Genomic DNA, 72,089 nt, shown 5'->3' on the forward strand with positions numbered 1-72,089 from the left:
TGGTTACAGCACCTTTTGACTTGGAGCATACTTTATTTTTATGTGACGATAAAAATCATATGCATGAGTGCATAGTGGAGTTTTCTGTGCTGTGATAAATGGATATGTTGGTGATGGTATTCATCCTCGTAAGCTTCCCTTGCATACCGGAAGGAAGCCGGGAAAGCCGTGGTCTTGGGTAGACATGGGCTTGTCCCTAGTACCTCGTCGGGACGAGTATTTCCGGTGTGGCATGGTGAGGCTTGACGAGTGATAAGTCTACCTGTGAATGGAAATACTTTTGTTGTGCTAATCATGCAGGGAACACTTAAACCTCCTGAGTCGGCCTTAGATCGAGTCTTGTCCAGTAACCCCCATACTTGCCTGGTACTACCACTCGTCCCTGCCTTAGGTAGGGTACGGTTCAGTAAGTTGTCAACCCCGTCCTAGCACACACCGTACAGAGAGGCCGTGATGAGGGTCCCGTGGCCACGGATTAAAGCCTGTCATTCGGTCCGGGGGCATGGGTGTTTCCGGTTGGGACCGAGAGGGGGGCCACCCCTCAGAGAGCGCGTATAGAAATTTGATCCCATGCTACGTCGAGGTTGTAGCCTCCCCACTTAGAGTTTGGCTTGACAGGTGTTGTGGGTGATTCCAGACATCGGTGAGTTAAGCTGGTGTGTGCAGGTCAGGCGTGTTTTCAATCAAAAGACCGTAGACGGAATTAGTCCCGATGGACTAAAGAAATCCGTTACCCGTGGGTAAAGAGTACACCCTTTGCAGAGATTATACATCTATTCGAATAGCTGTGTCCATGGTTAAGGACTATAGTCTGGGATAGGTCAAGTGTCGGTCTTCGGAGGAAAGCTGCTAAACCAGAACCTTGATTATGAACTGTGACATATGTGGATTATGATCATTATTATTGTGGACTAACCATTTACTTTATTTGTATTTTCGAGTATCCCTGGGATGGTTCTACCTCCTGGATACTCATTACTATTATTCTATATAAGCCCTTTTTGTGCTGTCGCTCAGACGCCCGACTGTGGCATGCTTGTTACTTCTTTTATTCATAAGCCCTTTATGTGGTGTCGCCTAGACGCCCGACTGTGGCACGCACTGTCTTTTATTTTCTGTTATAAGCCCTTGATGTGGTGTCGCTCAGACGCCCGACTGTGGCATGCTTGTTATTTCTTTTATTCATAAGCCTTTTTTGTGGTGTCGCTCAGACGCCCGGCTGTGGCATGCTTGTTACTTCTTTTATTCATAAGCCCTTTATGTGGTGTCGCCCCGACGCCCGACTGCGGCATTATTACTCTTGCAGTTTCCTCTCGAGGAGTCATTCAGACCCTCGTTTGGCACCAGTATTACTATTCTTGCAGTTTCCTCTCGAGGAGTCATTCAGACCCTCGTTTGGCACCCAGTATTTTATTTTTGGTTATTATTACCCACATGCGTGCATCATGAATATTTTTGTTTATCTCGTGACTGACGTTATGAGCATAGAATATTTTCGGAACTTGATTACCCTTGATATATTATACCCGTGTTCTTGATGTTTGCGAGTACATTCAAACGTACTCACTGGCTTGTCCCTGGCTATTGTCTTGGCCAGATTTCCGCCGCGGAGAAGAGCGTCGCAACGACGGCCCCGGAACCTACGCAGTGCTGTTAGCAGCCTCGCGAAGATAGGAGTTATCCTGGTCAGCTGTTCTTATGGGAAATGGAGTCCCATAGACACAGATGAACCACAAACCGCTTCCGCCATCAACCACTAGACACCAAGTGTTGTACTCATAGGCCACAATGGTCTTGTACTACATATTTTTGTACTTGCTTGGATTTTCTTGTATCAAGTTGGTGCCTCATCAGCTAACAGTAATCCTGGGGCTGGTGAGCACAACGGCCATTTTCCGGAGAATTAATATCCTGAAAATCCGTTCGTGACATAAACACTGCAGCAAAAAAAGTCCAGAACTGAAACCACTTCAGAAGAGCTCAAGAAACAATATCCTGGGTACCCATAATGCTGGCAAGATGCTTAGCAAGCTTATTAACTTTCTCTTGTTTGGCGCTTAAATTGTCCAGCGCTTGCTGTTGCACAAGAAAGTATGCATCTGAATTCTGCAGGGACTTCCTGAGTCCTTTGGCTTCTTGCCGCAGCACAGCTGACTGATGCCTTTCAGCTTGTAGCTGAGACTGAAGAAGCCGAAGTGATTCAGGCAGCGAGGTCGAAGAGCTTGTGCCAGCGGTACTGGCAGTAACTCGAACACTACATCAACGCAGGACTGTGGGGTTTTCTCACTGTCTACAAGATCGTTTTTATCACCTTTCTTGGAGACCAACAGGGTTGTCTCACTATCTTGAACCTTATCTGCATTACTTTCTCTACCATTGCATAGTGCGGTGCTCTTCTCCAATATTATGTTCGCATACTACAAGAGAAACAAGCAGACACATCACAGATTTAGCATGTAGTATACCAAACTCATTTTGGTAATCCGGTTCAGTAGTAAGGTGGGCATAATAACAGCATGAAACAAACATATATCTATGTACTATGGTCACTAAATTGCCCATATCATTCTAGTTTATGTTGCCAAATCACAATAGAGACACAGTTCAACTCATATATTTTGAAGACACAACAGCATAGACAGAATATAAGTGTGAGAAACTACACAGCATTGCCAACACTTGTAATGTGCATCACATGAGAACATAACTGTTTATACAACTGAAACTGAAATCAACATAGGGTAAGAAGTTAGAACAGCAATCCAGTTAAAGAAATAGGTTTAAAACATGTCTATTGCGCCATTGGAGTTTCAATTGGATCCTTCATATTCGAAAGTAGTTGGTATGAGTAAATACAGTGATGCAACAGCAAAGGAGTATGGACCATAGCTACGGAATCGGACATGAGAACAAATGCTCTTCTGCTTTAGACGTGGAGTTTGGGTTCGCTTTGGTGGTCTTCGTGCTTTGGGCACTGCAGTTGCTTTATAAACTGCTCGTGTGGGGGTACTCTGTGGTGGACATGGTGCTTTGTCAAATAGAAGTGGGTTACTATCTGCTGGGGTTGGGGTTATATGGGTTGTAGCTGGTTCTCTGCCCAACGGTGTAAGTGTGCAATCTGGAAGAGTCTCGATTATGTGTGGTGGGGCATGTTTGTGGGCCAGTAGAACCATGGTTCTATCTGCATCGACGGGTAGCACTGTCTTTTGTGAAGAATGGGTTTTTGCTCCCATAGATGCTGCCATCACCCCCTCCAATTCAAATGGCTGATAAACAAGAAAAGAAATTGAACGTACAGACATTGTATGATAAACAGATGTGGTAATTCACATATATGTTGTCTAAGAAATCAGGACAACATGACACAATTTCACATATATGATGCCTAACTAAACAGGATAGCATGACACAGTTTCAGATATATGATGGATAACTTAACAGGATATAATGACATAATTCAATATATGATGAGTATCTAAATAGGATGACATGACAAAACGATATGATGTCTTTCTAAAATAGGTTGGGATGAAATAATTCACATAAATGTTGTCTAAGTATACAGGATGGCATGATATAATTGACATAATCGATTCATATACTAAGCAGCTGGCACTCGCATGTATGATCTCTAAACTAAGCAGATGGAATTCAATATTATGCATAGGATGTCTAAACTAAGCAATGCAAGACACCAAATGCATGATATGAGAAATATAAACATTGCAACTTAGAGCATACACCTCAGGTGGGATATAGGACTGGTCATTTGTCTCTGAATCCTCCTCTGAGGAGCTCCCAGTAACCATCGAGATATATGCTTCAACAGGTACCATTGCCTACTCTGAAGACCTTGTTTTCACTCCTGATTTTTCCATAACCGGCTCAAATGGCTGATACACATGAAGAGTAGTTCAATATACACAGATTGTCGACAAATGGAATACGTAATGCAAAAAAAGATGGCATGAGATAATTCACATACATGATGCCTGGCTACATGGCGGTGCATAATTCACATATATGATAAATGGCTGAAAAACATGGCATTGCATAATTCACATATCTGATATAGAAAGCAAACAAGAGGCATTCACACAAAGCATGTCTCTAATCTAAGCAGATGGCATGGCAATGCAAGACACCATATGCATGATATGAGCAATATAACCTTGCCAAGTTAGAGCATGCACCTTGGGGGGGGGAATACGACTGGTCATCTGTCTCTGAATCCTCCTCTGAGGAGCTCCCTGTAACCATCGAGATATATGCTTCAACAGGTACCATTGCCTGCTTTGAAGACCTTGTTTTCACTCCTGATTTTCCCATAACCGGCTCAAATGGCTGATACACATGAAGAGTAGTTCAATATACAAAGATTGTCGACAAATGGAATACGTAATGAATAAAAATATGGCATGAGATAATTCACATATATGATGCCTGGCTACATGGCGGTGCATAATTCACATATATGATAACTGGCTGGAAAACAAGGCATTGCATAATTCCCATATACTCCCTCTGTTCCTAAATATTGGTCTTTTTAGAGATTTCGAATGGACTACTACATACGGACGTATATAGACATATTTAAAGTGTAGATTCACTCATTTTGCTCCGTATGTAGTCACTTGTTGAAATCTCTAAAAAGATAAATATTTAGGAACGGTGGGAGTATGATATAGAAACCAAACATGTGGCATTCACACAAAGCAAATCTAAAGAAAGCTGATGACCTATAAGATGAATAATGTAAGCAATGCGAGGCGCCATATGCATGATATGACCAACATCAGCATGCCAGGTTAGAGCAAACACCTCAGGTGGTAAATAGGAGTGGTCGGCTCCCTCTGAATCCCCACCTGAACAGTTATCTTCCTCTGGAATGGCGGGAGGGGTGGCCACTTCGCCCACCATGGAGCGGCGTCTGCATGATATTGTATTCCCACGCAACGGTCTTCTCTTTTTCTCTACGATTGTGTACAATAACTGACATGCATAATAAAAAATTAGTTAGATTTTGTAAGGCCTAAGGGGTGCATGCAGAAATCAAGACTGATGGTAGCAAACGAGTGGATAGATCCAAAACTATTGAGAGCATGTAGATCATAGCTTCAGTTTAAAAAGATAGACAATGGATCATCTACTGTTTGTTGCCCACCCAACATGAAACACATAGAAGACCCCAGATGAAGAAGATAGTAGACAGATACTATTTGTTGCTGCCTTGATATGAGACCCACGGGCATTTTAAAACTCAAGTTTGAACGATAAAGTAGCAGGTAATAATAACCGATGTATAACGTAAGAAAACACGAAAGACTGCGACCTCTCTTATGGAACTGTGTAGTCCTCAGGTTCATTTGCTCAGTCGATGAAGGTAATGCAGTTGGCGTGGCTGCCGGCAACGGGGAAGATGATCTGAGGCGACGAAAGAAAGTTTGTAGGGGGAATCTCTGCTGCAGTGAACGCTTCTGTCCATGGTGCACCTCAGGTGGGGTGGATGACGGCACGACAGGAGCAGGACATAACACACAGAGTTTTCTTTGACACCTATCTGAAAATGAACTAAATCTGTAAGGGCTCTTTAGAATTGGAGGATTCAATAAATGCAAGGACAGGAAAAACACAGGAATAGGATAGGAATGCACGTGCAAAACAGAGCATTTGGAAACATAGGATTTCTGTGAACCTTGGTGTTTGGTTCACATGAATTGGAAGAACACGGGAATGGAGAAACATGGTCAAGTTAAAGTCAAACCACGTGAAAATGAAAAAAATAAGAATCTTATTATGCCAGTAATGCAATTAGTCCTGTTCTTCATGCATATTAATTTGAAAAGGACGTCCAACTGGATATTAAAATTCCTACTATTTTTCTTTGAAAGAGACACCAAAGGAAAAAATTCCTCCAGTTTTGCTTTGCTCCACTCCTAACCAAATGCACGAATAGTAGTACCATAGTAGTTCCATAACAAAGTGATGCAACGAGTGTACAACCTCTTTAGGATAGCCTTGTCGACATCAACATCATTGGGTTGGACGTGGAGGGTGGTGATGCTGGTGTGACTGTCAGAGGCGGGAAGAAGATCTGAGACCTCTGGAAATGGCACCGAGGGTACTGCTCCGCTGTGATGGATGGTTCCGTCGTTGGAGCAGCTCCGGTGAGGTGTACGGCAGCGAGGCTGAGGCAGGACAAGACAAACAACGTTAATATGAAGTGGGACTCTAATATCATCGGCAACAGATGATGTAAAATACATCAGCAAAAAGTGCTAAATGTAAAATGCATCAGCCATGCCACGGTCGCTCCGACAGATGTTGTAAATACTGTTTACTCTGAATTTAACTGAAGAAACTGAACTTTACAGTAAAAACTAAATTTTACTGTCGAAACTGATTGAACTAGTAGAAGATCATTGCAATAGATGTCTAGGGTGTTCGAGCACTAGTAGTAGAGAAGCAGTGATCTAAATCAGCAGACGCTCGAGCAGGGAACGCACTAGTAGAGAGCAAGTGCAGACCCACGAGCGAGTGCTAAAGCAACAACTCTTGTAGCTGCCGGAGGTCGTGCAGCAGCAGCAGCAGCTGCGCGAGCTAGAGCAAGAGCAGAGCAGCAGCACTAACGAGAGCAAGAGTGGAGCAGCAGCGCGACCGACAGCAATAGCAGAGCAGAGCAGCAAAATGAAGTGGCCGCCGAGGAAGCAATGACATGGGTGAGAGACGCCGTGGATGAAGTGGTCGGCGACGGTGCTGTCGAGGGAGACCCGCCATGGCTGCTCGGTATCGTGCACCGGCAGCCCCGTGAGATCGAATAAAAGATAAAATGCAGCGGTGAGTGCAGAACCTCCTTGGTGGCGCTGAGTTGGCCTCGGCTTCATCGGAGGGATTGGTGAGGGTGCTGCGGTTCTGGTGGGGCAGGTCAAGACAGCGCTGTGGTGATGGAGGTGGCGTGATAGACGAGGCGAACATCGGGGCAGCTCCTTGGAGGTGGAGGTCGGGGCGGCTGATCCGGCGGGACGACGAGATCGATGTTACGGTGGATGAGGTCGTCATGGAAGAGTCTCTGGCTGGGCGGCGGTGGGGGGCCGACCGAGGAGCATGGGGTTTCGTGGGTTTTGGCGGCCTCGGTGTACGAATGGGGGGACGAAGGCGAAGGTAGGGGGAGCCATGGCTTAGGGACGTGCTTGTCCGCAATGTAGGGTAAGTTACCAGCATACCCCCACCTATTTTGACACCGCGACGTCGAGCCGGCATTTCTTACTAAGGGGTAGAAGGGGGATTTCACGTGTCTGGGCTGCGGGGCTGATTTCAGATGACGAGGGAGTCTTCGCGTGCGTCGAAATTTCAGGATACCAAGGCGCAGCACGGGTTGAAGAGGCGGGAGTTTCAAAGCAGATGAGACTGAAGATACTCGAGCTTATAATTTCAGGATAACAAGGCGCGGATTCCTTGTTCGGCAGAACAAACTTAACGTGTACAAGAAAACAATTCATACAACACACAAGAGGTCATGTCCCCTTTTACTATACTGCAATAAATGTCATTGAAAAAACTACAAGAAAAATGTAAAAAAATCGGGAGAACAAGATTACCCTGTACAATACCAAATCGATTCGCACTTCCCTCAACAACAACAAAAAACAAATCAATTCCCACCAAAAGAAAGAGTCATGTCCCTTTTATATGATTACAAATGCCAGGATCTCAAATTTCAATTTTGGAACCCACGTTATGTTGAATTCGAATATATCGTTAGGTGACCTTGCAGTTAACAATGGATGTAGTCCTACATTTTGGTCTTCCATCATATATGAACATTTTACTCCACCCTATGAACATATATATTGTCGTCTACCATATGGACTAAATTTGAATCAATTTTCCTTATTTGAATATGATTGTTGTCAAGTTATACAATCATTTAAATATTATCTTGATAACAAAAAACATGCATCTACCAGTAATCATATTTCACTATAAACTACATGTAACATATGATCTCCAATTCAAATATTTGTACCCATTTTATGTTGAATTCAAATCATAGTACATTGGTCTAGGTGGAGAGATGTTCGGGATAATCTAAGCCCTGTTTTCATATGTATATAATTCTTGGCTGAATTGGGACAAGTTTTGGTATAAGCTTCTTGCAAAACCGGAGATTCTCTCAACAAGCCTCGTGGTTCCGAGAGGGAACGTGTCACCTTTGTGTGCGAAACAATATACGCTGCCTCCCCCCATATTTTCTTTACAGAGGCAACATAGAACTATATGAGTGTTGTCGTGGTATTCTCATGGGGCGTGCAAGACGACAGATGCCACAAGGTGGCTTCGTGTGAGGGCAAGACTGCTGCCAGAATATCCAGGGATGGGTATGCGAGTAGCACGCGCTAGTTTACCCAGGTTCGGGGCTCTCCGGAGAGATAATACCCCTACTCCTGCATGTCTGAGTATATATGTGGGGTGTACATCTGGCAGTACAAAGTGCTCCTGGAGCTGTATCTGAGATCTGTGCCAAGGGCATCTGATCTCGTATATGCATGCGTATGGCCGGCTCTAGTGGCCAAGTATGGCCATGGCTTGTGGCCGTGAGTGGCCTTGTGGCCAAATGAATGTGGCGTCCCTTTTATAGTGTGGCTAGCTTACTATCTAAGCTAATTGGTGGCATGGGCAAGGCATGGTGGGGTGCCATGCTTGTCCCCTGGGTCACTTCATAAATAGTGCCAGGGCACAAGTGACACTATACATGATGGCTGGGGTGACATGGCTGGGGTGACACATGAACAATGCTTAGGTACAGCCGTCTGGCCGGTGTCTTGTCGGTGTCGGGTCGGGCTGCAGTCGACAGCCGGCTGGTTGGCGCAGTCGGCAGCCGGCTGGTCAGCTCAGTCAGCAGCCGGCAGCCGGCCGGGAAGAGCAGTCGGACGGGGAGCCGGCAGGAGTGGCCAGGTAGTCGGGCTGACGGGCTTTGCTAGCCCCGATGTCTTGAATTATCATCTTCCGTCTTTGGGGTACCCATCGCCAATAACTCCGACCGTAGCCCCCGAGCCTCCAGGCAACTTGGCAAAGTTAGGTGGAGGTTCCTTGGCAGGTGTTAATCTAGTCTCCGAGCCTCCGAGCGAGGAGGGGGGTTCCCACGAAAATGATCATGCAAAAAGACAAAGTTAGTCCACGCAGATATATCAAATGTTTGCTTTTAGCATTGCAAGTTTATGCGGAGGGTGCCGACTCGGTTTCGTCCGAGCCCCCTTAATATTTTTCGTGCTCCCTCCGTTCTTTGGCTTGTGTTCTCGCTTGCCGGGCAGCCGCTCTGCGGTCTATGGATGAGAGTGTGCCGCAAACTGGAGTGTACAGTACTCAGAGTCTGGGAGCAGATTCGACCGAGCAGATACTTGTAAAGGAAACAGCCGGGTCGCCCGAACCATTTTTCTTCCCGGACGTTTTTCGCATGGGTGGCCTCCAGCGTTCACTCTTGCCAGCCGGACAGCCGCTCTGTGACTGAGAGTGGGTCTTTGGTACCGCACACGCTACTAAGCGGTCTGCGGGAACTAACATCTTAGGCCAAGCGGGCAGCCCCCGGGCCAACTCTGTCTGGCGCCGGGGCAAACAGTGATGCAACTGTAATAAAAAGCGGAGATAGCCCCCGAGCATCGCTCGAGGTTATCCGTGCTCTCGCGGTGCAAAAATATGCGGGTGAGGATCTCACATTGATTTTCGTGTAGCCGAGGCGGAGTTTGCCGAAGACAGCCGGCGCAGCTCAACGCTTGCTGAGCGCGCCGGCGCACCTTCTGGGTGTAGCCTTCGGGCCTCCGGGTGCTCGAAGGGGGCTCCCGGCCGGTCAGGCTCGACCGGCCAAGCGCCGAGGCGTCATGCAGCGCCCTTTATCTTCTTTTTTCTCTTCTACCGGCTGCTGGGAGCCGGACAGAACTCTTCTCTTGTCTGCATCTTCCGTCGGGGCACGCCAGCGCACCCACTGGGTGTAGCCCCCTAGATTCGGGCCGACTGCTGAGCAGTCGGGCCGGATCTTCCGGCAACTACTTTGTCTTCTTCCTCGCAAAGGCGCAACAGCGCACCCGCTGGGTGTAGCCCCCGAAATTCGGGCCAACTGTTGAGCAGTCGGGCCGGACCTCCCGGCAACTACGTGGCGGAGTAGCGTCGCAGGCGGATGAGCGGCCTTCTCCTTTTCTTCATTTGCGCCGGCTGCGAACAATCAGACACAACTGTTTTTTTTATGCCGGCTGTGAGCAGCCGGACACATTGTCCTTTTCTTTTCTCTCTGGCCGCTACTGACTTTTCTCCACCCGGCATTTTTTTTCAGCAACCGACACAACTTTCTTTCTCTCTTTTTTTATCTCCGCGTGGAGCAGCCGGCTGTTGACTTTTCCTCCAGCCGACTGGGCAGCCTGCAGTGTCTCTCTTTTTTCTGTCTGAGCAGCCAGATGCAGGCAGAGGCGACCAGACGACATGGGGCAGAGCCGGCCCGACGCGCGAGTGCCGGGCGGAACCAACCAGTCGGCGCGGGGCTGACTGACGCGGGCGACGCAAGCGCGTAGCAGCATCCGGCCAAGGGCGACGCGGACGGAGGTGTCCGGGATGCGGGGGAAGCCGGAGCCGGTGCAGAGGACCCGGCGCGGAGCACCCGGCGGGGAGGAGCTGGCGCGGAGAGGCCGGAAGCAGGGCCAAGCGGCGCCGGCGATGGGAGTCCGAGCCCGGGGCGCAGGTGGACGGCTGTCGTACCAGCGCAGGCGAGGCGGAGCCGATGGGCGCACCCGGCCACGACGCGCGAGTAGTCGGCGCTGCCGGAGTGGTGAAGGCGGCGAGGGGGCGCGGCAGCGGCCGGCCGAGGAGCCATTGCCATAGCTGGCTCGAACGGCGCAGCTGGGGGCGGGGAAGCGGAGCCGGCGGGCGGATGGAGCAAGGCGGCGACCCGCCAGGCAGCGAAGCGGGCAACGAGGTGGCCCCGGTGCTGGTGGAGGGGCGTCCGGCCGGGTGTGCGTGGGAAGCATAGCAGCGTGACTGCGGGAGGCGGAGCCGGATGCATCGGGAGGGAGCTGCGCAAGCTTGCGCGCAGCGCAGTAGAGGGAGGATGCGGCGGAGACGTCCTGGGAGCGGGCGCAGAGTTGCGCCATGCGCGGGGAGGAGGGAGGCTGTGTGCGGGTGCTCACGGGGATGACGCAGGTGCCAGCGAAGCTGACCGCAGCTGCGCACATGCGGCCAGGCCACAACAGCAGCATATGAGTTAGCAGCAAACGAAGCTTGTGTTTGGGGTAGTACGGCTATGGTTTGACCATACTTTGACTTGCATCTAGCTAGCTCGCAAAGATGTCATGTGGAGGAGCGAATGTGCGTTCCGGCCAGAGCAAGGCGTAGCGCGGAGGGGAGCCGACGCGAGCGGCGCGTGGATGGACACGGCCGACCGAGGCGAGCCACTGCACACGGTGCGCGCGCGGACGGGCGGCGTCGCAGCGGTGGTGACGACAGATGCCACAAGGTGGCTTCATGTGAGGGCAAGACTGCTGCCGGAATATCCAGGGACGGGTATGCGAGTAGCACGCGCTAGTTTACCCAGGTTCGGGGCCCTCCGGAGAGATAATACCCCTACTCCTGCATGTTTGAGTATATATATGGGGTGTACATTTGGCAGTACAAAGTGCTCCTGGAGTTGTATCTGAGATCAATGCCAAGGGCATCTAATCTCGTATATGCATGCGTATGGCCGGCTCTAGTGGCCAAGTATGGCCATGGCTTGTGGCCGTGAGTGGCCTTGTGGCCAAATGAATGTGGCATCCCTTTTATAGTGTGGCTGGCTTACTATCTAAGCTAAGTGGTGGCATCGGCAAGGCATGGTGGGGTGTCATGCTTGTCCCCTGGGTCACTTCATAAATAGTGCCAGGGGACAAGTCACACTATACATGATGGCTGGGGTGACACATGAAAAGTGCTCAGGTACAGCCGTCTCATCAATATCTTGTCGGTGTCTGGTCGGGCTGTAGTCGGCAGCCGGCTGGTCGGCGCAGTCAGCAGCCGGCAGACGGCCGGGCAGAGCAGTCGGACAGGGAGCCAGCAGGAGCGGCCGGGCAGTCGGGCTGAGGGGCTTTGCTAGCCCCGATGTCTTGAATTATTGTCTTGCCGTCTTCAGGGTACCCGTCGCCAATAACTCCGACAAGTTTCTGGACATGTAATGTGCATAATTTAAATTTGAACTGCAAGCACATGTTCCGGTGCACCAAAGCTGGTTGAAAAATCAAATGTGTGTCCTTGGGTGAATTCCTAGGTCCCATGCAACAAATGGGAATGAAATTCAAACATCTGGGCGTCGTGACTCGGCCGAGAACATCGAGAAACTTGGTTTTTAAATTCATGTAAATCCAAAACTCGCCTGGAAATCATGAAACTATGCAAGATTTGCTACGCTCTCCAAGAACAACTTTTGGCCCAAGATGTTTCGCGATGTCAACCGCTTCACCAACCGATGTTCTACATGTCGCAAAGCTAAGTCTAAAGCACAATCTGATGGCCTTTACATGCCACTTCCAATCCCACTTCAACCATGGGAAGATATTAGCATGGATTTTGTGCATGGTTTGCCTAGAACTAGAAATGGAAAAGATTCCGTGTTTGTTGTTGTGGACCGATTCTCTAAAATGGCACATTTCATTCCTAGCAAAAAGAAAGACGATGCTTCACATGTTGCCAATCTCTTTTGTAGGGATATCTTGCGACTTCATGGAGTGCCAAAGACGATTGTTTCGGACCGCGGCGTCAAGTTCTTGAGTTACTTTTGGAAGACCTGATGCGCCAAGCTCGGAATCAAGCTACTATTGTCTACGGCATACCATCCACAAACGGACGGCCAAACGGAGGTGACAAACCGTATGCTCTCCACCCTTCTTCGCGTGCTAATCAAGAAGAACATCAAGGAGTGGGAAGAGTGCTTACCCATCGCCGAGTACGCCTACAACCGTGCAAGACATTCGACTACCAGCAAGTCCCCTTTCGAGGTCGTCTACGGTTTCAACCCGTTGTCTCCATTGGACATTCTTCCTCTACCACTACAAGAGCGCATCAACAGGGACGCGAGTACTCGAGTCAACTATCTCAAGAAGATGCATGATGATACAAGGCACACCATCGAGCGCCAAGTACAATGACTCGCGACCAAGCTCAACGTCAACAAGCAACCCATGATATTCAACATTGGTGATCTTGTGTGGCTACACCTTCACAAGGACCATTTCCCCAATGAGCGCAAGTCCAAACTTCTGCCACGAGCCGATGGACCCTTCAAGGTGCTAGCACGCTACAAGAACAACGCTTACAAGATTGACCTACCACGCGACCAGTACAACGTGGGCGACATCTTCAACGTCAAGGATCTTTCACCCTACCATGGTGATGAAGAATTCGATCCGAGGTCGGATCTTTCCCAAGGGAGGGGAGATGATGTGGAGCATCCCAAGGTCATCCCCATGGACCTACCTACGTCTCCCACGACACCACTTGGACCAATGACAAGAGGCCGAGCTAAGGCTATCGAAGATAAGGTGAACTCGCTCCTTTCCGAACTACCACTTTCGACACATGAGACATGGCTACTACCTCAAACGGAAACACTATGTGTGCTTAGGTACTTGGAGGAAAGCCATGGTACATCTACATCCAACGGACAAGACGGCAAGGCCACCAACCGCGAAGGACAAGAAGAAGAGCTACCGGAGAAAACTCCAGCCACCGGACGACCGGTCGGGACCGGATGTCCGGTGCCTGAAGGCCAACCTGCCCAAGTTCCAGCCAAAGCAAGCCCCAGCAAGCGGACGACCGGCCACACTCTCCAGCGAGCGGACGACCGAAGTCACCGGACGTCCGGCACCACCTCAACAGAATGGAAATTAACGGAAGTCCGAAGCCACCGGACGTCCGGCGCATCCCTCACAGAATGGAATTAGCGGAAGTCTGACGACTCTGGACGTCCAGTTCCCCGTGAGCCACCGGACAACCGCCCCCAGCGGACGTCCGGTACCTATCTGCACACAGTGTTCGGGCCAGAGGCCCATGTACCCTTTCACTTCGCCCCATTTGCACTAAGACTATAAATAGAACTACCCCTCCTCCTAGTTAGGGTTAGCAAAGGGTTAGCTCATGTTTGTGTGAGAGCTTTGCTCATCCACTTGGTTACCTTCTCCTCGGAGACGGGCATCCATCGGAGAAGATCCTTCCAAGCGGATTCAAGACCCCCTCTTGGGTGGCCCCATCAAGACCTCCTCACGGAGAAGAACCGGTTACCTTTGTATCGTCCTTTGTTGGACTTGGGTCTTGTATCTCACCTTTGTGTTCATCGATCTTGCGCATGTGTGATCTATTCCTTGTTGCTTGAGTGATTCCCTCGTGTTTCCTCTTGTGTTTTCCCTTGTGTTTCCCCGTGTGTTCATTGTGTTCTTAGTTGGGATCCGCTCCTTTCGTGAAAGATCGGCCGTACGGAGTTCCACTCCACATCACGACGCCTTGCTCCGTGCGATGCGGGGAGGGGCCTTGCTCCCGGCTCCTCCCGTGCAACCCCTAGTGCGCTTCCCCTGGTGAAAGGGGGCTGCCGTGCTGGGCCTGTCGTCCACCGCTGTGACCCGATTCACTTGCGACCTATCGTTAGCGTAAGCCTGCTCCTGAGAGTTTAATGGTACCCTGCAGCTGTTGTCCCCGGCGGGGTCGGCGAGGCTCCCGGGTGGCTCCTAGAAGGCCTCAACTTCCAGCATCTCCTCTTCCCAACCCAGCTCGAGGGACGAGCTGGGGTCATCTTCCGGCGTGTACTCCTGGTCCATCATGCGGGGAACATAGGTCTCCGGAGCTGTCACCCCGGGAACCTCGCCGAAGTGCCACGCGCTCCACGTCATCGGGCACAGCACGCCACCCGAGGACGGAAGGGCGGCATCCTGCCGGGGCCGTAGGGGTCAACACTCACGACCGCGCCCACCGGGGGAGGCACAGGTGAGGATGGGTGCCCGGCTCCACTGGCTGCGTCGCTGCTGATGAACCCTCCTGGTGCGCCTGGGAGTGTGCGGGCGCGGCGAGGTCCACCGTGTGATCTGGCCACGACTTGAGGCGTAGGTAGGGAGCAGAAAGGCGGCTTACCCCTGGATGCGGTGTCCAGCAGCTCAGCGACACGTTCCAGCAACGCATCACGGCCGCTCTCTACTAGTCGGCACCGCAGCAGCTCCCGTGCCACTATGAGTGCGGCCCTCATGTTCGCTTGCTCCCGCCGGGTGTGCGGCGCCGCCGCGGTGGCGTAGCTCGAGGCCCTTGCGGCGGCCCGCGCGCGCCGCGTGGTAAGGGTGGAAGGCGTTGGACCGCGCCGCCCGCGCCCCATGGCCTTTGGCGGTGCGCGTGCCGCCTGGAGCGCGGAGTTGAGGTCTTCTTGGGCAGACGATGCCGCCCGGGCTGGCCAAGCTGCCCAGTGGTCGGCGTCGGCCCTCGGGTCGCCGGACATCAGCGCTGCAGAGTGTTGGGGGTCTGCTGATGGAAGAGAGGCTTCGGCGCACACGTACATGGCGCGCCAAATGTCGGATTTCATGTTCTTGCAAAACCCTCGAGGTTCGAACACTGGGGTGCGCACCAAGATCTCTCCCTTCCCTAGCTCACCCACTGCCCATGATCCCAAAGCTCAGCACATCGTACTCGAAGAACAAAGGACACAGGGTTTATACTGGTTTGGGCCACCGATGTGGTGTAATACCCTACTCCAGTGTGGTGTGGTGGATTGCCTGTTGGGCTGAGGATGAACAAGTACAAGGGAAGAACAGCCTCCTGAGGAGAGGTGTTCTTGAGCTCGGTGAGCTTGTGTGGTTAAGGATGATCTGCATGCTCTAAGATCAGTTGCCTCCTACTGTGGTGGCTAGTCCTATTTATAGAGGCCCTGGTCCTCTTCCCAAATATAGGCGGGAAGGTATCCAACAACGGCCAAATTTGAAGGGGGACAACCAGTACAAGTTATCCTGACTAAAGGTGGTCTTCGCCTGCCAAAGGCTCTGGTGGTGACGCCGTCCTGGGCTCCACGGTGACCTCTGTCCTGCCATCCTGTAGGTCTTGGTCTTGTTGCACCGATATGGAAACCTTTGCCTGATGCCTCGGGACTCCTCGCCTGCGCCTGCCCATTTAGCACCAAAGAGGAAACAGGTACTCTGTGCCCGGTGGCGCCCGCCTGGCCTTGGTCGTCATGGATTGCATCACAGGAACCTCGCGAGGTGCCCTTTGCCTTGATTTCTCCGTCCCTCGCGAGCCAGCCTGGTAAGGCCGCCCCCGAGGAGGTCTTGCATCGTCCGCCTCGTGAGGCTTGGCCCCTCGCGAGGGTCTTGAGTGTTTGCTGGTGAAGATGGGCCGTACAGGGCCGCTGGTAGAGCCACGCCGTGGGCCTCAGGCAGGCAAATCTGGGGAACCCGTTCCCAGGACGCCGACAGTAGCCCCCGGGCCCAAGGCTCGCTCGGACTTTGCTTCGAGGCGAAGCCAAGGGGCAAGTGCGAAGCGCCGCAGGCCCCAACTGCTTGCGGCCTCGGTTGACGCGTGGCGATTGATGGGACGTGGGCATCCCCGCTTCCCCACACAGCCTTGTTATCCGCCTGGCTAGGCGGCCACCGTGACCTACACAGTTATTCCCTCATTGCTGGCGGCGCACTTCCCCAACTCTTCCGCCTTCCCAAAACAACAGCCTCCTCTCCCAATCTGACCTAAGCTGGGCCCTCCCCGTCGCCATGGCGCCAAGCCGAACGGAGAGCAGAAGAAGAAGTCCCAGTCTTCAGCCGAGCCACCTCTAGCCATTGAACCTGCCGTTGGTCGATCGTTGATGCTCAACCAGGAAGCCATGGGCAAGGTCCGCCCAGCACTCGCCGCCGGCTTCAACGAATGGGGCGAGATGGTGGCCTGGCCTGCATCCCGCGCCTCTGTTGATAGGACAGCCACCGAGGTCCAATTCTTCATTGACGTCCTGTGCGCCGGCCTGGTTCCTCCTTTCTCCACCTTCTTCAACGTTGTGCTTTCCCACTATCAGATCCATATTCTGCACCTAGATCCCCAATCTTTCGCTCTTCTTGCCGTCTTTGCCTTCGTCTGCGAGGCCATGGTAGGCATTGCTCCTTCCGTGGCCCTACTACGCCATTTCTTCTCGCTGCACCTAGCCGATCCTCGGCAATGCTCAGGATGCCTGAGCTTCCAGGCCGTGCCTGCGACGGCCGGCTCGGAGATTGACTATGAGCTCCCACCGTCTGCGAGCGGGTTCGAGATGCGGTGGGTGTTTGTGGACGTCGGCGTGCTCAGCCCCCTGCTCTCGCTTCCGCCGGCGCTCGCCGTTCCTAGCTCCGGCTGGGGCCACGAGAAGCTCGCTGACCCATGCCTTGCCTTCGTCTGGCTCCGGTTGAAGAGGATGAAGGGTCTTGGCATGACTGCACCCATGGTGATGAAGGAGTTCATCCACCGCCGCGTCGCTCCGCTCCAGCGCCATTCTCGACAGATGTGGGCCTTGTCCGGCAGCAAGGACCATATGAGGCTCTAAGAGTCCGGGCTTCCCCTCGAGGCGCGATGAATGGTGCTTGAGGTCCTGACGGGCGACCCGTCGCCGGCCAACATGCCGGAGCAGCGTTGTCTCTTGTACTGCTGCTCAAATAGGGTGGAGCTCGCGAGGCAGATGCCCCCTTTCGATGAGTGGGGGCTGCGTCCAGTCGGTCTTGAAGGGCCTGGCGAGAACCCTGTCTCCGTGGTTCCCCTGCTTGCAACCAACGCGGAGCTTGCCCAAAGAGTGGGCGCAGGGGGGCGAGCGCTGCCGAGTGCTGGAGACGCGACTGTTGCGGTGCCGACACCACTCGAGGCTCCCAAGGCACCATCTCCTGGGGCTCGTAACCTCTGTCCTGAGGAAACGGTTGAGGGGGCTACACCATCCGCTACTCTCAAGGCCGGAGCCCCCGAGGCCCCGGCGCGTCGCCACGAAGCAGAGCCCGAGAGTTCCTCGCAGCCCAGCGCTCCCGAGGTCGCTCCCTCAGGAGGTTCACCAGCCATGCCTAGCGCTGGCGACTGCGTCCGAGGCTTCGGCCGGCTCCGATTGAACCTCGATGCGCTCCACAAGAGGAAGGGGTCTCCAAGCTGCAGCGGCGACACTTTCCGGCCATTGAAGCAGAGGAAATATATCGTCATGGACGAGTGAGTACCTTATCTCTGTAATTCTTTGAGTGTTGTGTTCCCTCCTGTCCATGGTTTCTCAGGCCCCCTTCTGCCAGGGTGACGAAATCTCCTGAAGAGCAACCTCCTCTTGCCTCAAATCCCCCGCCGGCGTTGGTCGCCCCTCGTCAGCATGCCGCACTCGACGTGAGGTCGGCCGGAGAAGCAAGCGAGCCAACCTGGTGCCTCGATCCCGCATTCTTGCCGTTCCTCCTTCGCGATTTTGCCTGGGGTGCAGGGGGTGTGCCAAGGACTCCTCCCCTGGTCATTGAAGGCTCCTAGATGGCCTCAATCTTGGCCTCTTCTCCAAGCAACAAGCTTCCGCCCCTCCAGGCCTCCGCCGAGGCCCGAAGGGCGACTAGGAGGGCGCCGCCCCCAGCCCTCGGCTGGGGGGAAGCGAACCACTTCGGACTCCTCCGCCATCCACTGGCATGGAGGGCGGACCCGGCCACGCGCTCGAGCTTGCGCGCAAGCGGGGTGCCGTCTGTCATGAACTCTTCTGGGACGCGATAGGTGCACTGAGCCGGCTTTGGGAAGAACTTGAGGACGTTGACGCTCGTCTTGAAACCGGTGGCCTCTGACTAGCGGACGAATGGCGCCAACTGAAGGTGGCCATTAACCTTGGGCAGCTCTAACATGAGCATGCCAACACGGAGGCCGAGGAAACCCTGGCTACCTCGCGTGAGGCCAGCGCCCAGGCCTTGTAGGAGGCCAGGGAGGTGGACCACCGTCGCGAGGTCGCCAAGAAGCGCTGGCACGAGCTGCAGGCCCTGAATGCTTCCTTGGAGCAGCAAGTGGAGGTGCGCAGAGCTGCCTTGGCGTCGATGAAAGGGGCGCCGTCCGACGAGGGGGAGGTCCTGAGGTGCGAGGAAGTGCTGATGCTGGAGGCCACAGAGCGCAGTCTTGAACTTGAGTGGTTGGAGACAAGGGAGCGCGAAGTCGCCCAAGCAGAGGATGATGTCAGCGCATGTGAGGCCAGGGCCCAGGAGGAGGTCGACCGCTGGGTGGCCGAGGCTCGCGTTGACCTTGCTAGCAGGTATGACCTGAAGCTGAACCTCGTGGAAGCCGAAGCTATGGGCAGGACCGCTGCCCTCAGGTCAGGGTTGGCAGAGGCGGAACAGCGAGAGAAAGCCGCCGCAGCCGCCCTGATCTCCGTGCAGGCCGAGCTGGCCTCCGCCATGCCGAGCTACTCTTGCGTCAGCAGCGGGTTGCCAGCACCGAGACCTTCGCACAGCAGAGCAGGGAAGAGGCGTTTCACCGGCAGACGCTACTGCGCGAGCATGTTCCCATGCTTTGGGACCCCAGGACGAGGGCCAATCAGGCACTCGGTACCATCTGCGATGAGCACGCTCCCCACCCACACGCTGAGGACTATGCCGGCCATCTTCGCTTCTTCACCGATCTCGTGACGCGCCTGGAGAGCCGGGCTGAGAGGGCTCGTGAGCTTGTGGACGAAAAGAGCCGAGGCCTCCTCGGGCGCGCATTCTCCCGTGTCTTCAGCCATCTCCTGAACGCCAATCCTGACTTTGATTTTGAGGCCGCCATTGCCCCCGTGCCTGAGGTCATCCGGGACAACCTACCGCGCTGGGTGGACGACAATGTGGATGCTCTGGTTAGGGCCTTTGCTTTTGATGATAACGTAGTGGTGGTCGCGGAGGATGAGGGCGGCGTGGTTGATGGCGCCAGCGACGGCGCCAGCAGCGTGTTCGGGAGCGACTCGGGAGATAAGGCGAGTAACATGTCCAACTAAGCCTGCGCTCCTTTACTTTGAACCTGCATGCAAAAGATTTGGTACGGCCCCTCACAATGTAAGAGCATTTTGGGGAGGGGAGCCCCTTATGTAAATAGACTACCATTTTACTGTCAGGACCCCGATTCTAAGTCACGCCGATCTAGCCTGTAACACCTCATATCACTTTGCAGCTTCACGCACGGCACTCCCACAGGTGTCGCCTTACCATGGCCCGGGACCGTTTGCGCCTTTTGCCTCACGTATATGACAGTGCCTCTAGCATCCATATGACAGAGAACCCGGGCCGACATGGCTAGTCGTGAACCCAAAGCGGCACTAACGTATGGGGACAGGCATACATGAATCAACATCGAACGTGTTGGTCAGCAGCGTGTGAATCCGGGCTGTAGCACTGGGCTAACAGGACTCCGGGAACCCGGGCTGTAGCAGGCTAGGCAGGACTCCGGATGTCACCACGTGACATTTCCCCGGAGGGACAGACAAAGGAACGAAATGAAACACATGCCGGCCAGTCAAGTTTCCGGAGCAGTAGTGCTGGGCTAGCAGGACTCCGGTGAATCGGGCTATAGCGGACTACTATGGCTCATGGAAGCACTAGACTACATTTCCCCATAAGAGAGGCTGCCAAGGATAAACAACTAGATTGTCGGATCCCACACATACCAAGCATTTACATCATACACATAATATGCTCGATATGTGTAAATACAACATGGCATCACAACAAAACTCTACAACTCCAAGTACTTTATTTAAAAGGCTCCGGAGAGCCATACATAACATGTTCATACAGATAGGGGTCACATGACCCGACACTCAAGTCATACAAACATACAAGCACATGCGGAAGCTGTCACGACCGGTTTTTCAATAAAATAATTATTGAAAGACCAATCCCTTTTACGGACCAGTAAGGAAGAATTCCTTCTCACTGGTAGACAATATCTTGGTCACAGAAGAAAAATACCAGGAGTACTAAATATAATACAAGGTTGAGCGGAGACTGCCCAACAATTTATTACATGCACGCCGATAAAACAAGACGACGGATAGGGTGGCATACTACTAACTCACGATAATAACGGTGGTGGAAATATCACCGCGAAGCGAGTGATATGACTCCTGAAGACTACAGCTCTTCGAGCGTCGGAGTGAGGCTCGAGGAGACTTATTGCGGGTGGCGGAAGCGTATATAATACAAGTAACCAATATCCGGGATCGCGCAGGACTGACTGGGACTCCTCTAGGCGTCGGACGCGCTATCAAACTCTTCATCCAAGAGATTGCCTTCGTCAACATCTGGCCAAATCAACAAGCCAGGTGAGTACTATGAAAGTACTCGCAAGACAGTTCGGACATAAGATATAACAAATGTAAACATGAAGCATATGAACAATTTATCCAGTGCGTTCAGACATAGAGATAATAAATACTGGGTGCCAAGCGAGGGTCTGAATGACGCCTCGAGCGGAAACTGCAGAATAGTAATACTGGTGCCAAACGAGGGTCTGAATGACTCCTCGAGAGGAAACTGCGAGAATAATAATGCTGGTGCCAAACGAGGGTCTGAATGACTCCTCGAGAGGAAACTGCGAGAATAATAATGCTGGTGCCAAACGAGGGTCTGAATGACTCCTCGAGAGGAAACTGTGAGAATAATAATGCTGGTGCCAAACGAGGGTCTGAATGACTCCTCGAGAGGAAACTGCGAGAATAATAATGCCACAGTCGGGCGTCGGGGCGACACCACATAAAGGGCTTATAACAGAAAATAAAGGCAGTGCGTGCCACAGTCGGACGTCTGAGCGACATCACATAAAGGGCTTATATTTAAAGTAAGAAACAAAAGACACGCCGCAGTCGGACGTCTGAGCGACGTCACAGAAATGGCTTATATTGCAGTTCAATAATTTAATAGTTCGGGAACATAAATTATCACAAGTACGAGACGAATAAAAAATTTAGTCCATCCACATGAATAATAATTAAACTGGATTTACCACTTGAGCTTGTTCACCGGGGACAAGTTTTCCACGCGGATAGATATGGATATACTGATTACACTACTTGATCATGGATACGATGACTTGGAAGGAATTGACTCTGCAGAGTTTGTACTTAACCACAGCCAACGGATTTCAGTAGTCACGGGGACTAGTTCCGTCTACGGTGTTTTAGAAGAAACACGTCTAACCAGTACACACCCAATTCAACCTTCCGAAGCCAGGGATCACCCTCGGCAACGTTCAAGAAAAACCTTGAGACGGGGAGGCTACAACCTCGCGTAGCATGGGATCAAATTTCTATACGCGCGCTCTAAGGGGGTGCCCCCCCTCTCGGTCCCAACCGGAAACACCCATGCCCCCTGACCGGATCACTGGCTTTAATCCTGGGCCAAGGTACCATCATCCCGGCCTCTCTGTTTGGTGTGTACACGGAAAGAGGTTACCAACTTACTAAACCGCATCCTGGCAAATGAAACATGTGGTAGCACGGAAGGTGGAAAGAACGATAACGTGACTCCGTCCACGTTAACGTCGGAGAAAGTCGGATGACGCAAGGCTGGTATGCTACAACAGTACCACCTTGCTGCCCTTCATGTCACCACATGATTAGGCCATCTCTCATCAGAGATCATCGCAACTTTGGAACATGCGGGGAAAAGAACGATAACGTGACTCCGTCCACGTTAACGTCGGAGAAAGTCGGATGACACAAGGCTGGTATGCTACAACAGTACCACCTTGCTGCCCTTCATGTCACCACATGATTAGGCCATCTCTCATCAGAGATCATCGCAACTTTGGAACACGCGGGTAGTTACCTTACAAGCAACGAGGTATTTACCGACACTCATATGCCACGCACAAACTTTCAAGCAAACATGCAAAACACTTATCATATCAAATGTTCAAACATGCTTGCCTGGTTCGGGGAAGTCGGAGTCTAGCTCGGCGAAGTTCGCGGCTCCGTCACCTCTTCCGGAACCTACGGCAATCACGAAAAACGGGTACTAACGTGAAAACCAATGGGTGCACAGAAACTTCTCCAAATATTTTCCAAATAAATCCCATAAAAAACTAGACAAAATTTGAAGATTGTCAGAAAAAGAATCACTCAAAAATCCCTTTTTATTAAAAAGTTATAAAGGTTTCTGTCCAGGGACTTATTTGTAATGAAACAGAAAAGTTCCAGGGTTTTAACTGAGAAAACAGAAAACGGTTCGATTGGAAATGCGCAAGCTCAAGAGGGAAAGCGTATTTGCCCGAAGGAGCCAACAGAAAAGGGTTCGAGGGAGAATATAACAGAGGCTGACATGCGGGGTCCACATGTCAGGTTTGAAAAGCTCGCCTGCGCCCGAAGACTGCGGTGGACGCCGGCGTCGAACCACGGCGAGTTAGGAGGATCGGAGGGTACCAAGAGCTTCAGCGTGTTCTTCCGCGTCGGTGGGTGGTGGACTCGACCAATGGGGAGCACCACGTTGACGGCGACACTATCTCTGGCGGACGGCGGCTCGGGTGATGGTGGGGAACTCCGGTGGAGGGCTGCAAACTTCGAATTGAAGCGCGGGTCAGAGGGAGGGATGCATAGTGAAGCTACTGGCAAGAGAAGGGAGGCGGAGGTGCACACACGGGGGCGAATCGAGCTGGATCCCGTGGCGGGTCGCGGCGGCCGGAGTCGAGGAAGGAGACCTCCTCGGGGCTCTTCCAGTGGCTAGGCGTGCTTTAGGTGGAGTGCAGGGATGGTGGGTGCTCGAGTTGAAGCTCAGGGCCTCTATTTATAGGCGGATCGACGGGGTGGCCGTGAACGGAGAATCTCCGGCGAGCGATTACGGCGATGCAGTGGATTGGGAGGTTTGAGTGGCCAGGCAGCATCAGTGGAGGTTACTGGTGTCATTCCACAGCTAAACGGAGTTGGTCTTGGCGTAATGGTGTCGGTCCACGGTGAGATGGCCGCACGGGCTCGACGGCGGCAGAGAGCGCGCTCTGCGCCCTGCGGTTCACGACGAGAGCGGCAGCGCGTTCGGGGGAGTGGAAGGCCACGCGGCGAGCTCCGGTGGCTTGGGCGGCGCTGGGTGGCGCCGTCAGCGCCGTGCCTCCCGCTGGCGGCCGCAAAGCCGCCGCTGGCGTCGGTCACGGGGCGGCGCACCTTCTGCTGCTCGTCGCCGACGTCCGCAAGGTGCCAGGTGTTCGTGCGGTGCAGGAACAAGGGGGAGGGGACGAGGAGCAAGGCGACACAGTGGCACTGGTGAGATCGACGTCGGTTTCTGAAGAAAACGACAGTGCACTGCAATGTTCTCTGAACTTAACTGAAACTTGACATTGACAATGCACTGCAGGTGTTCGACAGAAAGATTTGGCTATGAGATAAATTTTTCTAGGGCTGTAACTTGGTGAGGTGACAACTCAATGCACCCAAAGGCTGCCTGATTTTACTTGGAATTTTTGGAGAAGGATTTGAATGAATTTCACCAAATTTGACAAATCTGGTCCAAACTTGCAGCAAGTGTAGTTTGAAAAATTTGAACTGTAGACCGGTGGATCTTCATGGATCTTGGTTGAGGGTTCAAAGGACTAGGGAGGAGAGTTGGTTTGGGGGCAAAAATCAAAACAGAAAGTAGAGTTCCTTTGTAAATCACCAATGGATAGAATAGAAGACAGAAATTTATTTGAATAAGATTTAAATGGAAAATACACATAGGGGAGGTTCAACTTGCTGGATTAGATGCCAAACATGATCCAAAGATGAGGGGAGGGTTAGGAGAGAGTATTTGCACTAAGGCCATGGCAAGAGGGAAATGTTGAAAGTGGTAAAGGATTATTCCAAAAGCCATAGTGCAAATTTCAAAGAGATTTTCAAAAGGCATTTTCCCAAGTGAAAAGTATTTTGTCTTGAGTCCAAATGAAAAGCAAGAACCTCCAAGACCAAAGACAGATCTTGGGTGAATCCAAATAAAACTTTTGCCATAAAAAAATATTTGAAAGGGAGAGTTCTTTTGAAAAAAAAATTAAATCACCTCCCTCAAGTCAAATAAAAATCTTTTGAAAAATCCAAATAAATACTTGGGTGTCACAACACCTACCCCCTTAGGAAAAATCTCGTCCTCGAGATTTCTGCTGATCCTCAAATAGATATGGATACTCTGCCCGGAGGAAATCTTCCCTTTCCCATGTAGCTTCATCCTCAGTGTGGTTGCTCCACTGAACCCTGAAAAATCTTGTCGTTTTCTGACGGGTCCTTCTTTCAGATTCCTCCAATATCTTTACCGGCCTTTCTCTGTAGGTGAGATCTGGCTGCATATCAATGTTCTCATGAGGTACATGCTTCTCCGGGTTACTCACACATTTCCTCAACTGTGAGACGTGGAATACGTCATGGACGTCTGACAGCTCCTTGGGTAGGTCTAGTTGGTAGGCTACCGTGCCTCTTCGTGCCTTTACACAAAATGGTCCAATAAATCTTGGGGCTAGCTTCCCCTTAATTTTGAACCGTTGCAGACCCCTCATAGGAGATACTCGGAGGTATACGGAATCACCGGGTTCAAAGCTGACCTCACGATGCTTCTGATCATAGTAGCTCTTTTGTCGGCTCTGTGCTGTCTTGAGTCTGTCCCTGATTTGTTTAACTTTCTCCTCGGCCTCTTTAAGCATGTTCTGGCCGAAGATACGGCTGTCACCTGTTTCTGACCAATTCAGTGGGGTACGACACCTTCGTCCGTACAATGCTTCAAAGGGTGCCATTTGTAAGCTGGCTTGGTAACTGTTGTTGTAAGCAAATTCGGCATACGGCAAACTCTCTTCCCAACTGGATCCATAGGTGAGCACACAGGCTCTTAGCATATCCTCTAGGATTTGGTTTACACGTTCCGTTTGTCCATCAGTCTGAGGGTGGTATGCTGTACTGAAAGCTAGTTGCGTGCCCAGGGCTTGTTGTAGGTGATCCCAAAATTTGGAGACGAATTGGGTGCCTCGGTCTGATATTATAGTCTTTGGGACTCCATGCAAGCAAACTATACGGGAGAGATAAAGTTTGGCTAGTCTTTGTGTGGAGTAGGTAGTCTTCACGGGAATGAAATGAGCAACCTTGGTTAGTCGGTCTGTGATGACCCATATGGCGTCATTCCCACGTTGTGATCGGGGTAGTCCGACGATGAAATCCATTCCTATTTCATCCCATTTCCACTCCGGTATCCTGTTTGGCTGGAGTAGCCCTGCTGGCTTTTGATGCTCGGCCTTGATGCGCTGACATGAATCGCAACAAGCAATAAATGTGGCTATATCTCTTTTCATACCGTGCCACCAAAATCTTTCCTGAATGTCCTTGTACATTTTGGTTCCTCCAGGATGGATCGAGTATGGAGCGGTGTGGCTTTCGGTTAAGATTTGTTGCTTGAGTTCCTCAATGTTTGGTACGCAAAGTCTGTCTCCGTACCATAGTGTCCCTTCACTGTCGGTGACGAACTCTGAAGCCTTACCAACGTTCATTTTCTTCTTTATGCCTTCGATGCTGGGATGTCCCTGTTGAGCCTTCTTAATTTGTTCCACCAGGGTGGGTTGTATCTCTAGATTTGACACGGTGCCCTCAGAAACTAACATCATGTTGAGCCTAGTGAACTCTTGCTGAAACTCAGGCCTCAAGTTCTGCGGACCGTCATTGTCCGGGCTGGGGTTTCGACTAAGGGCATCTGCCACTACATTTGGTTTCCCTGGGTGGTAGTGAATGCCGACATCATAGTCCTTGACCAATTCCAACCAGCGTCGTTGGCGTAAATTTAGCTCTGGCTGTGTGAAGATATATTTGAGGCTCTTATGGTCCGTGTATATTTCACAGCGATTCCCCAACAGAAAGTTCCTCCACTCCTTGAGTGCATGAATAACTGCTGCTAGCTCCAAGTCATGTGTTGGGTAATTTTCCTCATGTTTTCGCAGCTGCCGTGAGGCATATGCGACTACTTTGCCATCCTGCATTAGTACACATCCGAGACCTTTTCGGGACGCGTCACAATACACTTCAAAGCTCTTGTGTATGTCTGGCACAGTTAAGACCGGTGCGGTTGTCAGCTTCTTCTTGAGTTCTTGGAAGCTTTTCTCGCATGCTTCCGTCCATACAAATTTCTTGTCCTTCTTGAGCAACTGTGTTATAGGTTTTGCCAAAGTGGAGAATCCTTCAATAAATCTTCTGTAATATCCGGCCATTCCTAGGAAACTCCGCACATCAGTAACGTTGGCGGGTGGCTTCCAGTCCAGTATGGCCTTGACTTTTTCTGGGTCTACGGCCACGCCTTCTTGGTTCAGTATATGGCCTAAGAAACCAACTTGTCTTAGCCAAAATTTGCACTTGCTAAATTTGGCGTACAACTGATGTTTTCCTCAATTCTCCCAAAACAATTCTGAGGTGCTCAGCATGCTCTTCTGGTGTCCTGGAGTAAACCAGAATATCGTCAATGAATACCACCACAAATTTGTCCATGAATTTCATGAACACTTTGTTCATGAGGTGGACGAAATATGCGGGGGCGTTCGTTAGTCCAAAAGGCATCACTGTAAACTCGTATAACCCATATCTGGAAGTGAATGCTGTCTTGGGGATATCTTCTGTCCGTACTTTCAATTGGTGATATCCCGATCTCAAATCAATCTTTGAGAATACCTTGGCTTGTGCGAGCTGGTCAAACAAATCATTTATCCGTGGCATCGGATATTTGTTTTTGATGGTGACCATATTGAGGGCTCGATAGTCTATACACAGTCTCAGTGTCCCATCCTTTTTCTTTGCGAACAACACAGGCGAACCCCAAGGTGAGGAGCTGGCTCGAATAAATCCTTTGTCCAATAATTCTTTTATCTGCTTCTTCAACTCCACCAATTCTGAGGGTGCCATTCTATATGGCTTCTTATAGATGGGAGCGGTGCCAGGTGCTAGTTCGATGCTGAATTCTATCTCTCGGTCTGGTGGCATGCCTGGTAGTTCTTCAGGGAACACATCAGGAAATTCGCATACCACTGGAACTTTTATCAGTTCTGCAATGTCCATTTTGGTCAGTTTTGGTTGCTGTGATCGTGGCCTTTCTTGAGCGGAAACTCTTATTGTCTTGCCGTGATGGTGAGTGAGAATCACTGTCCGATTGAAACAGTCGATGAATCCTTTGTTGGTGGTCAACCAGTCCATCCCTAAAATGACATCCAGTCCCTTACTCTCCAACACGATGAGATTCGCGTGGAATTGTAGTCCTTCGAACTCAATGACCACTCCTCGGCAGTAACCCTGAGCGATTTGCTTATTTCCGGGGGACTTGATGATCATAGATTTTTCCAAGGGAAGCTCTAGAATCAAACAAAACCGTGGCAGGTACTGTGTTGACAGGGAGCATACCGAGCATGATGTCTGGGGCATTCTGCGCCTCTTCCCTGGTCACATGGTTCAGGTGACCCTTCCTGTGGTTGTTGTTGGGGTTGAAATTGTTGCGCTTGGGGGCTGGATTGTTCCCACCATTGTTTGGCTTGGGTGCCGGGTTCTTTGGCTTTGGGCACTGTTTAGCATAATGCCCTTCTTGACCACAAGCATAGCAGGTGACCCCTGGACGGTACGTGTACTCCTTGTCCCTGGCATGAAACTGTCCGACGGGCCTTGGTTCAGTAGTCGTGGGTCTCCTTGTGTCTGTCCGTGGAACCTCAGTCCTGCTTTGGTTGTTGTGAGCAAGAGTCGTCTTGTCCCTCTTTCGCTTACGAATATCTTCCAGACTACAGCGCTCATTCTCCAAGGTAATGGCCTTGTCCACCAGAGTCTTAAAATCCGGAAAGGTGTGTACAATCAGTTGGCATCTTAGTGCTGGTGCCAGGCCGTCCAGGAATTTTTCCATCTTATTTTCTATCATGTGTTCGTCGTAGGCATAACGAGATAGCTGGGTAAACTGACCATTGTATTCTGTTACTGACATGCCTCTCTGCTTTAGGTCATCAAACTCCGTCTTCTTGATCTTTAGGATGCTCCTGGGGATGTGTGCCCCACGGAAGCCTTCCTTGACCTCTTCCCAGGTGATGTTGTGTTCACTGGGATGCATGTGTAGGAAATTTTCCCACCATGCTGCAGCTGCTCCAGTAAGGTAGTGTGGTGCATAAAGCACCTTCTCATGATCTGAACACTGAGCAATGATCAGCTTCCTTTCAATGTCACGAAGCCAATCATCGGCTTCCACCGGCCTATCGGTGTGAGCAAAAGTTGAGGGGCGAGTCTTCTGTAACTCAGATAACTTGGAATGTGGTTGATAGAGTTCACGGTGGTTTCCCATATTGATGACATGATTCATCATCTCTTGGTGCTGTTGCTGACTTTGCTCGAAGAGACGGCATACTTGAGACAGGGCTGCTTCGCTGTCTTGTTGGCAGGGCTGACCCTGAGTAAAATTGTTGCTAGTCTGTGTCCCATAAACCTCTTCTGGCTGATTGGGCATGGAGCGAGTCCACGGGCGAGACATTTTTCCAGTCTGGGGTATTATTGTGCAAAACCCATGAGAAAAACTGTGCAGCACAAGGAAAATCTTGCAAAGGCAACAAATTTAAAAGATCTCAAGGTTTTCAAGAAAACATAAGCGATTTTGCATGGAGAAGAACTGCTTAGCAACTATCTTACATGCGAAAAGCAAACACACGATACAGCACTCAGGATGTGCGTACCTATCCTGACATGTTATTTAGACTAGCGTACTACTCCGGAAGGCAGCAAACACACCAATACAAACTAGCGTACAGATAAAACAGCACATCATACAAGCAGACATAACACGCGGCTACTCGGCGCTCTCAGTCGGAGATGGTGAAGATTTCCTTTCCCTTGCCGATGGCAAGACTCAGCGGTCCAGGAGAATCAACCTCCACCTCCTCTCTAGCTGGCTCCTGGCGCGCAACACTGCGCTGCGGTGATGGTGCGGGGGCGACTGGTGGTAGAGCGGGTGCGGCAGGCGGTGCGGCTCTGACTGGAGTAGGAGCGATGACTCGGTCGAACTCCTCAGTGGTAGGCAGACGGCGAGCAGTGGCCAAAATGGCCGGTGCATACGAGGCTGAAGACGAGATGAATGTCAGAGGCGGCGCCGTGTTGAGAAGCTCCTTCCTGCTGGCAGGACCGCCCCGGACTAAGTCCATGCGGGCAGCCACAAGATCGTCCACGAGGTTGTCGAAAGACTCCTCCAGAGCCTTGAGATACTCCACAACCATCTCGATGGCTTCATCTCGCTCTCCCCGATGGCAGGCGAACGCATAGTGGCTGGTGTATGGCACATGGCATGGGAGGTAGCGGTAGCGACGAGTCTTCATCGTAGGAAGGATGTCCCGAAGGCGAGCTATCGCCTCACGGGCAGCCATCTGCATGGCATGCCTCTCCGTAGGCATGGCCCTTCCCACAAAACGGAAGTGGCAAGCCGCATAACGTCCTCCCTTGAATTGCACCACAGCTTGGTGCATAGACACGTCGTCACTGAGCTTGTGCTGGTAGAGCGTGAACTCCGGGCGAGCTGCTGGCCCGATCGCGAGCTTGCTGATGGAGACGAGGAGCTTGACAAACCCCTCGGGCACGTTCGTGAACACTCGATTCTCACTGCTGCTGCCAGCCATCTACAAAAGTAGGCAAAAATTCTGAGTAGTCATGTCATAAATTTATGATGACCAACAGAAAATAGCTACAATTGCAAAAAGCTGAAAAAGCACAAAAAACGCTAATAACCGATTAGCGATCGCACCTAGTGGCTTCCTACAGTCAGCCTGGCTCTGATACCAAGCTTGTCACGACCGGTTTTTAATAAAATAATTATTGAGAGACCAATCCCTTTTACGGACCAGTAAGGAAGAATTCCTTCTCACTGGTAGACAATATCTTGGTCACAGAAGCAAAATACAAGGAGTACTAAATATAAAACAAGGTTGAGCGGAGACTGCCCAACAATTTATTACATGCACGCCGATAAAACAAGACGGCAGATAGGGTGGCATACTACTAACTCACGATAATAACAGTGGTGGAAATATCACCGCGAAGTGAGTGATATGACTCCTGAAGACTACAGCTCTTCGAGCGTCGGAGTGAGGCTCGAGGAGACTTATTGCGGGTGGCGGAAGCGTATATAATACAAGTAACCAATATCCGGGATTGCGCAGGACTGACTGGGACTCCTCTAGGCGTCGGACGCGCTATCAAACTCTTCATCCAAGAGATCGCCTTCGTCAACATCTGGCCAAATCAACAAGTCAGGTGAGTACTATGAAAGTACTTGCAAGACAGTTCGGACATAAGATATAACAAATGTAAACATGAAGCATATGAACAATTTATCCAGTGCGTTCAGACATAGAGATAATAAATACAGGGTGCCAAGCGAGGGTCTGAATGACGCCTCAAGCGGAAACTGCAGAATAGTAATACTGGTGCCAAACGAGGGTCTGAATGACTCCTCGAGAGGAAACTGCGAGAATAATAATGGTGGTGCCAAACGAGGGTCTGAATGACTCCTCGAGAGGAAACTGCGAGAATAATAATGCTGGTGCCAAACGAGGGTCTGAATGACTCCTCGAGAGGAAACTGCGAGAATAATAATGCTGGTGCCAAACGAGGGTCTGAATGACTCCTCGAGAGGAAACTGCGAGAATAATAATGCTGGTGCCAAACGAGGGTCTGAATGACTCCTCGAGAGGAAACTGTGAGAATAATAATGCCACAGTCGGGCGTCGGGGCGACACCACATAAAGGGCTTATAACAGAAAATAAAGGCAGTGCGTGCCACAGTCGGACGTCTGAGCGACATCACATAAAGGGCTTATATTTAAAGTAAGAAACAAAAGACACGCCGCAGTCGGACGTCTGAGCGACGTCACAGAAATGGCTTATATTGCAGTTCAATAATTTAATAGTTCGGGAACATAAATTATCACAAGTACGAGACGAATAAAAAATTTAGTCCATCCACAGGAATAATAATTAAACTGGATTTACCACTTGAGCTTGTTCACCGGGGACAAGTTTTCCACGCGGATAGATATGGATATACTGATTACACTACTTGATCATGGATACGATGACTTGGAAGGAATTGACTCTGCAGAGTTTGTACTTAACCACAGCCAACGAATTTCAGTAGTCACGGGGACTAGTTCCGTCTATGGTGTTTTAGAAGAAACACGTCTAACCAGTACACACCCAATTCAACCTTCCGAAGCCAGGGATCACCCTCGGCAACGTTCAAGAAAAACCTTGAGACGGGGAGGCTACAACCTCGCGTAGCATGGGATCAAATTTCTATACGCGCGCTCTAAGGGGGTGCCCCCCTCTCGGTCCCAACCGGAAACACCCATGCCCCCTGACCGGATGACTGGCTTTAATCCTGGGCCAAGGTACCATCATCCCGGCCTCTCTGTTTGGTGTGTACACGGAAAGAGGTTACCAACTTACTAAACCGCATCCTGGCAAATGGAACATGTGGTAGCACGGAAGGTGGAAAGAACGATAACGTGACTCCGTCCACGTTAACGTCGGAGAAAGTCGGATGACGCAAGGCTGGTATGCTACAACCGTACCACCTTGCTGCCCTTCATGTCACCACATGATTAGGCCATCTCTCATCAGAGATCATCGCAACTTTGGAACATGCGGGGAAAAGAACGATAACGTGACTCCGTCCATGTTAACATCGGAGAAAGTCGGATGACGCAAGGCTGGTATGCTACAACAGTACCACCTTGCTGCCCTTCATGTCACCACATGATTAGGCCATCGCTCATCAGAGATCATCGCAACTTTGGAACACGCGGGTAGATACCTTACAAGCAACGAGGTATTTACCGACACTCATATGCCACGCACAAACTTTCAAGAAAACATGCAAAACACTTATCATATCAAATGTTCAAACATGCTTGCCTGGTTCGGAGAAGTCGGAGTCTTGCTCGGCGAAGTTCGCGGCTCCGTCACCTCTTCCGGAACCTACGGCAATCACGAAAAACGGGTACTAACGTGAAAACCAATGGGTGCACAGAAACTTCTCCAAATATTTTTCAAATAAATCCCATAAAAAACTAGACAAAATTTGAAGATTGTCAGAAAAAGAATCACTCAAAAATCCCTTTTTATTAAAAAGTTATAAAGGTTTCTGTCCAGGGACTTATCTGTAATGAAACAGAAAAGTTCCAGGGTTTTAACTGAGAAAACAGAAAACGGTTCGATTGGAAATGCGCAAGCTCAAGAGGGAAAGCGTATTTGCCCGAAGGCGCCAACAGAAAATGGTTCGAGGGAGAATATAACAGAGGCTGACATGCGGGGTCCACATGTCAGGTTTGAAAAGCTCGCCGGCGCCCGAAGACTGCGGTGGACGCCGGCGTCGAACCACGGCGAGTTAGGAGGATCGGAGGGTACCAAGAGCTTCAGCGTGCTCTTCCGCGTCGGTGGGTGGTGGACTCGACCAACGGGGAGCACCAAGTCGACGGCGACACTATCTCCGGCGGACGGCGGCTCGGGTGATGGTGGGGAACTTCGGTGGAGGGCTGCAAACTTCAAGTTGAAGCGCGGGTCAGAGGGAGGGATGCATAGTGAAGCTACTGGCAAGAGAAGGGAGGCGGAGGTGCACACACGGGGGCGAATCGAGCTGGATCCCGTGGCGGGTCGCGGCGGCCGGAGTCGAGGAAGGAGACCTCCTCGGGGCTCTTCCAGTGGCTAGGCGTGCTCTAGGTGGAGTGCAGGGATGGTGGGTGCTCAAGTTGAAGCTCGGGGCCTCTATTTATAGGCGGATCGACGGGGTGGCCGTGAACGGAGAATCTCCGGCGAGCGATTACGGCGATGCAGTGGATTGGCAGGAGGTTTGAGTGGCCAGGCAGCATCAGTGGAGGTTACTGGTGTCATTCCACAGCTAAACGGAGTTGGTCTTGGCGTAATGGTGTCGGTCCACGGTGAGATGGCCGCACGGGCTCGACGGCGGCAGAGAGCGCGCTCCGCGCCCTGCGGTTCACGACGAGAGCGGCAGCGCGTTCGGGGGAGTGGAAGGCCACGCGGCGAGCTCCGGTGGCTTGGGCGGCGCTGGGTGGCGCCGTCAGTGCCGTGCCTCCCGCTGGCGGCCGCAAAGCCGCCGCTGGCGTCGGTCACGGGGCGGCGCACCTTCTGCTGCTCGTTGCCAACGTCCGCAAGGTGCCAGGCGTTCGTGTGGTGCAGGAACAAGGGGGAGGGGACGAGGAGCAAGGCGACACAGTGGCACTGGTGAGATCGACGTCGGGTTCTGAAGAAAACGACAGTGCACTGCAATGTTCTCTGAACTTAACTGAAACTTGACATTGACAATGCACTGCAGGTGTTCGACAGAAAGATTTGGCTATGAGATAAATTTTTGTGGGGCTGTAACTTGGTGAGGTGACCACTCAATGCACCCAGAGGCTGCCTGATTTTACTTGGAATTTTTGGAGAAGGATTTGAATAAATTTCACCAAATTTGACAAATCTGGTCCAAACTTGCAGCAAGTGTAGTTTGAAAAATTTGAACTGAAGACCAGTGGATCTTCATGGATCTTGGTTGAGGGTTCAAAGGACTAGGGAGGAGAGTTGGTTTGGGGGCAAAAATCAAAACAGAAAGTAGAGTTCCTTTGTAAATCACCAATGGATAGAATAGAAGACAGAAATTTATTTGAATAAGATTTAAATGGAAAATAAACATAGGGGAGGTTCAACTTGCTGGATTAGATGCCAAACATGATCCAAAGATGAGGGGAGGGTTAGGAGAGAGTATTTTCACTAAGGCCATGGCAAGAGGGAAATGTTGAAAGTGGTAAAGGATTATTCCAAAAGCCGTAGTGCAAATTTCAAGAGATTTTCAAAAGGCATTTTCCCAAGTGAGAAGTATTTTGTCTTGAGTCCAAATGAAAAGCAAGAACCTCCAAGACCAAAGACAGATCTTGGGTGAATCCAAATAAAATTTTTTCCATAAAAAAAATATTTGAAAGGGAGAGTTCTTTTGAAAAAATAAATAAATCACCTCCCTCAAGTCAAATAAAAATCTTTTGAAAGATCCAAATAAAAACTTGGGTGTCACAGAAGCAAACTTGTCTGAGTACAGACACTAGAAAGAAAGAAGGCTTGACGAAGCCTTTCTATCTACGTTGGCCCTTCACAAGCTCAGATCACCACCGGGGTGGCAAGTCACTCGTCAACGTCGAGATCTACATAGAACCCATCGGAAGGGGCGGTGTTGTCGTCTGAAAACAGTAATTGAAGCAACATGAGTACAAAGGTACTGAGCAAGTCTTACAACAGATCCTACTATACATGCACATTCTCAAGAAGGTAGTGGAGTTACTGCAGCAAGCCAGCTTTGACTCTTGGCTAAGCTATCCTACGAGACACCACCGGTAAAATAGTTTTCACACACGAGTCCACTAATCACCATCTCAATACTCCACCGTGGATCCTCCCTCGTCAACCTACGAGAGGGCCATCCGCGGTACTCACACTTATCTTGAGGCTTTTAGTAGTATCCATTTACTTGTCTATGAACTGCATAAGCGACCAAGTAGTCCTTTACCACGGACGCGGCTATTCGAATAGTTTTATACCCTGCAGGGGTGTACTTCGTCACACACGCTCTCACCACTTACCGCCGTTTACACGACATGTACTCGGTAACCTTCAAGCGGAAGCCCAGCGAGGGTGTCGCCCACAACCTACCAAAACACTCAAGTCTCTAGTCCAGGTTTATCGCCTATTCAGGTTCCATCCGCAGGGAGTCCGGCCGAGGTTTCCACATACGGCCCCGAACGATGTGAGCAGGGTTCCCGAGACACCAAACGGGCGACTCGGTACACCAGTCCACGAGCCTACCGCATCACAGCCCACCCCTCGGGTCAGCGCTGTCCACGGCCTCCAGCTTACTACAAACACCAGAAACTACTTGCAACTCTTGGACAGAGGACAAGGGTGATTAAGAAGCCGAGAGGGTCCATTGGTTTCGGGCCCAATGCGTGGTAGTAGCTGATCTTAAATCACGCATACAGATCTCAGTTCTTAGGGACGGTCTCAATGAAACAACCCACCATGTACTCCTACATGGCCTCTCATCGATACCTTTACCAAAACATATTCAACACCTCACTCTCATTACCGACACATGCTTTCACTCTAGTTCATCACCCTGATGAGCCAGACCTGACACGACTCTAAGCATAGCAAGCATAGCATTGTAGGAACACAACATGGCTCAATCAACTCCTACACATGCTAGTGGGTTTCATCTAGTTACTGTGGCAATGACAGGTCATGCAGAGGAAAGTGGGTTCAACTACCGCAACACACAGCAGTTTGAATCGCGTTGTCTTAATGCAGTAAACGAGAGCAGAAGCGAGAAGATGGGTTTGTATCGAAATGATCAATGGGTTGCTTTCCTCACGGAGTGGTGGTGGAATAATGCCCTTCAGTTGGATACTCGTGAATATCCTCGGAGGCAGAACCTACCACGAAGAACACATCGAAGCACAATCAACACCAAGCAAAGTGCAACAATATGATGCATGCATGAGACATGGCAAAATGAATGTATTGGGCTAATGCAACTAAGACCAGATGGGTTTGGACTATTTTAAATCAAAGATTCAAATTCCAAGCTCATAAGTGGCCCTTATTAGTGCTTTATCTTGTTCTGCATTAAACAGCAGGTTAATTTGCTTAAACATGCATGAAACCAGTACAAATGGATAGATTGGATTTTTCTGATCATTCTTCATATATAAATCTTTTCATTCTGAGCTATAGATTATTTTCTATGATTTTTTGAAGTTTGTGATATTTTCTGGAATTTCCTGTATAAAAATAATTCTAGTAATTAAATTGTTTATTACGTCAGCTGCGTGTCATGATGACGTCAGCGGGTCAGCGGGGTCGTCCAGGTCAAACCTGACATGTGGGTCCCCTGTGTCAGTGTCGCTGTTAGTTAATTAAACTAATTAGAATTAATTTAAATCTAACCCAGGTTAATTAGTAGGCGGGCCCCACTTGTCATTGAGCCAGGGAGGTCAAACCCCTGGTCAACTGGGCTGACGCGCCGGCGTTTAGACGCCGGCGAGGCCAGACGCGGCGGTGGGGTGCGGGATCCGTGCTCCGGCGACCAAATGGGCGGCGGAGAGCATCTACACGCAGCTAGGAACGAGCCGCATCGATTGGTGGTGGTGGTGGAGCTCGGGGTCGCCGGAATCGACGCCGGTGACGAGCTATGCGGCTGCTGGGGTACGGGTGTAGTCGAACCCGTCGCTAGAGAGCACGGCGAGGGGCGTGCGATGGTGCTACGGGCATGGTGGTGCGACCGTTGGATGGCCGGAGCCTCGTCGGCGACGAGCTCGGCGGCGGCGCGTGCGGGTGAGCTACGTGCAGTTGCTACGGAGCTCGAGAGGAAGAATGGAGAGGATAGGGAGGTGGCCAGGCTCACGGTGGTTGCGACGGAGCAGATGGCGAGGTCGGGGACGAGCTGCTGCGGCGGCGATGGCGAGATGGATCTCCGGCGGTGATCGATGAAGACGGGGTCGGTGGAGGTGGTGCAGAGCGTGCAAGCGCTCGGGGCTCGGCTGGCTCGGCGTAGCGGACGAAGGCGGAGCTTGTGGACACGGTGGAGCGACGCGAGGACGACGGTGGGCGCGGCTACGTCGGCGGGACGACGGCGGCTGCTTCGGCCATGGTGAGAGAGAGCGAGGGAGAGGTGCAGGGGGCGAATGGGGGTGTCGGGGCAGTCGAGCGGGCGACGGAGGTCGACCAGCGCGTCCAGCGGCGCGGGCGGCAAGCAGGTGGCGCAGGTGGCGCCGTGGCGAGCTCGCGCACGCCTGCGTCACCTCTCTGCCTGCTCTGGCAAGGGGAAGCAGCTGACTGGCGCGGGCCAGCACAGTGCTGGGCCGGCCAGTGGGCTGCCAGGTAAGATTCACTCCCTCTCTTTATTCTGTTTTGTTTTTCCTATTTTTTCCTGTAACTTCGAGGCTTTATTAAAAATACTAAAACGTTTCCAAAAATCCTGCAAATAATTGTGGGCTCTGTTGGGATTATTCCTAACAACCCTCACTTAAATCCAAAATTATTTGGGCATTTGAATTATTCTATAGCATTTAAATGCCCAAATGCAAATAGATAAAGAATTAATCCAGTGACCTTATGTGTCCTAGAAAATTGTGAACCCATTTTGTCAGAGGTCCTAACCCAAGACAAAAAGGGAGGACTTTTTAGAAGGGCATTTCAGGTTCATTGAAAATAATTTTACTAAACCCTAGTTGTTTTCAGAGGGGGTGCTGGGGGTTTCTGTCATCCCCATTTCAAGTTTCTGGAAAAAGTAAACATGATGCAACACTCTAATGCATGAACTAGCTAGGATGTGACAACTCACCCCCACTCAAAAGAATCTCGTCCCAAGATTTAGGATCCGTTGGGAAGAAGGAGGGGTACTCAAGTCGAAGACGGTCCTCCCTTTCCCAAGTTGCTTCTTTCTCGGAATGGTGTGACCAATGAAACTTGAGAAACTTGATATTCTGGCGTCGAGTGGTACGCTCGGCTTGATCGAGGATACGAACGGGGTATTCTCGATACGTAAGATTATCTTGGAGATCAAGCGTTTCGTGGTCCACTCCACGGATAGGATCCGAGAAGCAACGCCTAAGTTGAGAAACGTGGAGGACATCATGAACTCTGGAAAGATGCGGAGGTAGTTCCAATTGGTAGGCAACTTCTCCTCGTTTGGCAAGAATGCGAAAGGGTCCAATGTAATGAGGAGCCAATTTGCCTTTGATATCGAATCGATGGGTTCCCTTCAAAGGAGTAACCCGAAGGTAAGCCTTCTCGTCAACCTCAAGAGTCATAGCCTTATGTTTGTGGTCATATTGGCTCTTTTGACGAGATTGGGCCGTTTTCAATTTCTCATGAATAATGCGAACCTGCTCTTCTGCTTCCTGAATCATATCCGGGCCAAAGAGTTGTCTTTCCCCGGTTTCTGACCAGTTAAGAGGCGTTCGACATTTTCGTCCATAGAGAACCTCGAAAGGAGCTTTGCCCAAGCTAGCTTGATAACTATTGTTATAAGCACTCGGCGAATGGAAGGCATTTCTCCCAATCCATGCCGAAAGAGATGACAGAAGCTCGAAGCATATCCTCCAGAATTTGATTGACTCGTTCTACTTGACCACTTGATTGAGGGTGGAAGGCGGTGCTAAAGGAGAGACGAGTTCCCATAGCATTTTGGAAACTTTCCCAAAATCGAGAGGTGAAGAGACTTCCACGGTCTCAGTTAATTTCCAAAGGAACACCATGAAGAGACACTATTCGGGAGATGTACAAGTCAGCTAGCTGGCTAGCGGTTATACTCTCACGAACAGGTAGGAAGTGGGCTACTTTGGAGAGACGATCGACAACAACGAAGATAGCATTATTCCCTCTCTTGGTCCTGGGAAACCCGGTAATGAAATCCATACCGACTTTATCCCATTTCCATTCAGGAATAGCCAAAGGTTGAAGGGTGCCAGCAGGCCGTTGATGCTCTGCTTTAACACGATGACAGACGTCGCAATTAGCAATGTATTGAGCAATTTCTCTCTTCATACTAGTCCACCAAAATCTCTGGCGTAGGTCTTGATACATTTTAGTACTACCGGGATGAATGGTGAGAGGAGATTCATGAGCTTCCTTAAGGATCAAACGCCTCAGGTTGCGTAGCTTGGGAATCACTAGACGATCTCCAAAGAACACAACACCTTGGTCATCAACGGAGAAACAATCCGCGACTCCTTTCTTGATGTTTCTCTTAATACGGGAGATTCCCGGATCTACCTTCTGAGCTTTGATGATCTGATCCGTAAGGGTAGGTTTCGCCACCAGGGTGGATAGGAATCTTCGAGGAATAATGTGAAGGTTAAGCTTACGAAATTCCTCGTGGAGAAGTGGTTGACTTTGTTGTAACATCAAGTTGTTACAATAAGATTTACGACTTAGCGCATCAGCCATGACGTTGGCTTTGCCCGGGGTGTAAGTTATTCCTAAGTCGTAATCTGTGATCAACTCGACCCAACGTCTTTGCCTGAGATTCAAATCCGGTTGGGTGCATATGTATTTCAGACTTTGGTGATCGGTGTAAATCTCGCAACGATTACCAAGAAGGTAATGTCGCCACGTTTTAAGTGCATGGACTACGGCTGCAAGCTCTAGATCATGTGTGGGATAATTATCCTCATGTGGACGCAACTGTCGGGAAGCATAGGCAATCACATGACGATCTTGCATGAGTATACAACCTAGTCCTTGTCGCGAGGCATCGCAATAGATAACAAAGTCCTTAGAAAAATCTGGTGGTATGAGTACGGGGGCAGATGTCAGGCGTCTTTTCAGTTCCTGAAAGTTGAACTCGCACTGTGGGGTCCACTCGAACCTTTTATCTTTCTTGAGGAGTTCAGTTAGAGGTTTAGCAACCTTGGAGAAATTCTCGACGAAGCGGCGACAGTAGCTCGCTAGGCCAAGGAAACTCCGAACTTGCTTGACCGATTCAGGTGGAGTCCAGTCAAGGACGGCTTGAACTCGCTCGGGATTGATAGCAATACCCTTACCAGAGATTACATGGCCTAGATAGGTCACTTCTGGCAACCAGAATTCACACTTGGAGAATTTGGCATAATGGCGATGCTCTCGAAGTTTCATCAACACTAGCCTTAGATGTTCGGCATGTTCTTCCTCATTCTTGGAGTAGATGAGTATATCATCGAGGTATACTACGACGAACTTATCCAAATACTCCATGAAGATCGAGTTCATTAACCGAGAGAAGGTGGTTGGAGCATTGGTTAAACGGAAAGACATGACGGTGTACTCGTATTGGCCATAACGAGTGACAAAGGCCGTTTTAGGAATGTCCCCGTTCTTGATTTTGATTTGATGGTAGCCCAACCTCAAATCCATTTTAGAAAAGACTGAGGATCCAGCGAGCTGATCATACAGGTCATTGATCCTGGGAAGCGGGTACTTGTTCTTGATAGTGACCAAGTTGACAGGTCGGTAATCTACAACCATCCGATCCGTTCCATCCTTCTTCTTGAGTTGTTTCTTAAGCTCGGCTAGTTCTAGGGGTGCCATCTTATAGGGTCTTCTAGAGATTGGGACTGTTCCTGGAACAAGGTCTATCACGAACTCGACATCCCTGTCACGTGGAATACCTGGATGTTCTTCTGGAAAGACATCTGAGAAGTCACGGACTACCGGAACATCTTCAAGGTCTGGAAGAGGGTTGGCATTTAATGAGTGAAGCTGACGCTTAGACACTCGGGTCTTGACTGTCTTGCCCGACGGATGGGTGAGTTGAACAGTTCTAGTAGAGCAATCAATCTTAGCATAATGGGCTGACATCCAGTCCATACCCAGGATGATGTTTATGTCCGAGATCTTGAGAGCTATTAGTGATGCAAGGAAGACCAATCTGTCGACAAGAATTTCATTTCCATGGCTTATCCTAGAGGTTTGCCATCTAGAACCAGGAGTTTGAATTTCCATGGAGGTGGGCATGTCACTAAATGTGGTGTTGTGCAATCGAGCATAGCTCTCAGAGATAAATGAATGAGCTGCTCCAGTATCGAAAAGAACAGTTGCCGGATGGCAATTAACAAGGAGCGTACCAAAGACGACGTTGGGATCCTCATGAGTTTCTTCAGCTGAAACATAGTTGACATGGCCACATGCAGTGGTGGCTGGCTTGGCGTAGTAAGTCTTTCCTGCTGGCTTACCACGGCCAACGAACTGTCCAGGTTGATTGGGGTGGTTCTGGGGGCACTCGCGCAAATAGTGACCCGTTTCTCCACACTTGAACCATGTCACAACATTGGGGCATGGAGCAGCATTAGCAGCGGGGCCTGTTGGAAATATGCCCTAGAGGCAATAATAAATTGGTTATTATTATATTTCCTTGTTCACGATAATCGTTTATTATCCATGCTAGAATTGTATTGATAGGAAACGCAGATACATGTGTGGATACATAGACAACACCATGTCCCTAGTAAGCCTCTAGTTGACTAGCTCGTTGATCAATAGATGGTTACGGTTTCCTGACCATGGACATTGGATGTCGTTGATAATGGGATCACATCATTAGGAGAATGATGTGATGGACAAGACCCAATCCTAAGCCTAGCACAAGATCGTGTAGTTCGTTTACTCAGAGCTTTTCTAATGTCAAGTATCATTTCCTTAGACCATGAGGTTGTGCAACTCCCGGATACCGTAGGAATGCTTTGGGTGTACCAAACGTCACAACGTAACTGGGTGGCTATAAAGGTACACTAAAGGTATCTCCGAAAGTGTCTGTTGGGTTGGCACGAATCGAGACTGGGATTTGTCACTCCGTGTAAACGGAGAGGTATCTCTGGGCCCACTCGGTAGGACATCATCATAATGTGCACAATGTGACCAAGGAGTTGATCACGGGATGATGTGAGTTACGGAACGAGTAAAGAGACTTGCCGGTAACGAGATTGAACAAGGTATCAGGATACCGACGATCGAATCTCGGGCAAGTAACATACCGATAGACAAAGGGAATTGAATACGGGATTGATTGAATCCCCGACATCGTGGTTCATCCGATGAGATAATCGTGGAACATGTGGCAGCCAACATGGGTATCCAGATCCCGCTGTTGGTTATTGACCGGAGAATGTCTCGGTCATGTCTGCATGGTTCCCGAACCCGTAGGGTCTACACACTTAAGGTTCGATGACGCTAGGGTTATAGGGAAAGTATGTATGTGGTTACCGAATGTTGTTTGGAGTCCCGGATGAGATCCCGGACGTCACGAGGAGTTCCGGAATGGTCCGGAGGTAAAGATTTATATATGGGAAGTCCTGTTTTGGTCACCGGAAAAGTTTCGGGTGATATCGGTAATGTACCGAGACCACCGGGAGGGTCCCGGGGGTCCACCAAGTGGGGCCACCAGCCCCAGAAGGCTGCGTGGGCCAAGTGTGGGAGGGGACCAGCCCCAGGTGGGCTGGTGCACCCCCCCCCCACCATGGCCCAAGGCGCATGGGAGAGTGGGAGGGGGCAAACCCTAGGTCCAGATGGGCCTTAAGGCCCACCCTAGTGGCGCCCCCCCCCCCCCTCCTCCGCTTGGCCGCCCCCCTAGATGGGATCTAGGGCTGGCCGCCAGCCCTTCGGGGTGGAAACCCTAGAGGGGGCGCAGCCCCTTCCGCCCCTATATATAGTTGAGGTTTGGGGCTGCCCAAGACATGAGAACGTCTCTCTTTCGGCGCAGCCCTACCCCTCTCCCTCCTACTCCTCTCCCGTGGTGCTTGGCGAAGCCCTACGGGATTGCCACGCTCCTCCATCACCACCACGCCGTCGTGCTGCTGCTGGATGGAGTCTTCCCCAACCTCTCCCTCTCTCCTTGCTGGATCAAGGCGTGGGAGACGTCACCGGGCTGCACGTGTGTTGGACGCGGAGGCACCGTTCTTCGCTGCTTAGATCGGAATCAACCGCGATCTGAATCGCTACGAGTACGACTCCTTCATCCGCGTTCTTGCAACGCTTCCGCATCGCGATCTACAGGGGTATGTAGATGCACTCCCCCTCACCTCGTTGCTAGATTACTCCATAGATTGATCTTGGTGATGCGTAGAAAATTTTGAATTTCTGCTACGTTCCAGAACAGTGGTATCAGAGCTAGGTCTATGCGTAGTTTCTATGCACGAGTAGAACACAAAGCAGTTGTGGGCGTAGATGTTGCCAATTCTTCTTGCCGCTACTAGTCTTATCTTGTTTCGGTGGCATTGTGGGATGAAGCGGCCCGGACCGACCTTACACGTACGCTTACGTGAGACAGGTCCCACCGACTGACATGCACTAGTTGCATAAGGTGGCTAGCGGGTGTCTGTCTCTCCCACTTTAGTCGGAACAGATTCGATGAAAAGGGTCCTTATGAAGGGTAAATAGAAATTGGCATATCACGTTGTGGTTTTACGTAGGTAAGAAACGTTCTTGCTAGAAACCTATACAAGCCACGTAAAAACTTGCAACAACAATTAGAGGACGTCTAACTTGTTTTTGCAGCATGTGCTATGTGATGTGATATGGCCAGAAGATGTGATGAATGATATATGTGATGTATGAGATTGATCATATTCTTGTAATAGGAATCACGACTTGCATGTCGATGAGTATGACAACCGGCAGGAGCCATAGGAGTTGTCTTTATTTTTTTTGTATGACCTGCGTGTCATTGAATAACGCCATGTAAATTACTTTACTTTATTGCTAAGCGCGTTAGCCATAGAAGTAGAAGTAATCGTTGGCGTGACAACTTCATGAAGACACAATGATGGAGATCATGATGATGGAGATCATGGTGTCATGCCGGTGACAAAGATGACCATGGTGCCCCGAAGATGGAGATCAAAGGAGCAAAATGATATTGGCCATATCATGTCACTATTTGATTGCATGAGATGTTTATCATGTTATGCATCTTATTTGCTTAGAACGACGGTAGTAAATAAGATGATCCCTCACTAAAAAATTTCAAGAGAGGTGTTCCCCCTAACTGTGCACCGTTGCGAAGGTTCGTTGTTTCGAAGCACCACGTGATGATCGGGTGTGATAGATTCTAACGTTCGAATACAATGGGTGTTGATGAGCCTAGCATGTACAGACATGGCCTCGGAACACATGCGAAACACTTAGGTTGACTTGACGAGCCTAGCATGTACAGACATGGCCTCGGAACACAAGAGATCGAAAGGTCGAACATGAGTCGTATAGTAGATGAGATCAACATGGAGATGTTCACCGATGATGACTAGTCCGTCTCACGTGATGATCGGACACGGCCTAGTTTGACTCGGATCATGTATCACTTAGATGACTAGAGGGATGTCTATCTGAGTGGGAGTTCAATAATCAGATGAACTTCATTATCATGAACATAGTCAAAAGGTCTTTGCGAATTATGTCATACGCTTTAGTTCTACTGTTTAAAATATGTTCCTAGAGAAAATTTAGTTGAAAGTTGGTAGTAGCAATTATGCGGACTGGGTCCGTAAACTGAGGATTGTCCTCATTGCTGCACAGAATGCTTATGTCCTTAATGCACCACTCGGTGTGCTGAACCTCAGCATCGTCTGTAGATGTTGCGGAACATCTGACATACATGTTTTGATAACTACGTGATAGTTCAGTGCGTAATGCTAACGTTTAGAATTGTGGCACCAAAGACAGTTTTGAAACGTCGCAGAACATATGAGATGTTCTGAAGACTGAAATTGGGATTTCAGACTAGTGCCCACGTCAAGAGGTATGAGACCTCTGACAAGTTTCTTAAGCCTGCAGACTAAGGGAGAAAAGCTCAATCGTTGAGCATGTGCTCAGATTGTCTGAGTGCCACAATCGCTTGAATCGAGTGGGAGTTAATCTCCCAGATGAGATAGTGATGGTTCTCCATAGTCACTGCCACCAAGCTAGTAGAGCGTCGTGATGAACTATAACATATCAGGGATAGTTATGATGATCCTTGAGCTATTCGCGATGTTTGACACCGCGAAAGTAGAAATCAAGAAGGAGCATCAATTGTTGATGGTTAGTAAAACCACTAGTTTCTAGAAGGGCAAGGGCAAAAGGGATACTTCATGAAACAACAAATCGTTTGCTGCTCTAGTGAAGAATCCCAAGGTTGAACCCAAACCCGAGACTAAGTGCTTCTGTAATGAGGGGAATGGTCACTGAAGCAGTACTACCCTAGATAGTTGGTAGATGAGAAGGCGGGCAAGGTCGACAGAAGTATATTGGATATACGTCATATGAATGTGTACTTTACTAGTACTCATAGCAGCACTAGGGTATTAGATACCGGTTCGGTTGCTAAGTGTTAGTAACTCGAAATAAAAGTTGCGGAATAAACGGAGACTAGCTAAAGGTGAGATGACGATATGTGTTGGAAGTGTTTCCAAGGTTGATGTGATCAAGCATCGCATGCTCCCTCTCCCATCGAGATTTGGTGTTTGCGTTGAGCATGATTGGATTATATTTATCGCAATACGGTTATTCATTTAAGGAGAATAATGGTTACTCTGTTTATTTGAATAATACCTTCAATGGTCTTGCACCTAAAATGAATCTCGATCGTAGTGATACACATGTTCGTGCCAAAAGATATAAAATAGTAATGATAGTTCCACATACTTGTGGCACTTCCATTTGAGTCATATTGGTATAGAACGCATGAAGAAGCTCCATGTAGATGGATCCTTGGACTCACTCGTTTTTGAAAAGAATGAGACATGCGAACCATGTCTATTGGTATATATGCATGAAGAAACTCCATGCAGATGGATCGTTTGGACTCACTTGATTTTGAATCACTTGAGACATGCAAATCATACCACATGGGCAAGATGACTGAAAGGCCTCGTTTTCAGTAAGATGGAACAAGAGAGCAACTTGTTGGATGTAATACATTTTGATGTGTGCAGTCCAATGAGTGATGAGGCATGCAGTGGATATCGTTATGTTCTTACTTCACAGATGATTTGAGTAGATGCTGAGTGTATTTACTTGATGAAACACAAGTCTGAATTATTGAAAGGTTCAAGTAATTTCAGAGTGAAGTTGAAGATCGTCGTGACAAGAGGATAAAATGTCTGTGATATGATCATAGAGATGAGTATTTGAGTTACGAGTTTGGCACACAATTAAGACATTGTGGAAAGTGTTTCACAATTAATACCGCCTGGAACACCATAGTGTGATGGTGTGTCCGAACATCATAACTGCACCCTATTGGATATGGTGCATACCATGATGTCTCTTATCGAATTACCACTATCGTTTATGGGTTAGGCATTAGAGACAACCGCATTCACCTTAAAAGGGGCACCACGCAATTCCGTTGAGACGACACCATTTAGAGAAACCTAAGTTGTCGTTTCTTAAAAGTTTGAGGCTGCGAAGCTTATGTGAAAAAGTTTCAGGCTGATAAGCTCGAATCCAAAGCGGATAAATACATCTTCATAAGAATACCCAAAACAGTTGGGTATACCTCCTATTTCAGATCTGGAAGCAAAAGTAATTGCTTCTAGAAACGAGTCCTTTCTCGAGGAAAAGTTTCTCTCGAAAGAATTGAGTGGGAGGATGGTGGAGACTTGATAAGGTTATTGAACCGTCACTTCAACTAGTGTGTAGCAGGGCACAGGAAGTTGTTCCTGTGGCACCTATACCAATTGAAGTGGAAGCTCATGATAGTGATCATGAAACTTCGGATCAAGTCACCACCAAACCTCGTAGGACGACGAGGATGCGTACTACTTCAGAGTAATGCGTGATCATGTCTTGGATGTCATGTTGCTAGACAACAATGAACCTACGAGCTATGGAGAAGCGATGGTGGGCCCATATTCCGACAAATGGTGAGAAACCATGAAATCCGAGATAAATGGATCTTTGAGAAGAAGACGGACGTGGACGGTAATGTTACCGTCTATGAAGCTCGACTTGTGGCAAAGAGTATTTCCACAAGTTCAAGGAGTTGACTACGATGAGATTTTCTCATCTGTAGTGATGCTTAAGTCCGTCGGAATCATGTTAGCATTAGCTGCATTTATGAAATCTGGCAGATGGATGTCAAAACAAGTTTCCTTACCAGTTTTCGTAAGGAAAGGTTGTATGTGATACAATCAGAAAGGTTTTGTCAATCCTAAGGATGCTAAAAGGTATGCTAGCTCCAGCGATCCTTCCATGGACTGGAGCAAGCATCTCGGAGTCAGAATATAAGCTTTGATGGAGTGATCAAAGTTTTTGGGTTTATACAAAGTTTGTTAGAAACTTGTATTTACAATAAAGTGAGTGGGAGCGCTACAACATTTCTGATAAGTATATGTAAATGACATATTGTTGATCCGAAATGATTTCTGGAAAGCATAAAGGGTTGTTTGAAAGGAGTTTTTCAAAGGAAAACCCGGATAAAGCTGCTTACATATTGGGCATCAAGATCTATAGAGATAGATCAGGACGCCCGATGATACTTTCAAAGAACGCACACCTTGACATGATTTTGAAAGAGTTCAAAATAGATCAGCAAAGAAGGAGTTCTTGGCTGTGTTACAAGGTGTGAGTATTGAGTAAGACTCAAGACCTGACCACAGCAGAAGAGAGAGACAGGACGAAGGTCGTCCCCTATGCTTCAGACGTAGGCTCTAGAGTATGCTATGTTGTGTACCGCACATGAAGTGTGCCTTGCCATGAGTTGGTCAAGGGGTACAATAGTGATCCGGGTTTGGATCACATGACAGCGGTCGAACTTATCCTTAGTATCTAGTGGACTAAGGAATTTTCTCGATTATGGAGGTGAAAAGGAGTTCGTCGTGAAGGGTTACGTCGATGCGAACTTTGACACTAATCCGGATGACTCTGAGTAGTAAACCGGATTCGTATAGTAGAGCAATTATTTGAAATGGCTGCAAGTAGCGCGTGGTAGCATCCACAAGATGACATAGATATTCGTAAAGCACACACGGATCTGAAAGGTTCAGACCCGTTGACTAATAACCTTTCTCACAAGCATAACATGATCAAACCAGAACTCATTGACTGTTAATCACATAGTGATGTGAACTAGATTGTTGACTCTAGTAAACTCTTTGGATGTTGGTCACATGGTGATGTGACCTATGAGTGTTAATCACATGGTGATGTGGACTAGATTATTGACTCTAGTGCAAGTGGGAGACTGTTGGAAATATGCCCTAGAGCCAATAATAAATTGGTTATTATTATATTTCCTTGTTCACGATAATCGTTTATTATCCATGCTAGAATTGTATTGATAGGAAACTCAGATACATGTGTGGATACATAGACAACACCATGTCCCTAGTAAGCCTCTAGTTGACTAGCTCGTTGATCAATAGATGGTTACGGTTTCCTGACCATGGACATTGGATGTCGCTGATAATGGGATCACATCATTAGGAGAATGATGTGATGGACAAGACCCAATCCTAAGCCTAGCACAAGATCGTGTAGTTCGTTTGCTCAGAGCTTTTCTAATGTCAAGTATCATTTCCTTAGACCATGAGATTGTGCAACTCCCGGATACCGTAGGAATGCTTTGGGTGTACCAAACGTCACAACGTAACTGGGTGGCTATAAAGGTACACTACAGGTATCTCCGAAAGTGTCTGTTGGGTTGGCACGAATCGAGACTGGGATTTGTCACTCCATGTAAACGGAGAGGTATCTCTGGGCCCACTCGGTAGGACATCATCATAATGTGCACAATGTGACCAAGGAGTTGATCACGGGATGATGTGAGTTACGGAACGAGTAAAGAGACTTGCCGGTAACGAGATTGAACAAGGTATCGGGATACCGACGATCGAATCTCGGGCAAGTAACATACCGATAGACAAAGGGAATTGAATACGGGATTGATTGAATCCCCGACATCGTGGTTCATCTGATGAGATCATCGTGGAACATGTGGGAGCCAACATGGGTATCCAGATCCCGCTGTTGGTTATTGACCGGAGAACGTCTCGGTCATGTCTGCATGGTTCCCGAACCCGTAGGGTCTACACACTTAAGGTTCGATGACGCTAGGGTTATAGGGAAAGTATGTATGTGGTTACCGAATGTTGTTCGGAGTCCCGGATGAGATCTCGGACGTCACGAGGAGTTCCGGAATGGTCCGGAGGTAAAGATTTATATATGGGATGTCCTGTTTTGGTCAGCGGAAAAGTTTCGGGTGATATCGGTAATGTACCGGGACCACCGGGAGGGTCCCGGGGGTCCACCAAGTGGGGCCACCAGCCCCAGAAGGCTGTGTGGGCCAAGTGTGGGAGGGGACCAGCCCCAGGTGGGCTGGTGCGCCCCCCACCAAGGCCCAAGGCGCATGGGAGAGTGGGAGGGGGCAAACCCTAGGTCCAGATGGGCCTTAAGGCCCACCCTAGTGGCGCCCCCCCTCTCCTCCCCTTGGCCGCCCCCCCTAGATGGGATCTAGGGCTGGCCGCCAGCCCTTGGGGGTGGAAACCCTTGAGGGGGCACAGCCCCTTCCCCCCGTATATATAGTTGAGGTCTGGGGCTCCCCAAGACATGAGAACGTCTCTCTTTCGGCGCAGCCCTACCCCTCTCCCTCCTACTCCTCTCCCGTGGTGCTTGGCGAAGCCCTGCGGGATAGCCACGCTCCTCCATCACCACCACACTGTCGTGCTGCTGCTGGATGGAGTCTTCCCCAACTTCTCCCTCTCTCCTTGCTGGATCAAGGCGTGGGAGACGTCACCGGGCTGCACGTGTGTTGAACGCGGAGGCACCGTTCTTCGGTGCTTAGATCGGAATCAACCGCGATCTGAATCGCTACGAGTACGACTCCTTCATCCGCGTTCTTGCAACGCTTCCGCATCATGATCTACAAGGGTATGTAGATGCACTCCCCTTCACCTCGTTGCTAGATTACTCCATAGATTGTTCTTTGTGATGCGTAGAAAATTTTGAATTTCTGCTACGTTCCCCAACAGGGGAACGTTAGACCTTGGGTGGTGCATACTGCTGGTTGGGGCGAGGCGCCTCAAAGGATGGCCTCGGAGTGAACCTAGGTGGCAGAGCAGTGTTTGGAATCCTGACCCGGCGCTTCTGAGATCCAGAGCCGGATGACGAACCAAAATCGCGGGAGTGCTTGCGTGGAGCGTCATAGTCAGTCTGACCTGTCTCAGCACTGATGGCCTTATTGACCAACTTCTGAAAGGAGGTGCACTCATGCAGATGAAGATCATGGCAAAGCTCAGGGCTAAGTCCCTTGCGGAACCTTGCCTGCTTCTTGGCGTCGGTGGATACCTCTTCAGGAGCATAGCGTGCTAGATTTCCAAACTCACGGCTGTATGCATCCACAGTCAGTCTGCCTTGGGTGAAGTTGCAGAATTCTTCCCGCTTACGATCCATGAGACCCTCCGGAATCTGGTGCTCATGGAAAGCCTCGCTGAATTCAGTCCAAGTAGTGATTTGGCCGGCTGGGCGCATAGCCTCAAAGTTTTCCCACCAAAGGCTAGCAGGGCCTTCGAGGTGATAGGCAGCGTAGGTAACTTTATCGGCTTCGGCTACATTGGCAGAACGTAGCTTAAGGGTGATGTTGCGAAGCCAATCATCCGCATCGAGGGGCTCGACGGAATGGTTAAACTTCGGTGGGTAGAACTTGATAAAGTCATTGATGGACACCAAGTCGTTCCTCTGGTAACGTGCAGTATTCTGCTCAATTCGCTCTAGCAAGCGGTTAGTCTCACGCTTGTTTCTTTCCGCCTCTAGCATGACTTCGGCCAGAGAAGGCGGTTGAGGCAGATTCTCATCCCTAGCTGCACTGCCTTCACCCTGCGCCTGGACAGCAGGGTTGTTGCGGGTGTTGACCATCCTAGGAAAACAAGACAACGGTTTAGACAAGGATGGCAAAATCTTGGCAAGGAAGTGCGGAATGTAATGGATAACACGGAATGCAGAGATGTTCATCAGTATGACATGGTAATATAGAAGCTGCCATATATATACCAACGGTCATACACACCATACATAGTTTAGTACAAGCCCAAGCTAGAGTACAACTACGATGAAAGACGATACATCTCATCAGAGGCATTCCAAGCTCCTATACATTATTTTTTCTACACCTCCGGAACGTGATACACACCAAGTCGTATCCCACGGGACACGCAGGACTGTGGAGAATACAACTGTTACAATACTAGTGAAGCTACTACCAACTCAGACGTCTCCGTAGTAATCTTCATAAAGATCACACCATGTCCTGGGAGCTGAACATGATCATCTGGGAACAGTCGGTCCTGTGGAGCTTGCGGTCCATAAGGACTCGGATGTGGCCTTGGTCCAACAAACGGTGGCAGACGGGGTCCACGAGGAGGGGTGATGCCTCCTACATCACACCATTCCATAAAATCTGGCAGACCAGACCGCACGGGGTACAAGTCCCTCATGTCCATATACCCAGCCTGCACGGCAGGTGCAAACCGTGTCAGAGTGGCCCAGTGATCAGAACGAGCGTTGAAGAGCTCCATTCGCAAGGCACGATTCTCACGGTCCTTGTCCTCAAGCATCTCGGCGGTGGTGCAGAGTAGTGAATCCTCATGGGTAGAGTCACAGTAAATAGCCTGATAGTACCCTTGTGCCCCAGGGAGTGATGCTGGCATATAGCGGAAATCAGTGTTCTGAAGCAAGGCAGTTCTGGCTCGTATGATAGTCATCATTGAGTAAGCTGCATCCTCCACGGACATCTCGATGGTAACCCCAAGTCCATAAGAGCAATGGAGGGGTTCAGTAGCTCCAAGGTAGGAAGGGTATATCCTGACTGTACAAAGATATTGGCTTTGATTAAAGTCTCGAAACTACTCCTCGACGGTATACTCAGGATACCACCGATAGCCTGTCTCGATCATCACTCGGGCTAGCATGGCCGTGTGACCAGGTACATCGAGGCACCGAGTCAGACGAACCACTTGATTCTGGGAACGGGTGGCCATCTGAGAGCACGAAATAATGCAAAGGCATTAGAGTTTCTAGGAGAAATCAGACAGCATAACGGCTGTAAATGCTCAGAAAAGATTTGAGACATTCACAATAGTTTGCAAAACCGCTCAATAACATCATATCAAGGTTCTGGTTCAGCTGGCAACATACTAAAAATAGTAGAAACTGAGCTAAAGCTTGTAACCAACAATCCTATAAGTTACTACGGATTAGTAACACGTGAACCTGATAGAGAGAAGAGAGCCTAGTCCTTAACCCACGTAGAATGAGAAGAGAATGACTCAGATCAGAGGGCATAAGGTAAAGGACTAAAAGCGCCTTACGTTCCCTCCCACAAGCAATCCCCCTACATATAACTAAAGCATTTCTAGACTCGACATCGACCAGTTTGGCTTAACGCACCTACAGTCAGTCCGGCTCTAATGCCAACGCTGTCAGGACCTCGATTCTAAGTCACACCGATCTAGCCTGTAACACCTCATATCACTTTGCGGCCTCACGCACGGCACTCCCACGGGTGTCGCCTTACCATGGCCCGGGACCGTTTACGCCTTTTGGCTCACGTATATGACAGTGCCGCTAGCATCCATATGACAGAGAACTCGGGCCGACATGGCTAGTCGTGAACCCAAAGCGGCACTAACGTATGGGGACAGGCATACATGAATCAACATCGAACGTGTCGGTCAACAGCGTGTGAATCCGGGCTGTAGCACTGGGCTAATAGGACTCCGGGAACCCAGGCTGTAGCAGGCTAGGCAGGACTCCGGATGTCACCGCGTGATATTTCCCCGAAGGGACAGACACAGGAACGAAATGAAACACATGCCGGCCAGTCAAGTGTCTGGAGCAGTAGTGCTGGGCTAGCAGGACTCCAGTGAACCGGGCTGTAGCGGACTACTATGGCTCATGGAAGCACTAGACTACATTTCCCCATAAGAGAGGCTGCCAAGGATAAACAACTAGATTGTCGGATCCCACACATACCAAGCATTTCAATCATACACACAATATGCTCGATATGTGTAAATACAACATGGCATCACAACAAATGTCTACAACTCCAAGTACTTTATTTAAAAGGCCCCGGAGAGCCATACATAACATGTTCATACAGATAGGGGTCACATGACCCGACACTCAAGTCATACAAACATACAAGCACATGCGGAAGCAAACTTGTCTCAGTACAGACACTAGAAAGAAAGAAGGCTTGACGAAGCCTGTCTATCTACGTAGGCCCTTCACAAGCTCAGATCACCACCTGGGTGGCAAGTCACTCGTCAATGTCGAGATCTACATAGAACCCATCGGAAGGGGCGGTGTTGTCGTCTGAAAACAGTAATTGAAGCAACATGAGTACAAAGGTACTCGGCAAGTCCTACAATAGATCCTACTATACATGCACATTCTCAAGAAGGTAGTGGAGTTATTGCAGCAAGCCAGCTTTGACTCTTGGCTAAGATATCCTACGAGACACCACCTGTAAAATAGTTTTCGCACACGAGTCCACTAATCACCATCTCAATACTCCACCATGGATCCTCCCTCGTCAACCTACGAGAGGGCCATCCGCGGTACTCACACTTATCTTAGGCTTTTAGTAGTATCCATTTACTTGTCTATGAACTGCATAAGCGACCAAGTAGTCCTTTACCGCGGACGCGGCTCTTCGAATAGTTTTATACCCTGCAGGGGTGTACTTCGTCACACACGCTCTCACCACTTACCGCCGTTTACACGACATGTACTCGGCAACCTTCAAGCGGAAGCCCAGCGAGGGTGTCGGCCACAGCCTACCTAAACACTCAAGTCTCTAGTCCAGGTTTATCGCCTATTCAGGTTCCATCAGCAGGGAGTCCGGCTGAGGTTTCCACATACGGCCCCGAACGATGTGAGCAGGGTTCCCGAGACACCAAACGGGTGACTCGGTACACCGGGCAACGAGCCTACCGCATCACAGCCCACCCCTCGGGTCAGCACTGTCCACGGCCTCAAGCTTACTACAAACACCAGAAACTACTTGCAACTCCTGGACAGAGGACAAGGGTGATTAAGAAGCCGAGAGGGTCCATTGGTTTCGGGCCCAATGCGTGGTAGTAGCTGATCTTAAATCACGCATAGAGATCTCAGTTCTTAGGGACGGTCTCAATGAAACAACCCACCATGTACGCCTACATGGCCTCTCATCGATACCTTTACCAAAACATATTCAACACCTCACTCTCATTACCGACACATGCTTTCACTCTAGTTCATCACCCTGATGAGCCAGACCTGACACGACTCTAAGCGTAGCAAGCATAGCATTGTAGGAACACAACATGGCTCAATCAACTCCTACACATGCTAGTGGGTTTCATCTAGTTACTGTGGCAATGACAGGTCATGCAGAGGAAAGTGGGTTCAACTACCGCAACACACAGCAGTTTGAATCGCGTTGTCTTAATGCAGTAAACGAGAGCAGAAGCGAGAAGATGGGTTTGTATCGAAATGATCAATGGGTTGCTTGCCTGACGGAGTGGTGGTGGAATACTGCCCTTTAGTTGGATACTCGTGAATATCCTCGGAGGCAGAACCTACCACGAAGAACACATCGAAGCACAATCAACACCAAGCAAAGTGCAACAATATGATGCATGCATGAGACATGGAAAAATGAATGTATTGGGCTAATGCAACTAAGACCAGATGGGTTTGGACTATTTTAAATCAAAGATTCAAATTCCAAGCTCATAAGTGGCCCTTATTAGTGCTTTATCTTGTTCTGCATTAAACAGCAGGTTAATTTGCTTAAGCATGCATGAAACTAGTACAGATGGATAGATTTGATTTTTCTGATCATTTTTCATATATAAATCTTTTCATTCTGAGCTATAGATTATTTTCTATGATTTTTTGAAGTTTGTGATATTTTCTGGAATTTCCTGTATAAAAATAATTCCAGTAATTAAATTTTTTATTACGTCAGCAGTGTGTCATGATGACGTCAGCGGGTCAGCGGGGTCGTCCAGGTCAAACCTGACGTGTGGGGCCCCTGTGTCAGTGTCACTGTTAGTTAATTAAACTAATTAGAATTAATTTAAATCTAACCCAGGTTAATTAGCAGGCAGGCCCCACTTGTCATTGACCCAGGGAGGTCAAACCCCTGGTCAACTGGGCTGACACGCCGTCGTTTAGCCGCCGGCGAGGCCAGACGCGGCGGTGGGGTGCGGGATCCGTGCTCCGGCGACCAAATGGGCGGCGGAGAGCATCTACACGCAGCTGGGAACGAGCCGCATCGATTGGTGGTGGTGGTGGAGCTCGGGGTCGCTGGAGTCGACGCCGGCGACGAGCTGTGCGGCTGTCGGGGTACGGGTGTAGTCGAACCCGTCGCTAGAGAGCACGGCGAGGGGCGTGCGATGGTGCTACGGGCTCCTGGCGATGCGGTGAAGCTAACGGCCATGGTGGTGCGACCGTTGGATGGCCGGAGCCTCGTCGGTGATGAGCTCGGCGGCGGCGCGTGCGGGTGAGCTATGTGCAGTTGCTACGGAGCTCGAGAGGAAGAATGGAGATGATAGGGAGGTGGCCAGGCTCACGGTGGTTGCGACGGAGCAGACGGCGAGGTCGGGGACGAGCTGCTGCGGCGGCGACGGCGAGATGGATCTCCGGCGGTGATCGACGAAGACGGGGTCGGTGGAGGCGGTGCAGAGCGTGCAAGCGCTCGGGGCTCGGCTGGCTCGACGTAGCGGATGAAGGCGGAGCTTGTGGACACGGTGGAGTGGCGCAAGGACGAGGGTGGGTGCGGCTACGTCGGCGGGACGACAGCGGCTGCTTCCGCCATGGCGAGAGAGAGCGAGGGAGAGGTGCAGGGGGCGAATGGGGGTGTCGGGGCAGTCGAGCGGGCGACGGAGGTCGACCAGCGCGTCCAGCGGCGCGGGCGGGAAGCAGGTGGTGCCGTGGCGAGCTCGCGCACGCCGGCGTCACCTCTCTGCCTGCTCTGGCAAGGGGAAGCAGCTGACTGGCGCGGGCCAGCACAGTGCTGGGCCGGCCAGTGGGCTGCGAGGTAAGATTCTCTCCCTCTCTTTATTCTGTTTTGTTTTTCCTATTTTTTCTGTAACTTCGAGGCTTTATAAAAATACTAAAACGTTTCCAAAAATCCTGCAAATAATTGTGGGCTCTGTTGGGATTATTCCTAACAGCCCTCACTTAAATCCAGAATTATTTGGGCATTTGAATTATTCTATAGTATTTAAATGCCCAAATGCAAATAGATAAAGAATTAATCCAGTGACCTTATGTGTCCTAGAAAATTGCGAACCCATTTTGTCAGAGGTCCTAACCCAAGACAAAAAGGGAGGACTTTTTAGAAGGGCATTTCAGGTTCATTGAAAATAATTTTACTAAACCCTAGTTGTTTTCAGAGGGGGTGCTGGGGGTTTCTGTCATCCCCATTTCAAGTTTCTGGAAAAAGTAAACATGATGCAACACTCTAATGCATGAACTAGCTAGGATGTGACATTTACTCCTTAGGCTAGGTTAAAAACGCGCTCTTGTGTGCTTGCGAGCCCCTTGCGGGTTTGCTGTCGTAACTTACTTTTGTCCAGTCGGGCTTCAAACTGATTTGGCAGCTGCGGATGTGCATTTGTTCTGAGGGGATCCCCTTGAGAGCTCGTGAGGTTTTGGTTTCCTGAGGGGTCCGCTAGCCACCCGAGAGGGCTTCGTGAGAAGCGAACGCCAGTGATTGCGAGACGCGCGCATAGTGCACGTACGTCGCTGCCAGCCCCCGCTCGCGAGGCGCTCAAAGGGGGGAGATAGCGAACACAAATCTCAAAACAAAATCACGAATCCAGAAACTCACGAAATCAATACGAACGAGAAAGGATGCCCCGCATGATTGCCAATGGAAATACAACTTCAAATTCAAGATCAAAGGCTGCAAATTTGAGCTACAGAAAAGAGGTCAAAAGCAAATAGCCGCGTCTGGCACCTAGCTAGTCTTCTTGTCTTCCCACCAGCGCGGAGCTAAGTGCTTTCACTGGCTGTGAGCATAGTCATTGGGGGACAGTGTCGACGGCTAGCGCTAAGCATGGTGCTTCCACTAGGACGTGGGCGGGAGCCCCCGAGGCCCGAGGGCGGCACTCCGGAGACTCCGGGGCGTGTACAGCCCCACTCATTATTACGTGAGAGTGTCACGAGTGGAGACCTTCACAGGCGTGAGCCTTGCTTCATATCTCCAGGCAAGGGCGCCACCTTGCGCCACCCTCAACCACCTTTTGGGCGTCCGGAAACCAGGACGATGCCAAGGGGCAAAGGGGACGCTAGCGGCGCCCTCGGCGACCACAGGCTCTCTGCCGGGGGGAAGGCTCGCCAGTGCCTCCCCGGCAGAGGGCCTACCTCCGGGCGACGTGATGCGGAGCATCCCAAGGTCATCCCCATGGACCTACCTACGTCTCCCATGACACCACTTGGACCAATGACAAGAGGCCGAGCTAAGGCTATCGAATATAAGGTGAACTCACTCCTTTCCGAACTACCACTTTCGACAGAGGAGACATGGCTACTACCTCAAACGGAAACACTATGTGTGCTTAGGTACTTGGAGGAAAGCCATGATACATCTACATCCGATGGACAAGACGGCAAGGCCACCAACCGCGAAGGACAAGAAGAAGAGCTACCGGAGAAAACTCCAGCCACCGGACGACCGGTCGGGAACGGACGTCCGGCGCCTGAAGGCCAACCTGCCCAAGTCCCAACCAACGTAGGCCCCAGCGAGCGGACGTCCGGCCCGGACGGGATGACCGACCACACTCTCCAGCGTGCGGACGACCGAAGTCACCGAACGTCCGGCACCACCTCAACGGAATGGAAATTAACGGAAGTCCAAAGCCACCGGACGTCCGGCGCATCCCTCACAGGACGGAATTAGCGGAAGTCCGACGACTCCGGACGTCCGGTCCCCCGTGAGCCACCGGACGACCGGCCCCGAGCGGACGTCCGGTACCAGTCTGCGCACAGTGTTTGGGCCAGAGGCCCATGTACCCTTTCACTTCGCCCCATTTGCACTAAGACTATAAATAGAACTTCCCCTCCTCGTAGTTAGGGTTAGCAAAGGGTTAGCTCATGTTTGTGTGAGAGCTTTGCTCATCCACTTGGTTACCTTCTCCTCGGAGACGCGCCTCCATCGGAGAAGATCCTTCCAAGCGGATTCAAGACCCCCTCTTGGGTGGCCCCATCAAGATCTCCTCACGGAGAAGAACCGGTTACCTTTGTATCGTCCTTTGTTGGACTTGGGTCTTGTATCTCACCTTTGTGTTCATCGATCTAGCGCATGTGTGATCTATTTCTTGTTGGTTGAGTGATTCCCTCGTGTTTCCTCTTGTGTTTTCCCTTGTGTTTCCCCATGTGTTCATCGTGTTCTTAGTTGGGATCCGCTCCTTTCGTGAAAGATCGGCCGTACGGAATTCCACTCCACATCATCTTGGTATCATGAGCCACGTTGATCATGATTTCGGAGTCTCCCCTCTTCGTTTTCTAGCTTGATTTTGTTGTTTTTCGTCCTAATCCTAAAATCCCACCAAAAATAACCCAATTTTTTTTGTGATTTGTTAGTGTGATGAAATTTTGTTGGATTTGATCCATGGATTTGCTTTGCCTCGAGTGGATCTAGCTTTTCCCCAATTTTCTCCACTTTCAGTCCACGAAATTGCTTGAATTTTGCCCCGAAAATCCCAAAATTCCGCCCAAAATCGCATCCCGCATCCCACACCTCGCGTTGACCGACCCACCGGACGACCGTCACCTACCGGATGTCCGGAGCCCCTGGAACGACCGGACGACCGCAACTTCCGGACGTCCGCTGATCCCTGACGAAACTGAATTTACCCCCCCCCCCCACCCCGAACAGTTTTCAGCCACCACATTCCACTTCCGCATACACATTCCTATATAACCACCACTTCCGCATACCACACCCATAGCTTGTCCGCTATCCATTTCCTTCGACGATTTTGACATGTTTTGTTCTTGGAGAATTTGAGTTGTGGTAACCGTGTCCTTTTGTGTTTCGGCTATCTAGGTACGGTTCGACATCGACATCACGACCGCTCATCTTCGCCACGGACTACTACGATCGACTACACCATTGTGGTATCAACCTCACATTGGTATCATCTTGGTATTGTGATATCATCATACATTCTCGCAATTGCATCGATTACCCCATAGCCTTACTTTTGCGTAGCTTACCCATCGAGACTAGCCTTTGAGTATTGCCCGCAACATGACTTGTGCACATTAGTGATCATACTCCCCATAGCATACATACCATATCGTAGTGGTGCATATCTTGGTATCATCTCTTGTGTCACAAAGTTGTCATCGCATACACAATTGCTATCTTGGTTCGTGAAGCATTGCATGAGAAAAGAGCTCAAACAACAAAGAGCCAAACAAGATTTTAAGCAAAAGGGAAAAGATAAGCAAAGATCTTATAAGCAAGAACCATAGCATCAAACAACATTAAGATTGTCATAATCGATCATCTTGGATCATATCATCGGAAAATCATACATATAGCATACTTGGGATAGAAGTCGTTGCATTTTTGCTTAGTAGGTCATGCACAAGTTCATATCCGCCTATTGTGCAATCTTGCTAGCGTCTCTCTAGTGTTGTGCAACAAGAGCATCTTGGTGGATTCCACATTTTGGCTCACCCTTGGTTGCACAACCCCACAATATCTATTTGCTTGTGTGTTTCCGTGTACCTTATCTTGCTATTGGTCTACTTGTTGCATTTGCAAATTTGTGAATCTTTTCCAACATTATTGAAGCTCACTTACAATTGCATAAAATTTTGTGCCACCATCCTAACCAAGCTCCACCATAAGATTTTACTTGTGTAGGTGTGAGAAACCGACAAGAATTGGTACCAATTGTGCTATTTCCTTGTTACACATTGCGTGATCTTGATCCATCTTCAAGACCGGTCAAGGTACATTTGGTATTGGTTCTTCTTTTTCTCCCACTCACATATCTTTGTTTGGAATGATGGATAGGCCTAGTACTTCTACCAACCCACTCTTCTTGGAGCAAGACGACGACATGTCATCCTACGTCACCAAGAATCAACTATTTGATACACATCGAGCTTTGCATCAAGAACAACTTGCTTTGGGCGACAGCATCGACAATCTCGCCACCGGCCTACGACAATCTGAGCAACGTACAAGAGACTACTTCGACAACAAGCTCGACAAACACAAGCACGAGAATAACGCAAGAATGGATGAGATTCATGCCTTGTTGGTCAACCGCTATTCTACCACTTCGTCCTACTCAAGAAGGAGCCGCTCGAGTCAACACTCCGATGACACTATCTCCGGTTCAAGTACACCAACATCGAACACTCTTCATCGTGTCGCGCATCAAGACCATCAAGCAAACCGCAATCCTCTACACGACACCGACTCTCAAGAGCATCGTCAACGGCAAGCCCAAGATGCATTCGCTCAAGCACGAGAACGGCAACACCAACGGCAACAAGAACAAGAGGAGCGAGCGCGACCACATCAAGATGCACAAGATGCCGAGGCACAACATCAAGAACAACAACTAAGAGAAGCTCAAGCACTTGAGGCGCAACGTGCACTTCGAGATTCAAGTCAATCCGTAGCCAACCGAGGCCGACAAGCTCGTCTACATCAAGAAGCACTTCGCGACGAAGCTCAAGAAAGGATTTACCAAGCACGTGTGAATCAACAAGCTCCTCAACAAGCTCGACAAGTTCCTCCTCAAGCTAAACAAGAACATCAAGTTCATCGAGAGCATGAAGACAATGGACCCCCTCCTCGCCAAGAGCAACATGAGGAAGACAACCCTCCTCGCCAAGAGCAACATGAGATTGTCAATCCTCAATGACATGGGCGTCATCATCCCCGACCCCAACACAATGACGAGCAACGATATGGCAAGCTAAAGTTCACCATGCCCAAGTTCGCCGGAAGCAATGACCCCGAAGAGTACATCTCATGGGCATCGAAGGTTGACAAAATCTTCCGCTTGCACAACTACGAAGAAGAGAAGAAGATCGCAATGGCATCCCTTGAATTCCAAGACTACGTCCTCATTTGGTGGGAACAAGTCATTGAGCGCCGAGAGGCAAGAGGTGAACCACCCATCACTACTTGGGCGCAAATCAAGGATGTCATGAGAGCACGATTCGTGCCAAACTACTACAACTGTGACCTCTTCAAGAAAGTCCAACTACTCAAGCAAGGAACCAAGAGCGTTCAAGAATACTACCAGGAAATGGAGATTGCCATGATAAGAGCCAATGTAAAAGAAGAAGATGAGCAAACTATGGCACGTTTCTTGAATGGACTCAACCATCCTATCAAGAAGATTGCCGACTTCCAACCATACTCGAACCTCATCGAGCTAGTGCACCAAGCTACAAAAGCGGAACGCCAAGTGCAAGACGACTTCAAGTATGCCAAGTTCTCATCCAAGTCCTATGGCCTCTCCAACAATCAAACTTCGACGACTCGAACAACTTCTACCTCAACCAAGCCATCTACAAGCAACGGCGACAAGTCAAGTTACAAGAAAACTTCGACAAGCTCAAGTCGTCCTCCTACTACAAGCACCTTCAAGCCGAAAGCTTCATCATCATCTACTCCAACCGATGAGACAATTAAGACAAGTTCCTTCAAATGCATCACATGCGGCGGCCGAGGCCACAAGTCCTTCGAGTGCACAAACAAGCGCACCATGATCCTCAACGACGACGGAACATATGACTCAATGAGTGAAGGAGAAATGGAAGCCCTTGAGCAAGTGGCCATGCACCGACAAGTCAACAATGAAGATGAAGATGATCAAATCTTTTGTGACAAAGATTCAAGTCCCGCTCTTGTTGTCTCCAAGGTCTTGACTCTTCAACATCAACAAGATGAAGATCAAAGATGCCATATCTTCCACACCAAGGCCGGAATCAATGGAAAGTCCGTCAAGGGCATCATCGATGGAGGGAGTTGCCATAACCTCGCAAGTGAAGAACTATGTTCCAAACTCCAATTGGCCAAGATGAAGCACCCGCACCCCTACAAGGTTCAATGGCTAAGCGACACCGACACCATCCAAGTCGAGCATAGGGTACAAGTCTCTTTCAAGATCAGAGCTTATGAAGACACTTTGGAGTGTGATGTCCTTCCGATGACCGTGTGCCACCTCCTTCTTGGACGACCATGGAAATTTGACCGAGGTGTCATCCACAATGGGCGCACAAATCACTATAGCTTCAAGATGAAAGGAAAGGAGTTTGTGCTATGACCTATGTCTCCAAGCCAAGTGCTCGCTGACAAGCAAGCCACCCATCGTGGAGAGAATACTGAGAGAGTGAACCACCAAAAAGAGAGTGAGTGCCACAAGCCCAAATTGAGTGCCTCCACGATGAGCGACAAGAAAAACTTAGTTCTATTTGCCACCAAACGTGACATGAGAGAAGTGTGTGAGAACCCATCGAGTGTCCTACACTATGTCCTATTGTGCAAGGACGAGGCACCAAAAACTAACACCTCTCACAATCTACCCTTGGTGTTATCTTGTTTATTGCAGGAATTCCAAGATGTTTTCCTCGATGAGCTAGCTCCGGGTCTACCTCCACTACGAGGCATTAAGCACCGAATCGACCTCAACCCTGGAGCGCCACTTCCAAACAAGGCTCCCTACCGCATCAACCCCGAAGAAACCAAAGAAATACAAAGGCAAGTAAAGCATCTCATAGACCATGGACATGTATGCGAAAGTTTGAGTCCTTGTGCCGTACCAGTCATCATTGTGCCAGAACGAGACGGTAGCTTTCGCATGTGTTCCGATTGTAGACCTATCAATGCTATCACCGTTTGATATAGGTACCCCATTCCATGCCTTGATGATATGCTTGATGAACTTAGCGGTGCCACTATCTTTTCCAAAATTGATCTTAAAAGTGGTTACTATCAAATCCGCATACAAGAGGGTGATGAATGGAAAACCGCTTTCAAAACAAAGTTTGGTCTATATGAGTGGTTAGTCATGCCTATGGGTTTATCGGAAGCACCCAGCACTTTCATGCGTCTCATGCATTATGTGTTTCTCCCTTACATTGTTGAATTTGTTGTTGTCTACTTTGATGATATCCTTGTGTTTAGCAAATCTCTCAAAGAGCATGTCACCCACCTTCGCACCGTGCTACAAACTCTTCGAAAAGAACAACTTTATGCTAATATGGAAAAATGCCTCTTTGGTGTTGATAAGCTTGTTTTCTTGGGTTTCGTAGTATCTTCGAAGGGTGTTCATGTTGATGAAACTAAGATCAATGCTATTAAAACTTGGCCCCAACCAACCAATTTGCAACAAGTGCGTAACTTCCTTGGTTTAGCCGGTTTCTAATGTAGATTTGTGAAGGATTTTAGCACCATTGCTTCACCTTTGCATGCTTTGAGTAAGAAAAACACCCCGTTTGTTTGGGGAACATCCCAAGATATTGCTTTCAATGAGCTTAATAATTTGCTTACTCATGCTCCCGTGCTTGCTTTACCCAACTTTGACAAACCTTTTGAAATTCATTGCGATGCTAGTGGTAATGGCATAGGAGGTGTGTTAACGCAAGAGAAGCGCCCCATAGCATACTTTAGTGAGAAACTCTCCGGCGTGCAACTCAATTATCCCATCTATGACAAAGAGCTATATGCTCTAGTGCGAGTTTTGCGTGAATGGGAACATTACCTCCGCTCTCATGAATTTATCATCCATACCGATCATGAAACGCTTAAATACCTTAAGGGTCAAACTAAGTTGAACAAGCGTCATGCTAAGTGGAGTGAATTTATTGAGTCTTTTCCTTATGTCATCAAGTATATTAAAGGTAAAGAAAATGTTGTGGCGGATGCGCTTTCCCGTATATGCATGCTTGTTACTCAACTTGAATTGAATGTCATTGGCTTTGAGCACATAAAAGACTTGTATGAGCATGGTCCTACTTTTGCCATTCCTTATGCTAAATGTTTGACGCATACATCTTGGGAATGTTATTACATCAAAGATGGTTATCTTATGAGAGCTAACAAACTATGCATCCCCGAGACTTCTCTTCGTTTGTTGCTTTTGCAAGAATCTCATGGAGGAGGACTAATGGGACATTTTGGACACAACAAGACATTTGCTACGCTCTCCAAGAACTACTTTTGGCCCAAGATGTTTCGCGACGTCAACCGCTTCACCAACCGATGTTCTACATGTCGCAAAGCTAAGTCCAAAGCTCAATCTCATGGCCTGTACATGCCACTTCCAATACCATATCAACCATGGGAAGATATTAGCATGGATTTTGTGCTTGGTTTGCCTAGAACTAGAAATGGAATGGATTCCGTGTTTGTTGTTGTGGACCGATTATCTAAAATGGCACATTTCATTCCTTGCAACAAGATAGACGATGCTTCACATGTTGCCAATCTATTTTGTAGGGAAATCTTGCGACTTCATGGAGTGCCAAAGACGATTGTCTCAGACCGCAACGTCAAGTTCTTGAGTTACTTTTGGAAGACCTTATGCGCGAAGCTCGGAATCAAGCTACTATTCTCCATCGCATACCATCCACAAACCAACGGCCAAACGGAGGTGACAAACCGTACGCTCTCCACCCTTCTTCGAGTGCTAATCAAGAAGACATCAAGGAGTGGGAAGAGTGCTTACCCATCGCCGAGTACACCTACAACCGTGCAAGACATTCGACTACCGGCAAGTCCCCTTTCGAGGTCGTCTACGGTTTCAACCCGTTGTCTCCATTGGACATTCTTCCTCTACCACTACAAGAGCGCATCAACATGGACGCGAGTACTCGAGTCAACTATCTCAAGAAGATGCATGATGATACAAGGCAAACCATCGAGCGCCAAGTACAACGACCCGCGACCAAGCTCAACGTCAACAAGCAACCCATGATATTCAACATTGGCGATCTTGTGTGGCTACACCTCCGCAAGGACCATTTCCCCAACGAGCGCAAGTCCAAACTTGTGCCATGAGCCGATGGACACTTCAAGGTGCTAGCACACTACAACAACAACGCTTACAAGATCGACCTACCACGCGACAAGTACAACGTGAGCGACATCTTCAACATCAAGGATCTTTCACCCTACCATGGTGATGAAGAATTCGATCCGAGGTCGGATCATTCCCAAGGGAGGGGAGATGATGCGGAGCACCCCAAGGTCATCCCCATGGACCTACCTACGTCTCCCATGACACCACTTGGACCAATGACAAGAGGTCGAGCTAAGGCTATCGAAGATAAGGTGAACTCGCTCCTTTCCGAACTACCACTTTTGACACATGAGACATGGCTACTACCTCAAACGGAAACACTATGTGTGCTTAGGTACTTGGAGGAAATCCATGGTACATCTACATCCAACGGACAAGACGACAAGGCGACCAACCGCGAAGGACAAGAAGAAGAGCTACCGGAGAAAACTCCAGCCACCGGACGACCGGTCGGGACCGGACGTCCGGCGCGTGAAGGCCAACCTGCCCAAGTCCCAGCCAACGCAGGCCCCAGCGGGCGGACATGTCGGTGTGGAACGACACATATGGGATCACAAGAATCCCTACTACGGTTGCCGGGGCGAGGGGTTGCGGGAAGAGCAGGGCTAGTAGACAGCACAAGGATCGTTTACCCAGGTTCGGGCGGCGAGGATGCGTAAAACCCTAGTCCTGCTTTGGTGGGTGTATTTCAGAGAGTTCTTGAGTTCTCGAACTAGCTGTGGTCAGTGCGTGGTTGAAAAGAGCCGAATCCTTCTCCAGTATGCCATGGGCCTCCTTTTATAGTCGGAAGGGGCTGCCACAGTGGCACACAGGAGGTGGAAAGGCATACAATGCCCTGAGCTTATCGCTCGTATTACAGGACAAGACACATTTAATGCGTAGCTTAGGTGTCCCCTTGCTTTATTGGGGACGGGGGCGAGACCCGTCCCGTCCCGTCCGTCGCTGCTCCTCCTCGCTTTGACACGCGCCCTGGCCAGTGAGGCACGTGGTGCCATGTAGGCAGGCAAGCAGCTGAGGTGGCGCAGTGGCGGAGCCTTCATGAAGATCTGCATGCCGCCACGCAGGCGCTCGATGAGTTGGCCTGGGAGCTGCATGTTGCCACGCAGGTGCCCGCCTAGCTGGTTGGGCTGGCAGCTACATGTGAACGGCGGTGGAAGCTTGGTTGGCGTGGGCCTGGCGGTGGCCCTGCTGGCGTCCTTGTTGAGGGCCTTGCCGGGTGGCCCGGCAAGGGTCTTGCCGTGGCGCACTGTCGTCCCCAGCAAGGGCCTTGCCGGGGGTCTGGTGGCCTTCCTCGGCAAGGATCTTGCCGAGGATCGTCGTCTTCTAATCCTCATCTGATCTTGAATATGTCTTCACAAAGATCTGCATGCCACCACGCAGGTGCCTCCCGAGCCCTGGCCCAACGTGATGTTGGAGACCGTGGGCTCAAGGGTGGCCCGCTCTGTTGGTACGGGGCGAGCTGTCCCGGCAAGGATCTTGCCGGGGCTGCTGAGGCTGCCCTGGCAAGGGTCTTGCTGGGGGAACCTACTTTGTCCCTCTGCTCTTTGTGGTCTTCGCCTTGGCATTGCTCTTATTATCTTGGGCTTTGGTCTTACCTTGGCTCACCTCCCCTGTTCTGCTTGGCGTGACCGTAGGCGCGGCTCCGACTGCCCGTGCATAGGTATAGGGGTACAAAAATGCACCCCTCTTTTTGTACACCGACAGGAGCCCCCGGGCCTGGGCCACACATAAGCGCGACACGTTGTTGGGCCAGGCCCAAAACGGTGCGCGGGCAGGCAGGGCGGTTTTTACCGCGGTAAAACTTTTCGCGCGTTGCGCTTCCCACGACCCGCGCGTGCGGCGCAGCGTGGTGGAGTGTGCGTGACATGGGCGGCATGCGTGGGGCGGTCTCCACACGCATGCGTCACATTGCAGTAAAGAGGCGGCTCGTGCCTTCCCCGTAAAAAGAGGGAGGCATGGAGGCGCGGCTCATTTACTGAACGGGGCCGGGGCGCGGTCTTCAAGGCGTCCACTCCCCACGATCACGAGGTGGGGAGAGGTCGCTTCGCCCGTCCCCTCGGTTTTGCACGTCTGCCACGCGTCCTCCATGCACCTGTCACGACCGGTTTTCTAATAAAACACTTATTGAGAAACCGATCCCTTTAACGGACCAGTAGAGAAGAATCCTTCTTACTGGTAGACAAATTCTTGATTACAGAAATATCCAGGAGTACTAAATATAATACAAGGTTGAGCGGAGGCTGCTCAACAATTTATTACAAGCACGCCGATATTATAGATAAAGGCGGATATGACACAATGGGTATGGTGGCATAACTACTGACTCGTGATAAAAGTGGGTGTGGATATGTCACAGTGAAGCGGGTGACATGACTCCTAAATCTTACAGCTCATCGAGCGTCCGAGTGAGGCTCGAGGACTTTTATTGTGGGTGGCGGAAGCGTATATAAAACAAGTGACCAAATCCAGGGTCGCACGGGACTGACTGGGACTCCTCTAGGCGTCGGACTCGCTATCAAACTCATCATCCATGAGATCGCCTTCATCAACATCTGGCCAAATCAACAAGCCAGGTGAGTACTATGAAAGTACTCGCAAGACAGTTTGGACATAAGATATAACAAATGCAAACATGATGCATATGAACAGATTTATAATGCGCACTCAGATAATAAAATATCAATGCGTGGGAAATAAAAAGGAAGTCGGGCGGTAGTCCTCCTGAAATCCCGATGTAATACTGAACGCCAAACGAGTGTCTGAAATGACTCCTCGAAAGGGGTACAAATAAATTAACATTGCCGCAGTCGGGCGTCAGGGCGACACGACATAAAGGGCTTATATTGGAATATAAACGACAGTGCGTGCCACAGTCGGACGTCTGAGCGACATCACGAAAAGGGCTTATATCGAAAGTAAATAACAAGAGTGCCACAGTCAGACGTCTGAGCGACATCACATAAAGGGCTTATATCAAAAGTAAATAACAAGGGTGCCACAGTCGGACGTCTGAGCGACATCCATAAAGGGCTTATATCAAAAGTAAGTAACAAGAGTGCCACAGTCGGACGTCTGAGCGAAATCACATAAAGGGCTTATATCAAAAGTAAATAACAAGGGTGCCACAGTCGGATGTTTGAGTGACATCACATAAAGGGCTTATATCAAAAGTAAATAACAAGGGTGCCACAGTCGGACGTCTGAGCGACATCACAGAAAGGGCTTATATTTCATAACTCGATATTCCAGTAGCTCATGAATTTAAATCATTTCAAGGAAATACTCAGGTACGAAATAATAAAATGGTTTGTCCATCCACAGGAATAACGTTCAACCGGGTTTACCACTCAAGCTTGTTCACCGGGGATTTCCACAGAGACTGACACAGGGACTGACACTGGGACTGATATGGATACTGTTTGGATACATTGACCCAGGTTCTTGACCATGGACCCGATGACTCGGAAGGTTTTGACTCTGCAGAGCTTGTACTCTTAACCATAGCCAACGGATTTCAGTAGTCACAAGGGACTAGTTCCGTTTACGGTATTTTAGGAGAAACACATCTAACCAGTACACACCCATTCCACATTCCGTTGCCAGGAATCACCCCAAGCAACGTTCAAGAAAAACTTTGAGACGGGGAGGCTACAACCTCGCGTAGCATGGGATCAAATTTATATCGCGCGCTCTAAGGGGTGCCCCCCTCTCGGTCCCAACCGGAAACACCCATGCCCCCTGATCGGATGACTGGCTTTAATCCAGGGCCATGGAACCCTCATCCCAGCCCCTCTATTTGGTGTGTACAAGGAAAGAGGTTTGCAACTTACTAAACCGTATTCTTTGCAGAAAACATGTGGCAGCACGGAAGGGGACGAACGGTAACGTGGCTCGGTCCACGTTAACGTCGGAGTTTATTGGATGAAATTAGACTGGCATGCTACAACAATACTGTCTTACTACCTCTCATGTCACCACATGATCAGGTCATCTCTCATCAAAAGATCACAGTAAACTTCGAAGCACACGGTTAGTTGCCTTGCATGCAACGTAACACTCACCGATGCCCATATGCCATGCACAAACTATTCAAGCAAACATGCAAAACACTCATCATATCAAAGGTTCAAACATGCTTGCCTGGTTCGCAGAAGTCGGAGTCTAGTTCGGCGAAGTTCGCGGCTCCGTCACCTCGTCCAGAATCTACGGTATAAAGAAACCGTATACTAAGGTGAATACCGTTGCGTGTATAAAACTTATTCCAAAAAAATTCCAAATAAATACTATAAAAAACTAGACAGAAATATAAGACTGACAAAAAAAGGATCAATCAAAAAGCATCTTTGGTTTAAAAGATATAGAGGTTTTAGTCCAAGGACTAATCTGTGATGAAACAGAAAAGATCCAGGGGCTTGTTTGAAAAAGCAAAAAACGCTTCGGTACGAAATACGCCAGCCCAGAAGGAAAACACACTCAGCCCGAAGGCGCCTTCAGAAAACGGTTCGAAGGAAAAGAAAGAGAGGCTGACGGGGGGTCCCACCCGTCAGGTTCAAACGCCAACAGAGCTCGCCGGCGCCCGAAGGCTGCGGTGGTCACCGGCGTTGATCCACGGTGAGGTAGGGTGATCGGAGGGTACCTATGGGTTCAGGGTATCCTTCCGCGTCGGTGGGTGGTGGACTTGGCCGTCGGTGAGCACCACGTCGACGGCGACCTTATCTCCGGCGGACGGTGGTTCGGGCGAGGGTGGAACTCTCCGGTGGGTGCTGCAAACTCCAAATTGGTGCGCGGGTTAGCTTGGTGGATGCACTAGGAGACTACGGGCATGAGTTGAGAGGCAGGGGTGCACGCACTGGAGTGAATCTTGCCGGATCCCGAAGCGGGTCGAGGCGGCCGGAGTTGGGGAAGAAGACTTCCTCGAGGCCTTCCCAGTGGCTTGGCGTGGTACTTGTGGGGTGTAGGGATGGTGCGTGTTCGAGTTCGAGCTCGGGACCTCCTTTTATAGGCGATCCGAGGAGGTGGCCGTGAACGGGATAACACCGGCGGGCAATTACGGCGAGGCAGAGGTTGGGCAGGGGGTTTAGGTGGTTTGGCATCATCGTGGTGTTCCACTGGCACCGTTTCCCCGATTAAACCTCGGCCGGATTGGGGTAATGCACCGGTCCTCGACGGAACGGCCGTACGGGCACGACGGCGGCAGGGAGCGCGCTCCGTGCCTTCCAGTTCACGACAACGGCTCTGCAACGTGCACAGGGGAGGGGCGGCCACGCGGTGGTCTCTGGTGGCTTGGGCGGTGCTGGACGGCGCCGTCCCTCGCTGCGCCTCTCTGGCAGCCGTAGTGGGCGCTACTACGGCCGCTCACGAGGAGGCGCACCTCTGCCAGCTCATCGCCGACGCCTGCAAGCGTCCAGGCGACCGTGCAGCGCGGTGGATAAGAAGGGGGAACAGGGAGCAAGGCGCCACCGCGGCTACTGGCGAGATCGAGGTAAGTTTCTGAAGAAAACGACACTGGCTTCTGAAACTGTTTTCTGAACACTGAACTTCGACAGTAACAATGCCCTCCAGGTGTTCGACGATATGATTTGGGCACGAGGGAAATGTTTCTGGAGCTGGGACTTGGTGAGGTGACCTCTTGATGCATCCAGAGGCTGCCTGAATTTTCTCAGATTTTTAGGAGGAGAAAACAAATGAATTTCATCAAATTTTGCAAATATGGCCCAAACTTGCAGCAAGCACATTTTGAAAATTTTGAACTGGAGACTAGTGGATCTTCCTGGATCTTGGTTGAGGGTTCTAAGGACTAGCCAGGGAAATTTGATTGGAGGCAGAACTCAAAGGAGAACTAGTGGTTCCTTTGTTAATCTCCAAGGGTCAAAATAGAGGACAGAAAAGGTTTCTGATTAAAAATATATGGAGATAAAATCATGGGGAAGTTTAACTTGCTGGAATGGAAGTTTGACTTGGCACAAAGTGGGGAGATGGCTTTTGGGAGGGGGATTTCCACTTAGGTCATAGCAAGAGGAAATTTTGAAAGGGAAAGAATCACTCCATATGCCATAGGGCTATTTTAAAAAGAAAAGATTTTCAAAAACTTTCCCAATGAAAAACATTGGTGTTGAGTCAACACAAGATGAAAACCCTCCAAGACCAAATATCAAGTCTTGGATGAAGCCAAACAAAAATACTTGTCATAAAACAAAATTTTTGAGAAGGAGAGTTCTTTAGAAGAAAAATTTAAATAACCTCCTTCAATCAAATAAAGAATTTGATAAAACCAAATAAAATTTTTTGGTGTCACAACACCTACCCCCTTAAGAAAAATCTCGTCCCCGAGATTTCAGCTGGTCCTCAAATAGGTGCGGGTACTCTGCGTGAAGAAAATCCTCTCTTTCCCATGTTGCTTCATCCTCGGTGTGATTGCTCCACTGAACCTTGAAAAAATTAATTGTTTTCTGACGGGTCCTCCTTTCAGACTCTTCCAATATTTTTATTGGTCGCTCTCTGTAGGTGAGGTCTGGTTGCACGTCAATGCTCTCATGAGA

This window comes from Aegilops tauschii, chromosome 5 (assembly GCF_002575655.3).
Source record: "Aegilops tauschii subsp. strangulata cultivar AL8/78 chromosome 5, Aet v6.0, whole genome shotgun sequence".
Classification (NCBI taxonomy): Eukaryota; Viridiplantae; Streptophyta; class Magnoliopsida; order Poales; family Poaceae; genus Aegilops; species Aegilops tauschii.